We start from the raw sequence: 72,089 nt of genomic DNA on the forward strand, positions 1-72,089 counted from the left end.
CAGTTAGTCGATCGGCAGGTCGATTATGGTTGGTAAAACGTGGGTACGCCCTTCTAGTCCATCAAGAACAACAGCAACATGGAAGAGTAGACAAAATACCTGTCCAGGGCTCTCTGTAGTGGAGGCCCTTCTGCTGGCAGTGACATGAGAAAGCATTTGCAGGGCTGCACCTTTATTTTATGTTTTTACATCGACCCGGAGGTTTTGGTTTTCAGGTCTATGTGAAAGAAGACTAAAAAGGAAAAGATGAAGCTCAACATTGATCCATGCATGGTATTGCTTAATTAAAAATTGTACTTTGATAATGTTCCCATGACCAATTTAAATTTTTTTTCAAGTGCGGGAAATGGAGCGTGTCCGTATAATGATTGGTTGTGGTGAACAGTTTTTTTTAAAAAAATCTCACCAGTCTCTTGGTCTCTGTTATGAGCAAGCACACACACGTTCACGCTCACATTTTGTCACGACATATTTCGCTCATTGCTCGTGGTCGATGCTGTGTTGTCGATGTTTTTCGTCTCTTCATTTTAGTTTCATCTTTTGGGGGGGGAGGGGGGCAGCAGAACAGAGCAAAAACAGTGGCACGGTGGTCACCGCAACGCGACATACGTGATACCATGAAACTACGTTCAAGCTCACTTACAAGTCGCGTCTCTCAATTAACACTGGACGCTGATTTGGCTTCACTCGGCAGCCGACAGACCCTCAACGCTGAGCCGCAAGACTCGGCAGCACCAGGCCCCAACGGTACGCACACCGCAGGGTTTGCACATTGTCTGGGTGGTCGATAGTGGTGCGGTGGCAGCACCGGCATCTCGAGAGAGAGAAGTTCAAAGAGTTGCGTTTCGCCCGGTTTGATCTCTGGTTTCTCCCCCGGTGTGAAGCGGGACAATGGCAGGTGGCACGACGCGAATGCCGATCCATTGCTGGCGGGAGAAACGGAGGGCAACATCGGCACAACAAAATCAGCACGGAGCCATCATCGCGAATCCTGCGGTCAACTTGCCACGTCGTCACTGGGCCTCTGTGAGCATCTTCCAGACAGGGCAAGGTCTCTGTGCAGACAGCCTCCGTCGTTGGGGTCTTCATGGCAATTCACAGTGCAGCTGTGCCATTGCACAATGTCGCGTGTCGTTGATGACTACCCGCTACGTCAGGGGTCGGGAACCTTTTTGACTGGGAGAGCCATAAAAGCCAAATATTTCTAAATATATTTCATTGAGAGCCATATAGTATTTTTACGTATAATAAATTAAATATGTCTTGCTTTTAATGCGACTTCTGGTGCTACATGGTTTTGCTGATGGCCTTGTAGTCTGGTTGAGCTTCATGCAGGCGTGACCCGTGAAATTTATCTTCAAAACTAATTTCTGTTTACTTTAAAATGACACGGTATTATTAAGCAAATATCACAAGTATTTTAAAATCAGTTCCAAACTGATTTTTTTTTCAACTCAAAAATTGTCTGGGAGCCATATGCCGTCACTGGAAGAGCCATATATGGCTCGCGAGCCATAGGTTCCCGACCGCTGTGCTACGTTCAACGGAGGTCCACGTGAGCTTCGCGTGGCCACTGAAGACGCTGTCGCACGGCCCGGCGACGAAGCACGCGCTCAATGATTTAACGTCGGAAGGCAACCGCGACTTTTTGTGGTCAATAATGATTTGAAGCTTTCGTGACTGCAGGAATCCATACTCTTTGGTTCTTTCGGTAAAGTCACGTGGGTATAAAATTTAATAAATCACGACGTTTCGGGCACAACACAGCGTCCGTCATCAGTTTGTTGTCATGGAACTCCGATTAGCACGGTTGGACGCATACGGTGTGAAAGAAGTTCAACATATCTTCTTGGTTCTTTCGGTAAAGTCACGTAGAATGGAAATAATAAAATAATAAAACATAATAAAATAATTCTCACGACGTTTCGGCCACAACGCAAGCAGCCGTCCTCAGGTGGACCAGCCACGCAGCAAATCCGATCGTCTTCTCGACAGACCTGTTCTCCACCTGAGGACGGCTGCTTGCGTTGTGGCCGAAACGTCGTGAACATTATTTTATTATGTTTTATTTTTATTATTTTATTATTTCCATTCTACGTGACTTTACCGAACGAACCAAGAAGATGAATCCCTGCAGTCACGAAAGCTTAAAATCGAAAGTTCAACATACATACGTGCATACTCGTTACAGTTATGAGCGCACTGCACTGTGAGCCTGAGTTAAATTCCTGACGATGATTATCAGTGGAGAGTAAACTACAATGGTAAACCATTGCACCAAAAGCCACACTGACCAGTATGGTGAAGTATGGTCTCAAATAACCCCAACGAATGGCTCGGCAAAAGAGCTGTACAGGTACACATAGTATACGTAACACACAAATATACACAGAGACACAGCCTGTAGACGCAAGTTTGGTTAAACAACCAATGAACTCGGTCGTAGCGCAATGTGTTAACCACCACACTACAACTCCCCACATGCAAATATTTTTTTTTATCCCCTGTATAGCCTGTAACAGACTGTTGGGGCAAGTGCTGTTAGAGAGAGTGGCCAACACCACACCCGGCCGTCTTTGTCTCCCCAGTGGCGATGTTTACACACCGCATCAGGTACTTGTTTGAGGCTGAGTCGACCTAGGGGAGGCCCATGACCGGTTCAGATGATCGTCACTGGTGTTAGCCGTGGGCGGAAATAGAACTCGGGTCGCCAGGTTCATAGTGCGGTACGCTAACCACTACATCACCTTTCGATTTAAAGCTTTCGTTCCACACATGCGTGCGCGCGCGCACACACATACGTGCACACACTCGTAAACTAAAAAACAATCCTCGTACATCTGGTTCGACAAACGCATCCACATATTCCCTGTCTATCATGGTCTTTCTCTTTCATTTTTTTCACCCCTCTACTCCTATTTTGCGAGGCCCTTTCTTCAGAATAACGAGTGTTGTCGCTGTTGTTTGCACACTGATGGCCTCCTTGTTTTCAGCTTTTCACGCGCAAGAATGGCCATTGCTGAATGGGAGCCCCCAGCCTTTATCTGAATACATTTTTGTGCCAAGTATCTATAGAATTTCAACCAGAAAATGAATGGCTGTCAGCCGGGGGGTGGGGGGTGGGGAAAGGAAACACAATTTGCATCTGAAACGTGGAATGTCTTGTTCCTTCCCTTCAGCCGACTGAATCAGCGATATATCGTGAGAGATGTTTCAACACTTAGCATTTAGTCCAACAGCGGTAATAATTTCTACGTGACGCATACCATTAGGCAAATTGAAAGGTCTTTAGTCAATATTGAAGGCAATTTTTTTTTGCTGCCTTTAAAAGTCTAATTATCAGACATGTTGGGTTTTGTGGGAGGGAGGGGCGGGAGGGATTCCTCACCTTTCTCCCTCAGGAATGCAGTAATTATTTTTCGGCACTTTTGTTCAGGCATGCTTTAGGAACACATTCGGGGAAAGACGGGAGATAGTTGGCAAGGAAGTGTGGATGTGAGGTGTTTCACGGGACTTGTGGGTGGGTGAGAGAGAGAGGGGGAGGGAGGGCGGTTGTGGTGGTTCAGATGGGACAGAGAAGTGGGAGGAAAGGGGGCGGTGAAACATGCCATCTGCTAACGGCATCCTGTTTTGATCGTCCCACAGACGCCCCATAATTTATCTGCTCTCCCGACTCCCCCGTCTGTCTCCTTTGGGACTACTCCTGCTGGTGCATGCACGGCTATTGAATTGTCTTCGACACCCTCGTCCAACCAAATCCTCCCACCGGCGCGCGACGAAACTCAACTTCAGAGCGCTTCTTCTGTCCTCAAATGGACATCCGTATAATGCCCTCTACCGCGCATATTCATCGCTCTATCTTTTGCAACTGTTTAGGCAGTTCACGTCTTTGTTTCGATGTCTCTTTTTTCAGTTGGCTTAAAGACGCCGGCAACACAAAAGCGCTCGCACGGACACGCCGACTCTGAGCTGGTGCGCATTGTTTTCTGAAAAAAAAGTTTGCACAGTATTTTTTATTGCTTTCCTTTATATACCAAACTATGAACTTAACCGTTTTTATTTTAGCGGGTAAGACCCACTGAGCTATATAGCTTTTGTTCAGAAACAACCTGGCCAAAAAATGATTGCTGAACCAAGTTGCTTACCACGTGGATTTTTTTTAGCAGCCAAATACTCTCAACGCATATTTAAAAATGTGGAGGGAAAAACCGGAGGACCCGGAGAAAAATCCCTACGATCACGAGGTGAACACGCAAACTCCAAATATGCAGGCCTCAGGGTCGGGATCGAACCCACGACCTCCTGTATACCAGACGAGGTAATTAACATCTCGCCACGGTGGTGCCCTATAGCAGGCACAGCATGACAAAGCTTCGCGTGGGTTTGAGAAGGGCTCGTAATCTTGTTATTGTGGCTGTTTGTAGATGAAATAAAGATTTGTAAGATTTTTCACAAGTGTGGTGGTGGTGCACTAATGTCACACACACACAAAACACTGGAAACAATAAAGCCCCAGACTCGTTTTTTTTCCAAAAGGGCACTCTCAAACTGACGTTGGCATTGTGCCTCTAAACATTGCTGAATGTATGAACTTGGAAAAGCCACAGATATAAATACAGCAAATCATCCCGTTGTATTTTAGAACAAAAAGTTACTCGCAAGACGTGTCTCATACAATCTGTTGGAGAGAACACAAGTGAAACGGATAACAAGGTATGTACATCTAGGGCAATTATTGAAGGCTGACTTGGGATGAAACTTATGAAATAAAGGGGCGAGCGAGAGCAGATTGGAGTGCTTTTGTAAAAAAAAAAAAAATTTGGACAACGTTACCGATGTGCCAAAAGGGGGAAGTTTTCAATCATGGCGTATTGCCTGCTCTGACATGTGGATTCAGAAAACATGGACTCTTACAAACAAAACGGAACGAAAGCTGAGATGTCGTAAAAAAGAATGCATAGAGAGATGCATCCAAGAAATTGCACTTAAGAGAAACAGAAAGGGGGGGGGGGGGGTGGGTCTGGACCGCCCTACTCAACATGCTGCCACCGCGAACCTCGACAGGACAAGCGGATTGAGAAACGAACGAACCAACGAGCAACAGAAACTCGTAGATCGGAGAAGACGTGCAAAAACAGAGACGTCCCATAGACTGTGTAAGCAAGTTGCCTTGTGCTGGACACATTGCAAGAAGGGGAATTGATGGCCAGTGGATGAGGATGGTGACAGAATGGCAGCAGAAAGAGGGAACATGCCTCACATGACAACCACTCACAGTCGTAAGGTCAACTCTCCATTACCATTATCTCTGAGGTTGATTAAATAAGTAGCCCGCCCCAGCCCCCCTCTTTGTGAGAAGCCTACAGTGATCTTCTTCTGGGGGAACTGGCACCTACCTTTGGAATGTGGAATGTCCACCCACAGTGCAGTGTTGCCACTGGAGGTCAGTGCCACTCCGTTGCACGTTGGAACAGATGTGTGTATATGTCGATTTAAAGCTTTCGTGACTGCAGGGATTCATCTTCTTGGTTCTTTCAGTAAAGTCACGTAGAATGGAAATAATAAAATGATAAAACATAATAAAATAATTCTCACGACGTTTCGGCCACAACGCAAGCAGCCGTCCTCAGGTGAAGAACAGGTCTGTCTGAATTTATTCAGACGCTGTCTTTCCGACAGACCTGTTCTTCACCTGAGGACGGCTGCTTGCGTTGTGGCCGAAACGTCGTGAGAATTATTTTATTATGTTTTATTATTTTATTATTTCCATTCTACGTGACTTTACCGAAAGAACCAAGAAGATGTGTGTATGTTGAACTTCTACTCGCACCGTACGTAGCCAATCGTGCTAAGCGGAAGTGCAGATTTTGACGTCATCATATCATCATTCATTAATTTTTCTTCACCTCCCATGCAGTGCACCATTCAGCATGTACTGAATGTGCATGTCATTGCAGGTCCAATATGAGGTTGCATTTATCAGGTATGGTGCAGGTCATTTACACAATACATCAGAATTCTCAACATTGCAAAGTTCTCAACTGCTTGAGACTCTTCATCCAATTCAATTGACATGTATCTATAAATTGTCGGTGTAGTTTATAACACGTGCCATATGTTAGATGAGAACGTATTAATGCATCACAGCAACGCGGACAATATTTTGATTGTCGGAGATGGGAAATTGTTCCATTTGGGTGCCTTAAAAAAACAATATTGCTGCTTAAACCCACGTGCGGCCATTGATTTTCAACAAACAAGCCTGTTAGTGGCAAGTCGAAATCCTTAGTCATCCTTCACTCCTCTGTTAGAGGTCGCTCCTGTTCCTCTGCTGCTGACTCCCTCCGCCTGGTCAAGTTTAGGCTCAATACCTTCCTGTTCTCCCCTGTCTATGACTGATATATGAAATAAATAAATACAACAATGCCCCCTTTTTTCCCAGTGATACACGCTTACCACTATTCTGTGCACCATCTTGAGATGGGTGTCACATTCAGGTGCAGTATAAATCCAAATTGCATCATTCATTGTATCTGCATGGCATGGTTTGCCCGGGTCACATCTATAGGATGCTGACAAGTACACATGCAAATTGGAAGAATGTAGATTACGGTTGGTGTCAAATGTCCTCTCATTGTGCAGGTGCTCGGAGCATTAGGCCGCGTTATGATCGAGATGGACAGGCTATTATTGACCAATGTGTTTAGTTGCCGGTAATAGATTTGTCCGCATGGCACATGGCCACATGTCTAATCAATTAAGAGGGCACCAAAGGCCAGTTTCAACAGATCTCTGTAATACCACTCGTACATCTTAATCTGCGGCGCACAGAAGCCTCAACACCTGTTTAGTGTTCAGTGCGTCACACCAAAATGCACGGGCATGTTTCCAAAGGGAAGTGAATTTGCTCTGTTCGTTAGATGCATGTATGTTGAACCTCTTTCGCATCGTACGTGGTTAGCCGTGCTAATCGAAGGTGCGGGGGGAAAATACCACCAAACTAAACACAAAAGGCCGTCCTACAGCAATGAGTTTTCAATCGAGATTTTTTAAAATATAGATCAATGTTATGTAACAGAGAAATGTGCCTCTGTGCTAAGGGGGTACCTCCCATAGGAACTCTGAAATTGCATTACAAAGTCTGAAGAGAAATGTGCCATTATCTCTTCAGAGTTCAAATGGGCACAACAAATTACGCCGAGCTTGCAATTCTAGATATGTAAAAAATTTTGACCAGTGACCATTTATTGGGAGTAAAACACCGAGATAATTAGTATGTACAGGTTATGCAAGGGTACAACTGATTGTCCCGAAGCAATATAAAAAAGTTTCGCCTTAAAGTATCCTCAAACACTGAACAATAAAGGTAACAACCGTGTCTACAAGCGTGTCTACTTAAAGCTTTCGTAACTGCAGGGATTCATCTTCTTGGTTCTTTCGGTAAAGTCACGTAGAAGGGAAGTAATAAAATAATAAAAAATAAAACGTAATAAAATAATTCTCACGACGTTTCGGCTACAATTATTTTATTACGTTTTATTTTTTATTATTTTATTACTTCCCTTCTACGTGACTTTACCGAAAGAACCAAGAAGAAGCGTGTCTACGCTTGTGTGTAGGCCCTCCGTTGTGTTGTCGGGGATGTTCCACGCGCTGTTGGGCATGATGTCGAGACGTTTCCCGTTGCAACGCAGAAGCGCTTCAAACTGAAGTCAAATCCTGAAGAGGAACGTGGAGCAGAAAATCGCCGGGCGACCACATCAAACAGCACAACCACGAAATCCTCCGCCGAACTTGGATCGATGCGTTTCCACTGCAATGGCCCTGTTCTCAAAGTCGTTCTTTCCTTAATTCATATACCGTATGTAGTTGAGTGTCCAAGTGAATCTCGGACCAATTAGTATGAAATGAAGCCATCATATGCTATCGCTGAACTCTAAAGGTTCTTTAAAAAAAAAACACTCCCACCCACACATGCCCAAGCTTGTCTCATCCTGACATAAGCGCATGGATGCCGTCAGCGATTCATTGTTTCGGGGTGGCTCCCTGCAGCCACTGCAGAACATTTATTTTCACTTTATTATCATCGTGGAGCTCCTCCTGCGGAGAGCTGTGCTCGGGGGTGCAGGGTTTTTTTTTAGTGGGTGACAAAGGCTGCCTGTGGTTTGTTGTCGCACGCCAGATTCACAGCGCCCCTATGACGACGCCGCTGCTGCTGCGGTGACACGTGCGTGCGCGCGTGCATTCCCCCACCACCCAGAAACAACAATTCGAGACACTGGGCAACAGCTGCCGGGTGTTATTCTGACACCGTGACGGCCCCTTAGAGAGCATGCGGATGGAATATATGCGCCACGGTGGCGAAAATGTTAACTACCTCGCCTGGTATGCAGGAGGTCGTGGCTTCGATCTCGATCCCAACCCTGATGCGCGTGTTCTCCCCGTGGTTGCGTGGACTTTTCTGCCGGTCCTCCGGTTTTGCCCCTCCACGTTTAGAATCAACTTCACGCATAAATTTTAATTTAAAGCTTTCGTGACTGCAGGGATTCATCTTCTTGGTTCTTTCGGTAAAGTCACGTAGAAGGGAAGTAATAAAATAATAAAAACATAATAAAATTATTCTCACGACGTTTCGGCCACAACGCAAGCAGCCGTCTTTCACCTGAGGACGGCTGCTTGCGTTGTGGCCGAAACGTCGTGAGAATAATTTTATTATGTTTTATTTTTATTATTTTATTACTTCCCTTCTACGTAACTTCACGCATTTTAGAGTGTTTGGCTGCAATAAATTCCCACACGATGAGACACATAGTTGAGCTGTGATGGGTAGCCAGGTCGCTCCTGCAAAAATAGCTGTATAGCTCAGCGGGCCTTACCTGGTAAAATAAAAATAAAGGTTTATTTTAGTTTTATTTAAGAGTGAGTCGTTCGATTCACTTGTTTCTTATTGACACCCCAGTGTCGATCCTCTTTGAGAAGATAACGAAACTGACGCGTAAAAATGTACACACGTGTATAATATGACCAGGAACAGACGCACCCGATCTTCTCAGATATAGCCTGGGATAGTGCGTGGATGTGTGACCACCGTTACGTGCAAGAGGCAGTGCAGCAAAATCCGTTATTGTTCTGCATTCCCCCCCCCCCCCACCATCACAAAACTGCACTGACCGGAATGGTGAAGTATGGTCAAACATCCCTCACGGCCTGCAGGTCCGTGAGGTAGGTAACTCGTCCAACATTGGATGGTCAAAACGGGCTATACACACACACATGTAAATGATTGGTTCTCTCTTCATATACCGTGGATATATATATATAAAACACGAGTCATTGCTCAATACATCAAGGCAGTATTGTAAAGTGATAAATGAGGCATGCATGTTTAGAGCTGGGTTGGTTTATGTATGCATCCCAATATGCATTATAGCGATTTAACATTTTAAACGCATGTTATTTTTTTACTTTTTCAGTATTTCAGCAACAGTACTGACTTGCCGTGGCTCTTCCCCTTGTGGATGTATAGGAATGGAAAGCTGTTGTCTTTTCAACCGAGATTCTTCTTTGGCAGCTCTGATTGATCCAGCGAAGAGCTTCACTATTCTTAAGGCCACGATGCCCTTCTCTTGAAAAGGGCTTTGTCATGATTTTTTGCCCCTTAATGGCTGGGCCATCTCACATAATTTAAAGTGACGGGGTTTTTTTTCTTAAAAAAAAAATCTCTCCCCTGTGCCTTCCCCACAAAGGGTAAGCCCAACTTAGTGGAGCAGAGGAGAGAAAAAAGAAATGTACACACTTTTCTTGAACATCAATTCTTCGGCACTTATACTCCAGAGCTCTCTTAGGGGGAAAAATATATATGAAAAAGTGAACATCGTTTTCCACTAAAATTATCACAGAAATACGCCTACACTTGCACAGTGTTATACACACACGAGAATATATGGTAAATTAAATATATAAAAATATGTCTTGTATAACCTACATAGGCTCCTGCGGTATTATGGAGCATCGATTCAAGCTCAGGAGGAGTTGATATGACCAGCACTGGTGTTCACACACTACGCCAGGAACTTATTTCAGGCCGAGTTGACCCATAACCGGTTGAGATATTTCCCTCGCCAATGAAATTACCCGCAGCCAGGAATTAACTCAGGTGGCGGGGATCACAGAGCACAATGTGCTAGCTGCTGCACTGCTGGCAATCCACATATAAGCAGTACAGCATATAGAAAGATAGATGAATAGGCACAGACACACAATGTGACGTGTATCAGAGGCACACGCCAGGATAATGACAAACACAAAGACACATCATTTATAGATACGCAGTACATTTGTGAATATTTAACGCTTAGATTTAACTCCCCTTTGTCGAGCTGTGTTTAATGGTTTAATGCTCGGTTTTGTCTGTTACTTGGCCAACTACATAACACTTAAATGACACTGGTCAAAAAAAAAAACATGTTTTTCTGGCCTGGACTTTTGTAGCTGTTTTAGACTAATTTCAGGGTGCTGATTCCAAATCTGATCTCAGATTTGCTCTATCACATCTCTTTTTTATGCTATCGGCATACCCCATTTTCATTGATTTTACCCGAAATTAACTTTGTCACTTATGATTGCAAGTTGTTGCGAGTCAGTGACTGCTTTAGTGTTAAAACATGGTGCTGTATTTTTAGGATAGTGTGTTTATAATATCATTTTATGTAGATATCCACATTTATTTAATATTTTTCTTCTGCAGTTTTTATTGAAAATGCAATATTTGATATCTCAAAAACCTGATGTGATAAACAAAAACTGATGCCAGATTTGGAATAAGCACCCCAAATTTACCTTAAACGCGTTGGAATACCTTATGCCAGAAAAAGTGCGTTGACCCGTGTTATAACAGTTTACAGACCATTCTCAATCCACTGCCTTGGTGAAGGCCTCCCATGCTACGTTGGTGATGGTGTTTTTCTTTACCATACTTCACCACGCTGTTTCGTGTGATGATGGTGAGAACGGCGAGGGGTGTGGTGGCAGGATGATCGGTCCAGTTAATATTCGCCACAGATATTTGCCGTGGCTGGGAATCAAAATTAGGTCAGCGGGTTTTCAGCTCATTGCGTGAGCCACCCACTGCGTATCTCTTCCCTCCCTTATGCTGCATATTTGATTAAGAATGCCCTTCAATAAAATGTGCATACTCTATTTCTGTGTGGTAGCATTTAAGCCAAGGGAATCCAGATGTATCGCGTGTACACCAAAACAGAGTTATTGTTCATAGCCGACTTTAAATGAGGTGCATTATTAAATGTGCATTATTAAATGTGCATTATTAAATGTGCATTATTAAACGTTCTCGGGGCCTTCCACCAATCGGGGTGTACAGCTGTCGGTAAGGATTACAAACAGGATTGCCCCCACGCGCGCTGCCAGGCGGATTTTCCACGAACTTCTTCACCGTCCTTCAACGTCGCTACGAATCGCATTCACGGCAGGGCCCGCTGTTGCTGAAACTTCTCTTTTTTTAGGGAGGGGGAGGCGAGGATTCATCAAATATAAAGGCAGCTCGCTCCAGCTTAGACCAGTAACGTGGGCTACGTGTGCAGCACTCGGATTATATGAATGCCAAGGGTAGGGATAACTCTCGGCACGCGGCAGAAAGCCCTATGTTGTGTTGGAGGGCATTTTGCCCGTCCTCTGTCCGTCTGATTGAAACGAAATCAAATGCCACGAGTCCACAAATACCGGCGAAAACGTGAACAGTTAAACGCAAAAGTCGACTTTCAAATAAAACAGACATTGGCTGGAATGTGACTGACAAAGTCAGATGTTAATACTCAGAGAACGGCAGTAAAGTAAAGCAATTCGCTTGTATCGAACACAGTAGGATAAGGTATTCATGTCGGTATGAAAGCTACGTCAATGATGCCTTTAATGTATTCAACACGATTTTATCTGTGTACACTATTCCCCATTCAGACACTTGCGTTGCGTATGGATCATTAAAGTAGAAACGATACACCACACACTGCGCTCTTATTGGTCGAGGTTGTTAGCCGAGGCTGTATGATTGCTGAAGTGTGGAGGCCATTGCATAATTGAATATCCTTCAACGTCCGATTTTTGCTGCAAGTTTTATTGGGCCGGGGAGTTCAGCACGAGGGTTCATTCGTCAGTGGAGAGGACATCTGGCCCCCCGCCGTCAATTTGTGATCGTGACGACGCAACTAATAATGGGATTTTCAATGTGGTGTTCGAAATGCCGGTGAAGGTGCGGTGGCTGTCCCACCACTGTTTCCGTGACAACAAGCGTTCGTGACAAAAGTCCCCCTACAGACCTTTTCCAAACCACGTTGGATTTCGGCCTCCCCACCCCAGAATCAGAATACTTACTTTTACTGGATAAATACGATGAGCCATGAAGCTCTTTTTCACAGATGTCCATCTTGGTCACAGGCATCTTGGTCATAGGCGTTGTCTGACCGTACTTTACCGAACTTTTGAAGGGGCCAACACCGGTTCAGCTATCACTTGCCACTGATGTTAACCATGGCCAGGAATCGAACTCAGGCGGCCGGACTAATAAAGCAGTGTGATAACCACTAAGTTGCCACTCCACTCTTAGTGACAAGTAAAATATTGAAACGTTGAAAGATGAGGGCAGTAGCTTGGCCTGCAAGTCACACAGGCATGGATTTTGTGTGGGTAGGGGAATGCCCCTTTAATGATGACTTCGTGATTATAACGTGCAAGTTGGTTTGGAGCCATTGCGGTTCACACAGAAGGTCACCCGGTTTATGATTAAAAGCTTCAGCTCAACCGCACAATGCCAGATCCTCACATACGAAGGAGACATCACAGCGATACACTCCGCCACTCCTGACGCAGTTATCTGGCTTGACCACCTGGGTGTCAATTTGTAGTTGTTGCTCTGAGATAGTTGCCAAGGTTATTCAACTGCTATTCCAGCTTTCCACTTAGAGCTACAATGGATACGATGCATTGGAATCAATGATCGTCGGACCGCTTGTTGGACGAAGTCTAAGGTGCAACGTCGAGCCCGTGAGACAAGGGGATTGGTAGGTGCCATCTGAGTCGGTACCAACTGGGGTGACAAATGCTACCAGTATCCACCATGGGTATTGTTCGATATGAACAGAAATCTTGAAAAAGAGAAAAAATCCAAAATGTTATTCGTTATCAAGAACACAACGATAGCCTTATTTAGCGACTTATTTTCTCATAAAGAGCTACCACGTTGACTCTGCGATCGTACATGACCGTGATCTAGAGATACAATTCTTTGAAGAAACTCATTGTTAGCATTTGCCACCCTGGGTGGTTAACGATAAGCCATTTTTTTGGGCCAAAACGGCTCAGGTTTCTAATGTGTCTGTTGGCAAGTGACCTTCCGCAGTTCGTCTATGGGGAGTTCCAGGGGGCTCTCACAGCCAATGTGGTTTGGCATTGGAGCTTGCCCCTCGCATGAAACGTGGCCCTGGCACTTAGAACAATTACACTTTAATGCGAACACGACATTGTACGAGTATACCGAGAGTAACATTTTTAAATGTATGATTGGTACATTTATATAAATTTCATGAGACATGTTTCGTTTCAATACATACATTTAATGTATGGTGCAGTCCATAATAGAGGGGTTTTCTTTTTTTTTTGTGAAAATAGTCTCGCTAAACCCGCCACCACCAGACACAGCCAATAAGCAAGGTTTGTCACGTAAAAAAAGACATTCTTGCGGAGGGAGCTGGTAGGAACGTTGGGTTGCTCGGTCAATGGCCTGCAGGGTCAACGGCGGCGTGGTGTATTCCGCAAATATGCCCGACTGTGAGGGCGGGCACAAGCCGGCGTGAGTAGGTTAAACGTTGAGTTTTATAAGGGCACCACGGGGTGACCAGCCCTTCCCCACCCAGCCCCACCCCTCCCACCACCCCACCCAGCCCCACCCTCCCCACCCAGCCCCTCCCCACCCTCCCCTCCCCACCCATCCCCTCCCCACCCTCCCCACCCAACCCCTCCCCACCCTCCCCTCTCCACCCAGCCCCACCTTCCCCACCCAGCCCCTCCCCACCCTCCCCTCTCCACCCAGCCCCACCCCTCCCATTTTTGGATGCACGACGGACGGACACAATAATCCCCTGTGGGCTGGTGGAACCAGGTGGTTCCTGCCAGTATAACATGCCAACAAGTTTGTAATTCGAGTACGACGTGTCGCCGGTAATTACAACCATCCTCATCATGCGATAGGCAGAATTTTATTGTACAGTATTGTGTTTGCATGTGGTTGTGTCGTGATAGTTACTAAACACGGGTTCCATATCTCAGCATAGTCAGCCAAGAATACCGCACTCTATAAACATGTCCGTTATAAACACACGGACAAATACAATGTGGCTTTAGATGTACAAGGGCCCATTTTGTCCTCACAGTTCACTTTTTTAAAGAACAACTTTCTCTAAGCAAAAAAAAAATTTCGCCTATAATTATAGGGTAAAAAAAAATCCAATGCCAAATTGGGAATCGGGCTCTGGGCAATACATGTACATGAACTGTAGTATTTATTTTATTGTACGTCTGTTATGTAAGAGTTTCTGTTATGAATACCAAGTTTCCCTCAGCACTCTACTTTCACTTGACCCTACAGCCAGTGCGATGTTAACTCCCTCGCCTGGTGTGCAGTAGGTTGTGGGTTCGATCCTGACCCTGATGATGCCTGTTGTATTTGGAGTTTGCAAGTCTCTCTCCCCGTGGTCGTGTCGATTTTCCCCTCTGCATTTATAGTCACTTCGTTGAGCTATCATTTGCGAAAGCCGGGTGGCTTCTAAAAAAAGAGCTTATTGCCTCAGTGGGCCTTACCTGCTAAAATACAAAAAATTAAAATAGTAAATCCATAACTCCTTACCCCCCCCCCCCCCCGTACAGCACCCCTACAAGCCCTCGTATCGGCCTCTTGCCTGCCTCTAGGCAGTGGCAGCCTCCATCGTGTTGCCCCAGGTGTGCGTACGTGTTTCATCTGCGCGTGTGTGCGTGTGTGTGTGCTGTAGTGGGGAGCGGTAGTGTAGTGGTTAGTGCGCTGCGCTATAAACCCGGCGACCCGGGTTAGATTCCCGCTCACGGCCAGCACCGGTGACGATTATCTGAACCGGTCCTGGGCCTCCCCTAGATCGACTCAGCCTCAAATGAGTACCTGGTGCGGTGTGTAAACATCGCCACTGCGGAGACAAAGGCGGTCGGGCGTGGTGCTGGCCACCCACCCCCTCGTGTACCGTTCTCGCCTTCATAGGTGCTCGCTAACAGCACTTGCCCCTACAGTCTGTTAAGGCTATAGGGGGGATCTTTTTTGTATTTTTGTAGTGGTTAGCGCGTTGCGCTACGAACCCGGCGACCCGAGTTCGATTCCCGCTCACGGCCAACAACGGCGACGATTATCTGAACCGGTCCTGGTGCCTGCCTTAGGTCGACTCAGCCTCAAATGAGCACATCGCCACCGGGGAGACAAAGGCGGCCGGGCGTGGTGCTGTCCACCCACCCCCTCGTGTGCAGTTCCGGCCTTCATAGGTGCTACTCGCTAACAGCGCTTGCCCCAACAGTCTGTTCAGGCTATACGGGGGATCTTTGTCTTTTGTTGTTGTTGCTGTTGTGCCTCTACCCCCCCGCCCCCACTTGGTCACGGGGTTAGCAAAACCTGCGCAGATGTCGAACGTGTTTGTTCAGCACTTCCCAACTTTCAGCCCCGCTGGGGTGGAGAGCGTCAAGCCGAGAGCCACGCACCTAACGGGGGGCTGGGAGGAGGGGGGGCTTAACAACACAGCGCAGTGTCGAACAACAACAACAAAAGCCCCCGTCACAATTCACGCGTCTCCTTTGTTTTCCTTCCCTTTGTTTTAGTCATTTGTTGTTGTTGCTTGAGTTGTGTGTGTGTGGTTGTGGAGCCTCGAATGAGTACCTGGATGTGTGAACATCGCCACTGGGGAGACAAAGGCGGCCGGGCGTGGTGCTGGCCACCCACCCCCTCGTGTACCGTTCCGGCCATCATAGGCGCTACTCGCTAACAGCACTTGCCCCTACAGTCTGTTCAGTCTATACGGGGATCTTTGTCTTTGTGGCAGTGGAGCGGTGGTGTAGCGGTTGGCGCGCTGCGCTTACTGAACCCGGCGACCCGAGTTCCGATTCCCGCTCACAGCCAGCACCGGTGACGATTAATTGAACCGGTCCTGGGGCTTCCCCTCGGTCGACTCAGCCTCAAATGAGTACCCGGTGCAATGTGTAAACATCGCCACTGGGGAGACAAAGGCGGTCGGGCGTGGTGCTGGCCACCCACCCCCTCGAGTACCGTTCCGGCCTTCAAAGGGTTTTAGGGGGTGTCTGTGATCTTTGTCTTTTTGTTACGATGCCAGTCCGTCACACAGCCGTCACACACGCGTGTTGTGTTGTTTGAGCTCGGATGGGTGTAAATAAAGAAATAAACAAAAAACACACGCGCGTTTTGGCAGTGTTTCTGCTGCGCACAGAATAAAATGCGTGAGAGGCGATTGTGTTTTTTTTTGCGCACTTTAGCCTATTCGTGCTTGTGGGTCGAGAGAGTTGATCTTGCTTATCATTCTGAAATGCTCGCGCTTTTCTCTTTTTTAAACATGCGAATGTCATTACTGTGAGGGTGAAAAAAAGCTTGCCAATGTTACTTGCTCACTCGTGCGGTATGTTTATGATGGATTATAAGTATTTCTTCACGTGCGTGTGTGTGTATATAGTACGTGTACAGCTTCTTCTTGGTTCTTTCGGTAAAGTCACGTAGAAGGAAAATAATAATAAAAATAATAAAATAATAATAAAATATAATAAAATAATTTTTTTACGACGTTTGTTGGACAATTCTCACGACGTTTCGGCCACAACGCAAGTAGCGTTGTGGCCGAAACGTCGTGAGAATTGTATTTTATTAGGTTTTATTTCTATTATTTTAGTATTTCCCTTCTACGTGACTTTACCGACAGAACCAAGAAGATGAATCCCTGCAGTCACGAAAGCTTTAAATGGAAATTTTACGTGCACAGCTGTTGGACAATCCACTGCTGGATGATAGTGCCCCCTGCCCCGCGTCGCGTGGATTCGCAGGGGGGGCTTTGACCATACTTCACCACGCCGGTCAGTGGGTGTTGTTGAGTGGCATAGACGAGGCAGCACAGTAGTAGTGCAGCCGTGCGTGTTGCTTCACTGCCAGGCGCGTGGCTCCACAGCTGATAACACCTGTTATTCACAAGCCTGCTTAGCGTCTGGTCAGGCCCGGTCTGGGTTACTTAATCATAGGGGCCGTCCATAAATGACGTCACGCACCTAGGGGAGGGGGGGGTCAGACATTTGTGACGATGTGACGAGGAGGGAGGGGGGGTTTGAGAAATGTGACGTCACATCAAAATGCGCAACTTTAAATAAATATAGACAACACGTTCTACTTAATTAAATAGACATTTTAACAAATGTTTTCTCCTACAACATCAGAGTGCAGCGCCACATTAAATACGCACTACAATGACAATAGTTTAAAGCGATTTGAAGCATGTTTTATATCTTTTGGGGGGGGGTGGGGCAGAGCTTTGTGACGTCATATTTTAGGGGGGGTCTGACTTTTTGTGACGCCGTGTGACGAAGGGGGGGGGGGGTCCAAAATCGTCCAAAGTGGCGTGACGTCATTTATGGGCAGCCCCATAGGTCTGTATGCATCCAAAACATACATTAAATACCAGCTCCCGGCATCCCTGCAACTGAACAGTAAGGTTACTCTGAGCCAAACTGCTAAAAGATAATGGGTCACAATAAACACTGAGCTTTTATAATAATTCACTCAACCCCAAGAAAAGCATTCACTTGTCACGATCCAGGGTCATGGTTCAAGTTAACATACATCGTTATTATTTTAGAAAAATATTGGCACTTATTTCGGTCAGCTGCAACTATATGAGGCTGCGCCAAGGCAGGGAACACAAAGGGCATGAAGCTACATGCTTGCACGCCGCGGGTGTGTGTGCGTGTTTGAATAGCCGATAACAGTGTCTTGGGCACTAACAATAGGTCAATAAGTGGCCTGAGTCATGGTGGCCGAGTGGTTAAGGCGTTGGACTCGAAATCCAATGGGGTCTCCCCGCACAGGTTCAAATCCTGTCCATGACGGATTAGTTTTAATCCAGCCGGCTTGCACTCGATCGCCAGCAGGGGTTGTTTACTATTATAATAGGGCAGGGTACTTTTTGACTTTTGCTTGTTGCACTATTGGATGCAAGGCATCCATTAGAGAGCTCTCGAGAGGCTTTTCTCCTGAGAAAGAAGTACACGCATACATCGATTGCGGTGCAACCCACTCGTAACTGCTGTGTGGACAGAGGCAGAGGTGGTGGATGGGGAGGATTTAAGAAACTTGCACCGTTGTTTCAACTGCCGCACCGGTAGCTCAGAACGCCGACTTCTGGGGTTGTACAAGTCCCGTGCGTTCACCATCACGCCACGGCCGAGACCTTTTAATATTCCGATATACGGAATGGAGTTGAATTACAGAAAAAGCACGGTCCGCACAGTTGGATGGAGAAAAAACGAAGTGGGTGCCTTAGCACGCGGTACCTAACCCCGCTACAGAAACGTCTGCCTGTGGAAGCAATTAAATGGAATCTGCGTTATGTGGTGACTTTGCGGTGCCTTTGGGGGGGTGGGGGTTGGGGCATGATGGGGGGGGGTGGGGTGGGCACTTCTCACTCTGCACTTTTTGAACCTGACTTTCAAAGGGGCTTCACGTCCGAAAGGAAATAAGAAAGCCTGTCCCTGTGTATCAAGGACACATTAAAGGACACGTTGCTAACGTTTCCTTTTTGACCGTGTGTGCGTGTGTGTTGCCAGATGAAGAGCGCGTGGCTTGATTGGCAGCGTCGCCGGGAATAACCTGTGAAATATCTGTGAACCTCTTCACCCGCTTTGAAGGTTGTGAACAGGTAACTCCCCTCGTGCTTTCTCTCAGGCGGTGTTTAGGCTGCACACGTAGTCTCCCCATGCCGTTGTGCCAACACCCAGCCGCAAATGTGTCCAACCCTCCCTCTTGTGCGACTCTGTCAAGAAATATCTACTCTGTGCTGTCTGGTTGCCTGGGCAAAAATGGGCAATGTGCTTGCCCAATCCTGGATCAACTATTCAATAAACAATCCGAGGATCAGACACATGAACAGTGAGAAGCATAGAAAAAGCCACGCTCAGTCTTGCACAGATGCATCATAGAACAAAAACAACAGTAGAGACATCCATATTAACTATAAAGGAAAATAGATTGAATAGCGCAGGACGCATACATCGAAGTATTCACGAGGGATACATTCCGGAGATGCTAGTGAATAGCAAATTGTGCAGATAATTTTTATTGGCCTACGTAAGCCTATCTTTTCAATTAATTACCTAAGAAAAATACGTAAATAAGCTGTTAAATACATGAAAATTATCAAACCAACACATGTTAAATTGGTTATAATAAACATAAAGTAAATAATAATACATTTTAAAGTATTAAATTATATTCTTTGGGTCTTTCGGTAAAGTCACGTAAATAGTTGCTGATGATACTGTCTGGTATGGAATATAAAGAGTAATTGTAAGGGTGTTTTTAAATCCTTTATATTAAGTTCGCTTGCTTGCTTAGGACCGTGCAAATCTTTCAGTCGTTTTTTAACCCACTTCCCGTGATCCAATCGAGCTGACATTTTCCACACAGACTCGTTGTGCGTGACAATTAATGTTCGTGAAATTTTTTTTTCCAAAATTTTACACTTTTTAGGACAAAAATATTATATTTAATTACCAATTGCTTAATGGTGCAATGCAATCGTCTGACCCATAGGTGGCAGCCATCTCAAGCCAGAGGACGAGAGGACTCTAGCCGCCACGCATAGAAAGGATTTATAGTGAAAAACTTTGTTTTTACGGGTTATACTTATTTTTAGTTTTTAACGGAAGGTCCCAATTGGGATGATAGCTCCTTGATTATCTAAATATCAATATGTATGACCATGCACAATTATGTGTCGACTTTGTTCCATGTGATGGCCCAGTGACTTTACCGAAATACCCAAAGAATATTAATTCCTGCACTCACGAAAGCTTTAAGTCAATATTAAATTATAGTTTATCAATGAACTTACCTTAAATTATGATGATGCTGTGCAGTAGAATCACTATCTCATCACTTTATCGCATCACTTTCTCGCATCACATTCTCTCTCATCACTTCAACTCATCACTTTCTTTATCCCTCTCAATGCAGTTGAGGACAGCGAGTTCATGAATACCGAGGGAATACTGCAGACGACACTGATGATGGAAGGACAGCTAAAGGAGCGAATTGTGCTTGGGCGAACGACCATGAGCTAAAAGAGTTCGGCCTTATGTGCAGGAGTGAGATGGATTGTAGCTTTGCAAGGCCACGGGGGTTGGTAACAGCATGTGATGGGGAGGTCTTCGTCAAGGTGGATATACAATAGCTGCTGATGATACCGTCTGGTATGGAATATAAAGAGTAATTGTAAGGGTGTTTTTTTTTCCTTTTTCAGGAAGGTGCTGATTGGGATAATGATCCCCTTCATTTTCTAAATCTCAATATGTATGAACCATGCACAATTATGTGTCGACTGTGTTCCATGTGATGGCCCAGTAGTGCAGTGGATAAAGCACTGTGCTATTAACTTGTTTGACCGAATTTTTTTATTCCTGAGCACGGCTAACATCAGTGGCGAGTGATGTCTGAACTAATCCTGGGCCTCCTCTTTTCACAAGCCATCACTGACCAGCAGCGTGGTGAAATATAGTCAAACAAATCCCATTACCGACACAGCGTTGAGAGGCGTCGTGCAGAAATGGGTTGAAAAAGGGGTGGTATTTATTAATTATTACCCATTCCATGAAGCTTATCGTGGGTTAGGTAAGAGTTTCATACTCAATGAGTCTTTCTTAGGTAAACACATAATAATGATAATAATAATAAGTATTAATAAAATAAACATGACACAGTTTTTCAATTGTAAATAGTTTGTTTTAATTTGCCTCTCAAAGCCTTGAGTATATCAACTTAATAGTGACCTTTAACTATGAACGAGAACTTCATGAGCTTCTTCAGGATGGTCTTGCATTGGAATGCTTGGCCAATTTTAATATCGAGTGTTTGTCATGTGAGAATAAACCAGAGTACCTGGAGAAAAGTCACATATGTTTGGGGAGGAATGCTCAAAGCTTCGCTGTACTGCCTTCTCCTAGTGACTTTGCATCCCAAGCCTATATTTTTATACGATCTCCGAAGCAAATTCTAACCGGGCTCAATTCCAATATCTAATGAGATTGAGTGCATGCAGATTCATTTGGTCGTAATATTCTTGAATTTGTTTAGCTTTGGCTGAGCCAACTCATTGTGTGGGTGGGAAATAAAAATGTATATATGGGCGTACATTGGGCTAAAACCTCATATGACCACATTGCATATTATTGGAGACACATTTAACATTTCTTAACACAATTGAATTTCTAGCTACCGAAAGATTTCTCGATAACAAGTGTTCCCATACTCTTTTTTTCTGACAATCATCTAAAAACTGAATGCATTGGAAACATATTCGCATCTTTACTTTCATCCACAGTCTTTTCCCACTTAAAATGTACGCGATTTTTTTTTGACAGAATTTGCACTACTAGGCGGGTACCAGTGTTGGCACAATTTCCATAAAAAATAACATTTCACGGTCACATGCTAATTGGGAGCGACATGGACTGTGAGTAATTTGCATTAATTAACGGGGCAAAAATAATGTTTACACATAGCCTCTGCTCCAATTAACGTAAACTAAGTGTTAGCACTGGAATTATAAAAGCGTCTGGCTGCCCGTCAAAAGGAAAAGTCTAATCCTTGTGCTGAAAGTCATTGTGCAACGCGTGCACCCACCTGTCAATAATGCGTGGCGCGATAGCAGGGAAAGTTATTGGAAAAAGCCGCAATGTCACCTCGGTTTCATAAGACAGTCATTAATGGGGTGCACAAAAATGTTCAGCTATTTCAGGGTCAAGGACGGGTTAAAATAGTGAGGATGTGTATGCCTATTTATAATTGAAGCAAGAGCAGTAGAATGACCTGTTACAAAGTATGCTGTCAAATAGATGTGCATTTAAACTTTCTCTACTTTGCTGATGGAATGCCTAACGGCTGTGTATTCATGCCTTGTTATCTGCCCTCTGTTATCTCGGTGTTATTGCTGGTGGGGTTGATTGGACCTGAAATAGACCGAGTGGGGCAAATCTGTCGTCAATATTGTTACATTGCAGATTAAGGTCACAGCTGATATAAAATGTTGGATGAAATGGAAATAAGTCTCTTGGTGAACATTCTTCTCTTAAAATATTATTATTTTATCAGGAGTTTCAGTTTTATTTTCAATCACAGACTCTTGGATTTTAGGTCCAATTTCGTTTGCATAATTCATTTTTTATTCAGATGTATTACATTTTGACTTAAAACTTTCGTGACTGCAGGAATTAATATTCTTAGTTTTTTTCGGTGAAGTCACGTAGATAAAAACATAATAATAATGTGAATAAAAATAATAAAATTAAAATAAAAACAACGACGTTTCGATCGCAGCACATGGCCGCTATGTAAATGCCCTCTGTGGTGACGATCGAAACGTCGTGGTTTGAATTTAAATTGTATTTCCTTATTTTTATTCACTTCATTATTATTTTCATATCTACGTGACTTTACCAAAAGAACCAAAGAATAAGCTTTATTACAGTTTGATGACGTCCTTTTAACAGTTTCTTTCATAAAAAAAAAAACTTTAATGCAAGAAAATATTTTACGGAACATTTTTTTTTTACATATTCATCATAGAATGTAATGTATTGTATAGTTTAAATCACACAAGCGCACTTTTGGCAAGAAAAAGTACTCAAAGTGGTGTCAAAAATGGCATCACTATTGACAGACATCACTATTGAAGTGGTGTCATTTTTGGTGACAGCAGTATCGGATAAACTCAAAACAAAAATGTTGTGAATCGTTTGAAAATTGTTATTATGCGTTTTTTTGAGTTATCTGATTATTTTGGATTAATAAAAATATATTGAATGCATTCCTCATATTCTGTTGTGGTGAATATGCCACAATATTGCATGGTATATTTTAGATGCAGTTGCATTTAGACACTATAAATCTAACCTGTAACAATGTGATTTTATTACACGTCTCTTCGGAGAGCATTTACAGTAATATAATTGTTATAAACTTCCACGGTTAAGTCATACGCGTATTTCATTTTGAAATCACCATTTCCAAAGTTGGAATTGTTGCATTGAAGGACAATCCATCCCTTGTGCCTGACTCTTGCGTCCAGAGATGCAGTAAGAGGCACAATGTGCTGATTGTTTGAATGCCGCACGTGCGCTGAGAAACCAGCAAAGGAGAGCAGCTGTTACCGACGGGAATTCCAAGAAATCAATTACTTGGAACGGAAGGTGGGCACAAACGCATTCTCAACCCGGTATCCCACCCAACTCACTCTGGAACGCTCTTGAATGTTACGTGTTTTTTTTTATTTAATGTTTTTTTCTGTTTCCCAATTGAACGCAACTGCGGTGAAACAAAGTGTTCGTTTGGAACTCTGGCACAGTAGAGCATCGCCCTGTATGAGAGAGCGGCACACAGGAGGTGATAACACAGAACTTCTGAGATCCCTTCAAAGTGTGATCGCTTCTATTCACACACTGGGGGGTGCACTTTCCCGCATGCCAGAGAAATATTCATCGCAAGCCAATCAAACGGATATTTGTTTAAAAACTTCAGAACTCGAAATTTAACCAAGTGAGGTGAAAGCCCAACTTAATGTGTTTGTGTACTCGTAGGTGACCAGGCTGAGATCACAAATTCATTGCAATTGAAAAGTTGGCTTACTCACAAGTGACTGCACAGATTCCAACTCAGGATGTCAGCGATGCTGGATAATTGCGCTAATCGTTGAGCCACTCGGCCACTTGTCAATGTGATTGCTCATGAGAGCACTGACTGACGGGATCTTTTTCTTCGCCAATGCAACGTACGTCAAGATTTATCAACCATTTAACCACCTCGGCATTCACCCAAACCTGATCCAGAATATCATCAGTAAATCTATCTTTCACGTATGTAAATGAAATGCACGGGAAATTACTTATTTAGAAATGCGGTGTGCAGAAGAGTAGAAAAGTCTAAGAAAACAATTACGTGGCTTGGTATTAGTGTATACAATATAAGCTTACATTTCTTTTTTTTCAGGCATTATTAGAATTCCTAGGATTATAATTACTTAATTTTTCCCTTGACCTTTAACATTCGCGACCTTGGGATTTTTTCTTCTTTCTTTTCAGGGGCCCCACACAAGGTACTCAGGCACGAGGGAAATCCAAACACCTGCTCTGTGTAATCTCCGTCACTTAGGCATAATTCGCAGTCCTCTTTCAAAGGAGGGCCCAACTCCCAAACGCATGGCATGGAAGTATTCTTTCCACCAATGCGGATTTCCTAAACCAATTTATAACACTACGTAACTTTAGCACATCATCCCCGTGTCGCCTTTTTAAATGTCAAAGCGTTCTCAATAGCCTCTGTACCTGCGAGTAATGAAACGTTGTTGATCGACTTTTTTTTGTTTGACTGATTGATTGATGCTGAATCTCCACTATAAAGCACTTTTAAAATTGTGTTTTCTGAGCGGCAGCAGTGCACACTTGTAAATCGATTACAGAATTCTCGTCTGAACAGCCACCTGTGATTAAACGGTGTTAATGCATATGAGTTGATAACCTCCGACGGGCACACCAATATGCACGTGAAATTTTTAATTAAAATTAGGTTTTCACTTAACTTTATTACAATTCCAGCTCTGAATTGTGGGTTGGTGAATTAATAGGGAGATCAATCCTGATCGAGACACGCGTGTCCAGGAAAAGGAGTTGCCTATCGGGGTGCCAGTACAGAAAGTAAGTTTCTGATTGCACCTATGCCACGTTTGAGTGGTATATTGGTGAGATGTCAACTACTTTGCCCGGTATACAGGAAGGTCGTGGGTTCGATCCCGACCGTGACGATGCCTGCATATTTGGAGTTTGCGTGTTCTCCCCGTGGTCGTGTGGATTTTTCTCCAGGTCCTCCGGTGATTCCATCAACATTTAGAATCAACGTGCGTTCAGAGTATTCTGCTGCTATAAATGTACACGTGGTAAACAACTTAATTGGGCCATCATTTGTGGCCTGGTCGCTTCCGACAAAGAGCTATATAGCTGAGTGGATCTTACCTGGTAACATTAAAACTGTTTGGTTGATATGTACCACGTTATTTTCTCCAGGCACTTCTGTTTCTTCCTTTGTACAAAATATACCAAATGAACCATTGGAGGTGGCCAGGACGGTCAGATGTCAAAGCACTTCAGCCAGCAACACTAAGGTGTCCTGGGTTAAAATCCAGGCTGACACCCAACATTAAACTGGGTTCTCAAGTGGAGCGAGTTGATGGTCTCAGCCCAGTGCATGAACGACAAAATATAATACTGGTAGGAACCTCCTGGTTACACCAGCCCACAGGGGATTATTGTGTCCGTCCGTCAGTCGTGCATCCAAAAATGGGAGGGGTGGGGCTGGGTGGGTGGAGAGGGGAGGGTGGGGAGGGGCTGGGTGGGGAGGGTGTGGGGAGGGGCTGGGTGGGGGGTGGGAGGGGTGGGGCTGGGTGGGGAAGGGCTGGTCACCCCGTGATGCCCTTATAAAACTCAACGTTTAACCTACTCACGCCGGCTTGTGCACGCCCTCACAGTCGGCCATATTTGCGGAATACACCACGCCGCCGTTGACCCTGGCCATTGACCGAGCAACCCAACGTGACTACCAGCTCCCTCTGCAGGAATGTGTTTACATCCTGTGCTGCAGGTCGCTTAGTTAAACTCCATCTGTAAGGAATAAAGACAGACTAGATCATTGTAGAGTGTGTTTAAAAGTGCAATCCCTACTGTGTAGAGGATCAGAAGGCCACTTCAAGGATGTTTTTGGGAGATGTCTTGTGAAGGACATCATCTACAGCAAATTATCTTGACACAATGGGGAATACATTCGGAGAAAATAAAATATGAAAGTAAATAAATAAAATGAACGTCTTTGTAGAGGACCCCTTTAAGAGTGTTGAGACTCACACAGAGGCCTTACCAAATAAATACATAATAATAATGACCATCAGCTAAGTTAATGTGACTGAGAATGCTTCCACACGATCTAATGCAGACCTCCGCTATATAACCGTACATGTTATTCTGAAGGCACAGAATGCAAGCCATTAATATCTACATTGCCAAAAACCCACTGACATTTGGGATAGTACGTGCTACCCTGACTTGCTGCGCATTAGGGACCTGCGTTAAATAAATAATACTCACACGGCTCATTCATTAGCGAACATCCATCAGTTCATTGATTATTTCGCTAATTAATTTTCATCTTCACTTCCGACAGTGTTGCTCAGGCATGCCCATTGTGACACTTTGTTCAAGGGCTCTCAGCCAGATAACAGATGATGATGATAATGATGATGATATCCGCCTACTATGGGAAAATGTTTACTGTTCTAGTAATGGTGCCAGTATTCAGACCATCCCAGGACACTGCAGATGTGGTCTTCGCTGCCCGACAGATTAAAAAAAAGTGTCGATAGCAGCATCAGGAACTGTTCTTGGCACTCATCGACCTAACCGAGGCATTTGACTCCCCCAACCGGGAAGCCCTTTAGAGTATCTTACAACGTCTTGGATGTCCGGATAAGTTTGTCACGATCCTGCGGCTCCTGCACAATGACGACGCGACTGCCACCGTGCTGAGTGGGGGATCTGAAACGGGTGCCTTTCAGATTCCGAACAGGTGTCAGACAGGGTCACGTGATGGCCCCCCACCGTATGCACCACCTATACGGCCGTGGTCACCCTCGTTGTCCACGGTCGCCTTCCATCTGGCGTCAGCATCCAGTACCGTCTGGTCGGGAAGCTCTTCAACCGCGGACGTTTTTGGGCAAAGAAGAAGAAGCTGACCATAAAGGACATCCTGCAGTTTTGCGGATGACCGCTGCGTGGTGGCTCACTCTGCGCAGAACATCCAGATGCTCCCTTGATGTATTCAACTCTGCACGTAGGAGACTTGGCTTAACCTTGAACATCACCAAAACCAAGGTCCTCCACAAACCGCCATCCAACCAGCCAAACAACCCCCACCCCCCCTTGAATATGCGGAGTGTTTCCCCTTACCTCGATGGTCATCTCTCCCAAATAGTCACTATCGACGAGGAGATCCAACACAGAGTCCAGTGTGCCAGCGCCACCTTCTACAAACCGTGCCAGCGCCGTCTTCAATAACAAAGTCTCCGTAGGACAACAAAGCTCCGAGTTTACCGAGCCGTTGTCATTCCAACGCTCATCTACTGCAGCGAAATGTGGACAACCTATAGGTGCCATGTCATTGCACACAAAGCGCTTCCATCAGCGCTGCCTCCACCAAATCCAGGGGATCGAGTGGGAAGATCGCTGCACCAATGTGAGTGTCCTCCTCCAAGTTGACACGACCAGCATTAACGTGATACTTAAAAAAAAAACAACTCCGATGGACCGGCCACTGCATCCGCGAGCCTGAGAACCGCCTTCCCAGCCAGATGCTTTTCTCCCAGCTCTGCAATGATTAGCAGACGAGAGGAGGACAAAGGAGGCGGTTCAAGGATACCCTCAAGTCCTCGCTGAAACGCAGAAAAATCAGCCTTCAAGGCTGGGAGGAGCAGCAGGCAGCTGATCGTCTAGCGTGGGTGGCGCCACTGCATCCACCAGGCCATGGCCTACTTGGAGACGCAACGCCTCGATGCCGAAGTGGATCGCCTCCAAAAAAGATAGTAGAAGGAAGCCGACCCGGCACTGCGGATTCCACTTCCATCTGGGACAGCATGGCGCCCTCAATGCCCAAAGATCTGCGGATCGAGAATTGGACTCCTCGGTAACCTCAAGGGCCACCGCTAACCCTGATGGACGTCATTCTCGAACCCCGAGGCACTGCCGACGATGACGACGAAATGACAACGACGGTGCCAGTGCTGTCTGGGTGACCACTACACACACACAGGTTGATATAGGCTGCTGCAGAGCTGTGTAGTGTACAGCACACACCATCGTTGTAATATACTGTACTATACTTCTATGCTCCCTGCCTTCACAAACTCACATTGAAAAACGTGGTGAAATATGGTCAAATAACCCCCTAAGATCCCCAATGCATGGAATATAAGCAGAATTTCTTTGTTTCAGGTAGTACTGTACACAGTCCCAATATACAACTATCATAGCGTGGATGGGAGCTCATCCAGCAGCGGATTGACAAAGGGTTGTAAATATCGTGTTTTTGCGTGTGCTAAAGCATTTTTGTTTTGCAAGGCAGTATTCATGGTTACGGTGCTGTGGCATCGTTTATCCGCTTGTCCACCATCGCGGCTTCACGTCGATTTTCTTTCTCGACGAAATTGCAGCAGCATTGCTAATATGTACAATGCTACAGTGCCCTCTTCAGATCACTTCCCCACATAATAACAGCGAGAGCTCGAAACAGCTGCCTATGACCAAATCAACCTCGAATGTGGCTGGTGTCATCAGAGCAGCGAAACAGGCATTCAGCCTCGTTAGCACTTGCCTGTGTTGCACACTTGAAATGAAGGACGTGACGTAGGCAGGTGCTCCATATCGAGAGCAAATACATTTATTGTGGTCAATCTGTAAAATGCAACGGCACGTGTGTCACACACAGCAATCCTCAACCGAGTCGCCATTAACCACGTGACTGGTGTACAAGTCCGGTTAATCAATAAGACTACCAGCCACCCACAGGCCCAACTCAGTCATCACATGCTGGTGTACACACGTGCATTGATGCACTGCACAGCACATACGGACTTATTAAAATAGTGGTCCATTCCTAATGTGCCACACCTGGATATAGCAGGTGTTATAGGTTTGATGCAGCGAGATGACCACAAGATGGCAGTACAGAAAGAGATTCTTAAATCTAGCCGGGCTAGATCGGAGTGCTATCCCCTCATTTATTAACGGGGTTACTCTCAATATCCTGGCTGCTCCAGCGTCACCAACAATCATCAAATGGAATTGGCCAAACATCCCAATGAAGAACCCGAATCTCATAATTAACGTTTTTGGGTTTAGATCGCGTTATTTATAAATGTGTCGTAACCCTCCACCACCCGACACGGCCAATCAGTAAAAAAGTGTCACGTTGACAAAAGACAAATAGTTCACTGCTTTAGCCCACCGGTGTGTTGAATTGTAAATGTTGTGGCTTCAACACACCGGTGGGCTAAAGCAGTGAACTATTTGTCTTTTGTCAACGTGACAATTTTTTACTGATTGGCCGTGTCGGGTGGTGGAGGGTTATGACACATTTATAAATAACGCGATCTAAACCCAAAAACGTTAATTATGAATATCATTGGTCGCGAAAGCCTACGTGTTAAACTAACCCGAATCTCGTTAAATGCGGGTCATTTTTTGGAAATCCCCAATGTTGTTGACCAAGCGTACGCTTGCATATGTATACCTAGAGAAAGCGCTGGCATGAATAGTTTACAGGGGGGGGTGGAGGAGCTGGGGGGGGGGGCAGCAGGATGAACTGATCAAGATGTCATGTATCACTGGCACAGGATAATCTGAGAAAATGATAGGATTCTGAAGATTCGTGACTTTGACATGCGACCTTTTGACCTGAAAATCTTATCACGCGTGAGAAATTGTGGTCGTGAACTGTCCTTAAAAAATGTCATTAAAGCGGTCAGAGAGTTCAATATATGTTGTGGGTATGGAGAGTTAAACACACTGCCATAGCTTAACCTTTGGCTGCACATTGATGGAGAGATAATCTTTAACTTACATTGACAAACGATGGCTCTGTAATTAACATCAAGTGAATTCATAAATTATCCGTTGCAAAAAAGTTTTACTTTAATGCTGAAATTTCAAAGGCATAAAAAATCATATACAACTTATAATGCCATTTATTTTATAAAGCACCCTTCATATCGCAATGTATCAGATTCCTGTAACTAAAAAAACCCTACAATCACAAGTATTTATAAATCCCATTTAATTAGAGGACAAACCGATAATAAAAATAATGACAACTACACTCACGATGTAGATAAAGGGCAGAGCAAACTAAAATGAAAGCCAGTGATAATAATTACATTCACACAATAGGTAACATCCAATCAAAATACGGGAAAAGCCAATTCATGCACATAGGATTTCAAGCTTCGATTTTAAAGTGCTAACGGTCATAATTATTGATATAGGCAGGGACGGCATTCAATGTGAAGATAAAGGAGCAGCCCTGTAAATGCCTTCGAACGCCACTGCTAGCAGAAGGAGATCCACTAGGTGGAGCTCTAGAGGGCCCCTCTAGACGGTGTTTTAGCTTACTCTTCCACATTGGCCAATTCACCTGCTGGAAGAGGCCAGTTCATCCATATACACATATGAAAAATAAGAGTCTAATTTGCAATATGTAGAAAACATGTGATCTGATTTTCTATAAAAATGCACTTTGTTTAAAAGTATGTTTAAATTGCGTTGGCTCAGAGGTTTTGATTTTCTTTGAAACATTGGTTGTGTAAGTTTATTAAATTATATATACGCACAGCTCCATTCTGTGTTTCCAAACATTGAAATAAAAAGGATTGAGCTCATCCACCTTGTGTCTTTCCAGACCTTTATTATCAAGAATATTTTTTTAAGCAAGAAAACTCTGGACTTTTATTACTTTGTTGGTCTCTCATCAGCTGAGTCGATCTTGTTCAACAAAGGCTACCGGAAATACCAGATGTTATTGGTCTAAAAAGCGTGATGGACTAAAACTGTTTTAACTTACATGGAGACTCATCATGGGAGTTCTGCTCAAATATTATTTAAATATAGACCTATACAGCGTACTGTTATACAAACCCTACTCTAATACAATGCTCACCATGCTGCCTTGTGCGGTTACGAAAGGGTCATGTTTGCAAGAAATTGCCATAACAATAAGTACTGTCGGACGATTTACAACAGCAGTAATATCAAATCTCACCAAAATTAAACAGGGCTTCCGTGCAAACGAGGTTTGGCGCAAGTTGTGTTACATTTGAAGCAATGCATAGCAAGCATGACGTGAAAAATAATCTGCTTTTTGCAAACGTATAGTATGTGCAGTTATTTCCCATGCAGCAGGTTAAGTAAAAAAATTAAGCACTGTGACGACCCCAAGGCACGTTGGCGAGATGTTAACTACCTCGCCTGGTATACAGGAGGTCGCGGGTTCGATCCCAACCGTGACGCCTGTATATGCGGAGTTTGTATGTTCTTGCCGTGGGAGTGTGGTTTCTTCTCCGGATCCTCCGGGTGTTTAACATTGAGAATCAACGTGCGTTTAGAGTATTTGACTGCTTTAAATGTCCACGTGATAAGCCACTTCATTGAGCTATAATTTGTGGCCAAGTCGCTTCTGAAAAAGAGCTATATAGATCAGTGGGCCTTACGTGGTCAAATAAATGTTTCATTTTAATAATTTTACAATTTTGGACATTAATGTTACAACACAGATTTCTGAGCATGTGCATGCGCTAGAGAAGAAATGGGCTCGTGTAATATAGAATGACGTGGAGTAGAGTGGACTTGCTGATATCTGGTGCCAGTGTATCAAGATCATCCTCTGTGGAAAAGGCTCATGAAAATCACTGCTTGGGCAGTTGGCTGGTACGCTGTCTACCCTTTGAAAATAAAGGGCGAGACAGGGGACACTCACAACAATGCGCAGAGCATCGGGTGGATAAACAAAGCAAGTGTGCACAGTGAGTGCGTCGCGCATCTGAGGTCACCCTTGCCTGCTACAACGTCAGCGTCTCTTCTCAGGGCATCCTGCCAACGAGCCATTCCAGATTGCCTCAAAGCGCACCTAGCCTGGCACAAGCACCGTCGGATTTCCACTGCCGCTTAGCCGCGAATGTGCCAGCTACTGTGATCGTGGACAAACACGTCCGCACGTGTATCCGCGCTCTCTTCATCGGTACGCGCACACAGCTGAGAAAGCACGAGGCCATCGTGTAACAGCAGCACCAGCAGCAGTTAATAGCTTTCATTATAAATGTCGATTTCGCACCCCCCCCCCCCTTCCTTAACCAATGTTATTTGTAACACCAGATGTGACACGTTGCTGCCCTAACGTGTGCACGTGTGCCAGCCTCAGATCGGCACATTCCATCACACTATCATTACAGTCATCACTGTCTCGGATATCAGTGCATGCGACTCATCCCGTTGGGGGGGTGGGGGTTGGAAACAGAATGAATTAACGGAGAACAAATATATCTGGGCAAAAAACCTGCCCTGCACTCGAAGGGAAAGTGCAGATCCAGAACCCGATAATAACAATGATAATCAAACACAAACACAACACCCCCGCCGCTGTTTTCTCAAGCTGGTCCTATCAACTTCCTCATCTCCCTTCACACAAACAAAGATAATTAGCTGAAAATACATTTGAAACAAAGCAGAAATCTGACATGGGAGCAGTTGATATTAGCCTTGTCCAAAAGCAATGGGTATTAAAAGTCCCAAATGGTATGTTATTCTAACCGGATTATAACCCCTCGGAGACCGCTTCTATCAACATGTCCATTCTTTCAAATCCAATTTTCGGCCCTAATATTAAAGCAGTCAAGCCAGAATGAAGGGACCGCTTTCGAAAGAAAGGCGTTTGTATTTGGGTTCGTTTCTGCCTATCAGCCAATTCCCGTGTGTCCTCGCTCTCTCTCTCCTCGGCTTCGTAAAATGAAGGGAAAATATTTTTATTTCAATCTCTCCGACCACCTCCATTCAAGATGCCCTTCAGCCAACAGGGCACCACGAGTATGAATGCAGAGACCCCGGAATTCAATGCGCGCGCGCGGGCGTCTGTATTGTGTGTGCGTGTGCATTTTAACTATTTTACCCACGGAATTTCATCGCTTTTTTTTCATTTCTCTCTCTCTCTCTTTTTTTTTAAGACTGTAGCCATGCTTTGCTCAACATGAGTGTGCTTAAATTAATAACTCACTTCAATTGAATTTTATGATGTGGGTTGCACATTCAATTTTGCATGAGTAGCTTTGCGCGATCTATCAAGCGATGATTGCGTGGGTGTGTGTGTTGTGTGCGTGCGTGCACGTGGTATTGGTTAGCGAACCCGGCGACCCGAAGTTCGATTCCCGCTCGCGACCCAACAACAGAGACGATTATTCTGAACCGGTCCTGGGCCTCCCCTAGGTCGACTCAGCCTCATATGAGTATCTGGCGCGGTGTGTAAACATCGCCGCTAGGGAGACAAAGGCGGTCGGGCGTGGTGCTGACCACTCACCACTTCAAATGCTATATCGGCCTTCATAGGTACTCACTAACAGCCTGTGTAGGCTATACGGAGGTGGGGTTCTTTTGTCTATTTGTGTATATATGATGTAAATGTTGTATGCATATTGTATGTATGTTGGACCTCTTTCGCACCGTACGTAGGCAACCGTGCTGATCGGAGGTTGCGGAATTTTATTATGTTGCGTGGCGCACGTGCGCGTGCGTGTGCGCGCGCGAGCTTATTGCGTATTCTGACAGCAAGTCATGTGACTAAAACTAACAATACCCATTCATCAGCCATTCTCAGATCGAGAGTCATGAAAAAAGAAGAAGGAACGCGAGTAGAAAAAAAACCCGTCGCTGCGTCTCGAATAATTTAATTCTCGGCCGCTGCAATTATATTAGCTCCGAGCTAGACGATGTGATCTGTGGTTACAGTACGCCGGGCAGATCAAGGTCCCTATGCAACTGAACGGGGGGGGGGGGGGGGGGCACGGTACCTTCCCTTTTTTGTCATCCCCTGCCGCCCGTCCGTGTGATTGAAAGTCGGTGAGCCGGTCGTTTTCCACTCATTAGATCTGGGGGCTGATCCCCATCTGGTGGAGCATAAACCATCCGCAGCTGTCAGCTACCCCACCACCACCACCACCACCTTGCCCTTCACGTCCAGCCTGCGTTGACCCGTCCTTGAATTGCTCGCGTTCAAACCACAACACCCTCTCTCGCCCACTCGAATGCTGGCGCGACTTCCTGATGATTTTTTTTGTTGTTGTTGTAATTATCGAAGGCCAAAATTGGCTAACTTGGCAACGGGGCATCCGCCCAAAAAAAACTTTCTTTTACGCTTGTGGTGTTTGCGTTAATTGCTGTGCAGCCATTTACTTCCCTCCCTCGACAGAGTACTTGGAAGGGACGGCCCCCTGTTGGGGCTGTGAATGCAGGGCCAGATGAGCGTCGCTCTGTACCACTCCTCCGCTCAGCTTCAACAGGTGCAGCAGCAAGGGGGAAAGACACGCGTGTGCTCTCACTTGCCCGTGACACGCTGAAACAACGGCTTGCAGCAGTACGTGACTTGAAAGTAGTGTTTTCCACTGCTTCGCGACCTTAGCAGACCGTATCATTCGTGCATAATGAATAGCCCTTTATTGATGCCACTGATGAATGAAAGTCTGTCCATGCCATGCCGCTCGTGGAGGTTGATTGACTATACTTCACCGCGCTGGTCACTGCTGGTTTGTGAAGGGGGAGGGCCCAAAGCCAGTTCAGTTATCACTCTTCGCTCATGTTAGCCACGGTCTGGTATCGAACGTTGGTGGTTTGCTGGTAAGTGCAGTGCGCCAGACCACCGTACCGCCAGATTTAAGGTGACGTTTAACTGCATTCGGTGATGCTGTCACGTGGAAGAAAAATCACTGTTCAGGAACGAAAGGGAAAACCACCACAGACAGAATTCCCTAGTTATGGTGTTGTGGGATGGAGAGGGTCAGTGGGGTCGGATGGGACAGAGAAGCTTGAACCACGGAGCTGCCCATGGGTAGACACTTAAGACAGAAAGTTTGCGATCTGAACAAAGAATGAAAAGGTTTTAATTGCAATATGAAAGTAATGTGCCGCTCGCTGTCAGTGCAAAGCTATCGCCAACTAAAATGATTGTACGATGAAATAGGTAACTTTTCATCATCATCGCCGCGTGCGTCGTCGGTGAATATTTTATCTGCGGGCGCGTGCGACTGACAATGAGGATGTAAAAGGGCTTCACGATATTCACCTTCTAATATTTCACGCTCGACATTTTGGCACGGCGCTTACAGGACCGAGGCACTTTGATCACCGGCCAAAAAAATGTTTTTTTGAACAACGGAATGACAAGTTCGTTTTCAAGCCTTGTCCTCAAAGGGACTCGAATTTGCATTTTTTTTTCAGCAATAGCTACCTCCCATGCAGATGCATCTTTGTGTTAGGGCACGATCGCAGCAGTTTATTCCGATTCATTTCCCCCTTTATGGGCCCTTTTTGGGCATGGGAAAAAAGGGTCTTCTGCTCTCCCCTTTTAATATGTAAATGTGCAACAAAGAAATCTCAGAATGTGCAGTAGGAGCGACATAATACAAGCACCAACTGCGACGCACAAATGGAAAACATGAAAAAGCACCTTCCTCAAAATGTTCCACTTAACGGGAAATATTTAGGAGGGATTTACGTTACAACTGCATCACGTGCCTAATTTATTGTCATGGAAGAAAGTTTAATTTGTGTTCACCACTTGCATTAGACATGTGTTCAGTTTGTCATAATCACGTCATATGTACGCTTTCCTGGTTAAATATGATAATCATTATTTACAGCTCAATGCCAATAAATTGCTGGATGGAAGGCATCACTATGCCATGTTGTTCGTGGAGGAGGTGGGGTTCTTTGACCATATTTCACCACACTGGCCACTACCGGTTTGTGAAGAGATGAACAGGAGTGCAATGAGAGTTCACATTTCACTCCCGACCGGGCAAACAATCCACATGATCGACACAGCATGGGAATGCCTCCATCCAGCAGTGGATAGATGTGTGTGTGGTGATGAGATTCTGTTGGTGTGTGTGTGGTGATGGGATTATCTTGGTGTGTGTGGTGATGGGATTATCTTGGTGTGTGTGTGGTGATGGGATCGTCTTGGTGTGTGTGTGGTGATCGGATTATCTTGGTGTGTGTGTGATGATGGGATTATCTTGGTGTGTGTGGTGATGAGATTCTCTTGGTGTGTGTGTGGCAGAGGCGGGCCGTCAGGACCAGCAAGGCCTTCTCTGCTGGCCAAGAGATTGTCAGAATCAGAAAATGATATTTTTTAAATTTAATATATATTTTCATTAATGCTATATGTATTTTACACGCGTGTATTTAACTCACTCTGTCTGTTGTTGTCGTTGTCGTATCCTCAAATCTTGTAACTCAATTTTAACCCACTTCCCAATATGGTATCGACCTCAAATTCGGTATACTTATGTCATACTGATGACAATACTATATTCTATCATTAAAAATTAAACAAATACTTTTTAAACCATATTTTTTATTTGTTATGTTTGCCTTGGCTCTAATTGTCCACGCTCAACTGACGTTGGCACAAAATCATCACTGTCCCTTACGTTATGGCAAGCCTCGGGGCCACTTCCTGGAGTCGTGGAGTTCTTCCATTACTCGTACGGTACATTTCATTAAAGCGTGCTTAAAAATATATTTTTGAATATTACTTATTACAAAGTTCGCTCCCATCAGCCTATTAACGTAATTTCATTGCTACTCTCTCCCTCAGTTGCGCTGCTTCCAGTGCAGCTCATAAATTAGAGCCTTGATCCGATCAGATTTTCCACCTGTGCTGTCTCCGCCTTTCCGGGTGAAAAATCTACCCTGAGGCCTTCAGAATGTCCAGTGAATCCCCTCTGCTGTTAAAGCAAATGGGGACGATGTTATTAATTGTCACAGTTTTTTACCAATCAGATTTCGAGTTTGCCATGTTGGGCGTATTCTTTGATACGCCGGAGCCTTCTCGCTGGCTTAACCGCCAAGGCTGGCAGCATCGGGTTTTTTCCCATCAGGTTTTTCATGGTTTTAATAAAATACCCGATCATCTGAGATGGCCAAAAAAATCCGATTTTATTCGGTTTTATTGCCTGTTAATCCCAAAGAGAAGACAAACAACACGTTCCGCTACAAGATGATGGTCAAAAGTCGCAAGACCCTGATGGAGTATTGGCCGTCCGATGGCAGTGAGTGGCCCGGGCTGTCAAAAAATCGCCGTCAAGCTCTTCAGCATTGCCACGTCCAGCGCCGCATCCGAGAGGAACTTTTTCTCCACCACGGCCTTCGTTCACTCCGAGCTGAGGAGCAGCCTGAGCGTGAAGTCGATGGAGAAGCTCGTCGTCTTCATCGAGAGCAACATTCACGTCTTCTTCGACGGCGCGGTCGAGATGATCGAAGAGGACAGCGAATCCGATGACAACGGCGCCGATTGACGACAACTTGACTTGCTGGATTAAAACCATGGTTTTTTTCGACAAAATCGGGTTTTTAATTTAAACAATAACCCAATAGAATCGGGTTTTTAACCACCCTTGCTAGCCGCCTACGTCAGCATTTTTCGTGTGGCGTGATCGGAGGGCCAGTTAACTGACTGAAGTAAAACTAGCTAGCACGTAACGTAGCATCATCTAATATTTATTTAAACTTGCTTTCGTGACGTTTAGATTTTTAGATGTAGTGCTTTAGATTTGTTTTTCTTCCGTGGGGAAGCCTGTTGAATCTTGATTGTGTTATTTGTGTTTTATGGCATGTTTGCTTGCTTGGTGGTCGTATGAGTAAATGTGACTGGTTGTTGTGAGTTTGTTCTTGTTTCTTTGGTAATGACATTGATTTGGGCTATGCGATGTCTATTTGTGATGCAGCATCCTGTCATACTGCGTAATAGTGGTACATCCTTGATGGTTTCAGTCACCATGTATTCATGTCTCTGCGCAATTAGTGTATTGTAACTCTCATAGCTGTTGAGCCTCGTGTTAAATCACTTTATTCCACTCGATAAAGGTTACTGAATTTGGGGTGGTTAAGTCGAATGACCATAGCCTATAGCCCTAGTGTCACGGTGAGGTTTTTCGAATGCGGTTTAATTGCGAGAGGATATCACTGAAGGCCTAGGTGTAAAATACACGGCCCGCCACGCGTGTGTTGTTTTGCGATTCTCTTGGTGTGTGTGTGTGGGAGGGGGGGGTCTTTACGCTCCAGAGCATCTTCCTCACTCAACTGGAATATTAAAACCACACCGGACGATTGCCGACCACAGCAAACGGACGCACACGCGGCGTTCAGGGGCAATTTCGGCTCCCCCTGCACGCGTTCCGTGCCACGGTTTATGAACGTACGACCCAATAAACCCGCCCCCCCCCTCCTCCTCCTCTCCACGCCGTGAAAATAATCCATTTGGAGTATTTTTCCGCAAGCTTTATCCCACAAGAATGTACACAAAGGAGCAGTGGGGGGGTTGGGGGGGGGTGGGGATACCAGCATCGGCTCGCGACGAACGAAACACCGGGCGTAATTTGGTTCCGCGAGCTTTCTCGCCGCTCGGATTCCAATACGGTGGTGTGTGGTGGTGTGTGGGGGGCATTCATCGCGCCGCCGGATGAAACGGAGTTGGGGGGGGGGGCTTGTTGCGGCGATTTCTGCACAAGACACGAGGTAGACTGTAGGCAGCCTGAAATGAATTTCAGTTGCCTTATTCACGCTGGCTGTTAACCACAATTTGGATTAGGGCGCTCAAGCGTTGCATTTGGGCCATAACTCATCGTCTTCATTTCCATGTCCCTCCTCTCTCTCTCTTTTTCTGTGCCGCAGGATGTTACCCGTGTGCCCGTCGCCTCATCGGCTGTTGCCACAAATCTGCTGGTGCCCTCTGCTGGAGGCGCTGTGGCTGCGTTTGATCTCCGACGTGTTTTTTCTTTGGTCCGACCGTTTCGTTGCTCGGTGCTTCTTCAGAAACGGAAGAGTTCCTGGATTGACGTAAAAACAAGTATAACCCGTAAAAACTAAGTTTTTCACTATAAATCCTTTATATGCGTGTTGGCTAGAGTCCTCTCGTCCTCTGGCTTGAGATGGCTGCCACCTATGGGTCAGATGATTGCATTTCACCATTAAGCAATTGGTAATTAAATATAATATTTTTGTCCTAAAAAGTGTCCAATTTTGGAACAAAAAAATTTCAAGAACATTAATTGTCACGCACAACGAGTCTGTGTGGAAAATGTCAGCTCGATTGGATCACGGGAAGTGGGTTAAAAAACGACCGAAAGATTTGCACGGTCGTAAGCAAGCAAGCGAACTTAATATAAAGGATTTAAAAAAGTTGCCGAACAAGTATAACCCGTAAAAACAAAGTTTTTCACTCTAAATCCTTTATATGCATGGCGGCTAGAGTCCTCTCATCCTCTGGCTTGAGATGGCTGCCACCTATGGGGCAGATGATTGTCTGCAGTATTAACCCATTGGTAATTAAATATTTAATTTGTTTTCCCTAAACAGTGTAAAATTTTGGACATTTTTTTTCACGAACATTAATTGTCTCGCACAACGAGTCTGTGTGCAAAATGTCAGCTCGATTGGATCACGGAAAGTGGGTTAAAAAACGACCAAAAGGTTTACACGGTCGTAAGCAAGCAAGCAAGCACGCAAGCAAGCGAACTTAATATAAAGGATTTAAAAAGCTCTCCAACCCCCCACCCGCTCGCCCGCCCCGACACGTGCAGCGAAACATCAGAGACATCGTGCCGAACGATGCCCCCAGTACAACGCGGGAATTCACGAAAGAAACTTCACAGCACCACTGCGAAACGACGCGCTGCCACGGGATAACGGTATGGGGCGTCCATAAATGACGTCACGCGATTTTAGACGATTTTTGACCCCGCCCCCCCCCCCTCTCGTCACACGGCGTCACAAAAAGTCAGACCCCCCCCCCCTCAAATATGACATCACAAAGCTCTGCCCCCCCTTCCCCCCAAAACCATATTTCCATTTTGAAAATAAAACATGCTTCAAATCGTGAGAATTGTATTGTTTTATATTTTTATTATTTTATTGTTTCCCTTCTACGTGATTTTACCGAAAGAACCAAGAATATGCTTCAAATCGCTTTAAACTATTGTCATTGTTGTGCGTATTTAATGTGGCGCTGCACTCTGATGTTGTAGGAGTTTTGTTATAACATTTAGTGTTATAACAATTCTATATTTATTTAAAGTCGTGCATTTTGATGTGACGTCACATTTCTCAAACACCCCCCCCCCCTCGTCACACATCGTCACAAATGTCTGACCCCCACCCCCCCCCCCCTTGGTGCGTGACGTCATTTATGGACGGCCCCTAAAAGCCGCGAGGTGTTCTCCAACGAGTCGCCCTACATACGTCAGACAGGATCCACATCGCAGGGGGTTGCGTAGCCCGGCAGGCCTCGGCTTTTCTCTCCAGCTCGGTGATTGTGAGCTCCTGCGTCGTGGGCTGCGCTTGGAAAGGAAATCAATAATGCAACAGAATGCGGATTTACGGTGCGTCTAGACGCAACTGCAACACGACCCAGCCACACACCGATATGGCGTGCATCACGAGGAAAGGAGCAGTATGTTTAGACAGTTATCGGCAAAAGGAAGAATATGCGGTGAATCATGAAGAGCGGTAGGGACTCGACAGCATGGACGGCTGGAGGAAGCAATTGAAAAGAGTCGCGTGATGGGAGATTGTTGCCCTTTGACCCCCCCATAGCAGTAACGTTTGTACCAAAAGGTACGAACATTATTCCATTGAGATGTCAAACCGATCGAGTCTTGTACCCTCTTCACTAAATGCAAGCGATTTAAAGCTTTCGTGACTGCAGGGATTCATCTTCTTGGTTCTTTCGGTAAAGTCACGTAGAAGGGAAGTAATAAAATAATAAAAATAAAACATAATAAAATAAAATAATTCTCACGACGTTTCGGCTACAACGCAAGCAGCCGTCTTCAGGTGAAGAATGAGACACTGCCAAGCTAGGAGCTTATATATAAGCTGGGTTGGAGGTGGAAGAGCGCCTTAACAAAAAGAATGCGCATATCAAGAGGATATTCTTTTTGTTAAGGCGCTCTTCCACCTCCAACCCAGCTTATATATAAGCTCCTAGCTTGGCAGTGTCTCATTCTTCACCTGAAGACGGCTGCTTGCGTTGTAGCCGAAACGTCGTGAGAATTATTTTATTTTATTATGTTTTATTTTTATTATTTTATTACTTCCCTTCTACGTGACTTTACCGAAAGAACCAAGAAGACAAATGCAAGCGGTGTGGATGGAATCCAAGCAGAAGTCAGTGCTTGTGTAGCGGCTGCCCTCGTGCAAGACTCTCATCAACCCCAGGCCCGTTCTCAAACAGCAGGGCCTTCCCTAAGGATGCGGGACATCTGTGCAAATAAGATGCATTCCAGCTCAGCAGGACTATCTTTTATAAAAAAAAAAATGTAAACATGTTTATATGTGCACTGCTCTATGTAGGCATGTTGTGATGCTTAGCCACACAAGACTTGTCATCCAGAGGTTGACATTTCTGTTTACTATTACACTTTGTTTTTTATCTTATTTTACCAGGGAAGGCCCACTGAGCTATATAGCTCCTTTTCCAGAAGCGACTTGGCCACAAATGATCGCTCAACGAAGTGGCTTAACACGTGGAAATGTATTGCAGGCAAATTCTCTTAAACGCGTGTTTACAAATGTGGAGGGAAAAACCGGAGGACCCGGAAAAAAATCCATGTGACCACGGTGAGAGCATCACAACTTCAAATATACAGGCGACAGGTTTGGAATCGAACCCACGACCCAGGCAATGGTGCAGGTAAACATTGGTGCAAGTTTCATATATCCTCCCAGCACTGTTCACCAGCTGTTTAAATAAGTACAGCACAGTTAACCAACTTGCCGATCGTATCCGGTGGGATAAAGCGTGGATTATTATTACATTTTCATCTCTTCCAAAAGTCTAGCCAGTGTGGAGAAGTAGGCCAAATAACCTCTATGTCGAGGCTCACTCGAGCTCTCGACTGGAGGCCCTACCGCCAGGAGTGGTGCGAGCAAGAGAATTCAAGGCTAGACCTTAACAGTTTACTACATATGTAATCAAATTGATAACGACACTCTGCAACTCTAAGAAAACTAGTTACGGCAAGCATATGAACACTCTAAAACATTACATATTGTGCATAAACCTTCGATGCATAAACGTGCCCTAACTATTAAATAAAGCACACATTTGCAAGACAGTAAAACTATTTAGAATGACCTCATAAAAGCCTGCGTTACTTTTTCTTAGAAGTGCCATCATTCTAAAAAACAATTAAAAACCACTGTTTGGGAGTGTGAGGTTTAGATTTGAGGGAAAATTTTCCCTCACAGTTGTCATCACTCCACTGTGTTCTTGTAGATAACAATAGTCGAATGGACGCGGGACATTTAATTGAGAAGCATTTGTGTAAAATCACATAGGTATAAAATAAAATAAATCACGACGTTTCGGGCCAAAGAGTATGGATTCCTGCAGTCACGAAAGCTTCAAATCAAGATTTGTGTAAAAGTTTACACTCCTGCGTACATATGCAGGCTAATTCTGTGCAGCTCTCCGATGTGTTCTGGTTGTACTGCGTGCCGTTCGTGGTGGTGTCCGACGCTTTGCTCCAGGTGCTGGTAGAAGCTCCTTCAAGGAAACTGAAATCAGTTCCCGGTAATTAATGGAGTTTAATACCGAACAACACGTGGTGCAACACATCGGAGGCCGGCGCACTATCAGGCCCAGTTTCAAGTTGTTGTGCGAGATGAATTTGATATTTTGTGACATTGTCGGGAGGTTGCGTTGTTTTAACCAAGTCGGTTACAGGAATTAATCACAACCTATTCTCAGAATTATATGTATATATATATATAACAAGAACAATTAGGTTTCTGCACAATGATGCAAACAATGCAACGACGTCGTGCAGGTGTTTCATTTTACATCAAAATGTTTCCATAACTAAAGCTGGCAAGCAGGAGAAATATAAGGGCATTGTTGTATTACGCTGAGGAGTGTAAATGTAGATTTGAAGCTTTCGTGACTGCTTTCGGATTCATATTCATAGGTTTTTTCGGTAAAGTCACTTAGGTAAAAAAATAAAATTCATTAAAGTAAAATAAAAAATAAATTTTAAATCACGACGTTTCGGAGGCAACACAAGCTTCCGTCTTCAGGTGGAACCGTCACAGCACGATAGCTGTATCAAGTAAATGAGAGATTCCAGTATATATACGGGGTAGTATTTCTTGGAATCTCTCACCTGAAGACGGAGGCTTGTGTTGCCTCCGAAACGTCATGATTTTTATATTTTTTTACTTTTAATAATTTATTTTTTTTACCTACGTGACTTTACCGAAAAAACCTAAGAATATGAGTGTAAAAGTAAAATATTTTAAGACGCGCGCTTCGAAAACTACAAAACTACCGCTGCACTTAAGCTCGGGGTAGTCTGCGGAGACGTCCTCACGTAGGACACCAACGCCTGCGACGGCTCTGGAATTAGGTGGCAAGGCCTCTCCTCTGGCGTGTGCCTTCGAAACGGCCTTAAACCCCTGTCCGCTGGAAGTGAGTCTCTGGCTGCAAATGGTCTCGGGGTTCCCAAAACCTAATAGGTGGAGGAAAGTCATTTGTACGGGACATTTTTTTCCAGTATCAAAATGACGAAAAACAGAAGAATGGGCTTTACCATTTATGGGGATGATACGGGAGGTGTTAAGATGTCCATACACCAAATAGACACATATTGAAAAGCATCAGGGCTACATTAAGCACGCATGCTTGTGATACAAACAAGCATGTCTTTTTTGGGTGTTTTACCACAAACATGTGTGCTTCATGCAGACTTAATGCCTTGCAATAGGTGATCATTTGGTGATTGAAAATCTTAATGCTTGTTATTGTTGCCGGAAAGGCTAAAGCCAATTCCTATTCTTTTTTACATCAGAAAGACATTGCGTCCGCTGGACCATATTTCGACAGAGTGCTGTAGCAGCGCTCACCAAACGACCCCAGGTCACCCCCAGTTTGTCCTAAAGTTGAGGTTCTCTAACGCCACTCCTCCCGCGTCCCCACGGGTCCATCTCTCCTCGCTCTTGCACTTCCCCGCAGTCCGTCATCTCTGCTGAGAGAGAGAAAGAAAAAAAGAAAGGGATGTGCCATGGGGAGGTGTGATGGCTGGCGTTTAAGAACCCCCATGACCCAGTGCAATAAGCTGTCATTTGAATTTGCATCAGATTTGGGGGGGGGGGGTTAAGGCTTTTTTTGTTGTCACATGCGTGGCCATGTCACACGTGTCATATGCAATTAATGAGACTGACCCCTCTGGGTGTCGAGCGAGCAGCGTTTAACCTGACCTGCCGTGATTTCACCGTCATCCTGAGCAGCAATTACACGAAGAACAGCTGTAGTTCTGTCCGATGTTGGTGGTGAGACTACCAAAATGTTGGTGCTGCTCACCTGTAATCCAGCAACTTGAATTTAGAGTTCATTCATATACAGACACTGATTTATCTTCCGCACACGTGTATATTTGGTCTGCAATTTGCCAAAGATGTCAAGCAGTGCCCTCGTGAAAGCGCAGTAAAACTGCAGGGTAAACAAATAAATTAAACTTGACTTGGGTTGAGCCGGAGCTCGGATAATTTGGCGAGTGAAAATTGAGCAGGCAGGAAACCTGCCAGCACAATCTGCCATTGTGCTGGAATTTTGGACCAAGAACACGCCGGGACCCGCAAAGGTCGTAGACTTCAAACAAAACGTATATCTTTCACCCACTGGTAATCTGAACGATGCTGTAGCCATTATGAATGGCCATGGTCTCACGCGAGCAAGCGCAGTGGGGTCTGTGGGTGACCTGATACTGGCTAAGCTCAAAGTAAAATGTATATAACATACGTTTGGTAAAGAAGAAACTCACTCAAGAATAGACATTTAACAATGTCGCCCGCTTTCCTAAATATACATAAATTAATGCACGTTACAAATGTATATTTTCCATTGCCTTATGCACCTTTGGTAGCAAGGTACAGTATAGCCAATTCTATGTTAGCCTCCATATGATTACAATTGGAGCCACGGTGCAGCAGTTACAGCATCGTACGGTGAATCCGACGACCTGAGTTCAATTCCTGGCCACGGATAACACCTTTGGCGAGTGACATCTGAACCGGTCCCGAGCCTGCTTCCACCTTCCCCTAATCCTCACTGATCAGTGTGAAGTAGGGTCAAACAACCCCCGACCAATATGCAAACAAATATAACCTTGATGCTCCCGATCTCATCAGATACTGGAAGCTAAGCAAATTTAGGCCTTGTTGATATTTCTTGTTACCACGTAAGGCCCACTGAGCTTTTTATCTTTTGTTGAGAAGCAGCCTGGCCACAAATAATAGCCCAACGAAGTGGCTTATAATGTGGAAGTGTTTTGCAGCCAAATACTCCAAAACGCACGTTTCTAAATGTGGAGGGAAACCCCGGAGGACCCGGAGAAGAATCCACGTGACCACCAGGAGAGAGACACGCAAACTTCAAATATACAGCAGGTGTCTGGGTCGGAATCGAACCCACGCCCTCCTGCATACCAGGCGAGGGAGTCACAGTCTCACTGGCTGTAGAGGCAAGTGAAAGTCGAGTGCTGAAGGAAACGTGCTATTCACAACAGCAGGTAATTGACATCTCGCCACGACCAGGGCTTGGGCTGCGAGGTGGCCGTCAGATGGCAGTGGCGAGCGTCACCCCAGAATGTGGCATTTTCTCCAGTTTCCTCCCACATGAAGCCAATCTCTCATTCAATGCAATTGTCCCCACATTCCCATGCGGGACCGTCACGAAAGCGAGACTTGAGGCTGTGTGGTTTTCCTCGCGATATATGAACTGGCATTGTTATTAAACGTACACGTTCGTGTACGTTTTGTACATTGCATTACGGTGTTTTAGCATCGCACACTGTTTTGTGTGTTTCGTCATGTCGGTGTGTTCATACGCGTCACGTGTCACAGCCATGCATTGTAAATGTACGTAGTTTCTATGATGGTAGATAAATAGACAAGTATTTCCCCCGCCATTCTTGATCCACCAAAGAATGAAGGCCTTCCTTCCCATGCAACGTCAGTCATGGAGGCTTTTTTGACCATACTTCACCACACTGGTCAGTAACGGTTGGTGAGGGGTGGGATGACTTGTTCCAGGTTCACTTGCCGCTGATGTTAGCCGTGGTGCGGGAGTTGAACTCGGCACACCGGGTTTGTAGACCAGTAGCACTAACCGCGACAACCCATGTGACGTGTCACATGATCGTACAATAATATCTCGTTAAGAATGGGAAGTCTTGCGTTCGTGTATTTTAGTCCTCAAGCTTTAGTGACTGGATCTCAAAGCCTCACGGGTGTTCTATTTGCATCGATGCTGATGCAGGCAACTGAAGAACGATGTGCGCTGTCTCTGTTCTTAAAAATATCTTATGCCATGCATATACTGCTGATAGCCTGACATTTGCTGTCGGACACTTGAGTAAATTCTACTTGGCTCGCATGAGCAGCTGGTGAGTTCAGATAAATGTCCACTGTTAGGGAATGACACGGCGTTATCAATATTTCAGAAGGCTCTTGGAATTTGAACAAGGAATAGCGGTATATCAAGGCAGAATTGTTACAGAGGCGGGCTACCACTCGGCAGCTGAAAATACATTGAGTCATTTGTATTATAATGTATTAGTGCAATTTTGGAACCACTATAACATCTAAGAAGGCTATATTTTTTATAATAAAGTGGGTATCAGATTGAAAAAAGGGGTAGTTTTGTAGATTTTTTCCCCCCAACCTGCCTTCGCTGGTGTCTTTCAAAATCCAGACAGGATCTTACAGAATTTCATCCAGTTGGGTTGCCCCCCTTCTGTTTTGCCATGAAAATCCAAACCAGGTGGGCAGTCTTCCTTTAGATAGAGATGCACGCTCTGGCTTTGTGGTGCCAAATACCAACTCACCGATGTAATGGCTAACAGAAGGAGGCAGGGCGGTATTATGCTTTGGAGCTTGGTGATGAGAAGCAGATGCCCTCGCGAGCTGTTTTGGGTACCATCATCTGTGGAACGGAATCTGTGTGCCGTCAGATTTGTGTACCTTGTCCAACAAGGCAACCCCACGCTTTCTGAGACCTCCCAGGAATTTCTCAATTTTCACGGAAGGATGTCCTCACCGAAGAATGTCACAAACACCAAGGCATTCAGAAGAATATGAAGATTTCTCTGAATAAATGTGTATATGCACAAACAGCACATTGAGCTTGCCTATTTTCTTCACTCACAGGGAAAGGGAAAAAAAGACTAAGTGATCATTTTATATGCTGTTGGTGATGCGTTATATTCAGAACTTTGTAAAGATGATTGTAACCTTCATATTCCATCTCATCAAATATGTAGAATTATCTTCGCATGATGCACATCTCACTAGTTTGTGCAGCGTCTTGAAATGCAATTGCATTTAGGTGTTACATAAACCCAAACTCTAAGTTGTATTTTTAAACTTTGTACATATTTGAACAAAAAATATTACGGTTATATTCATAATATATAGCCCTGTATCAATCCACTGCTACATGAAGGCGTCCCGACGCTATGTTGGTCGAGGGGGGCTACTTGAGCATACTTCACCACGCTGGTCAGTGCAGGTTAGAAATAAAATAAAACAAATCACGACGTTTTGATCGCAACACAAGCGGTCCTCTGCTCATTTCTAACTACGTGACTTTACCGAAAGAACCAAAGATTTGTGGATTCCTGCAGTCACGAAAGCTTCAAATGAAGATTTAGTGCAGGTTAATTAAGGTGGGGGCAAGCTCAGGACCACACACGTCAGTAACTACACCTTGGCTACGCCATGAGATAGGATTGGTTATACTTTGCTACCTAACTTTAATTTCCACTTGATTTACCCTTTAGATCACTGCTGGTGATGTGCACACTGGGGGGTGCCATTGTGGCCGGATGTAAACTACCTCGCCTGGTGTACAAGTACGCTGACACCTGTGTATTTGGAGTTTCCGTGTTCTCACCATGGTCGCATAGATTTTCCTCCGGGTCCTCCGGTTCTTTTGTTCCATCCACATTTATGAAACACGTGTTTAGAGTATGTGCCTGCCACCTCGTTGAGTTATCAGTTGTGGTCAGGTCGCTTCTGAAAAAAAAGTTAGAAATCTCAGTGGGTCTTACCTGGTAATATAAGAAAATGAATTAGTCGTAGGTTTTGTACCAATGACACACCACCGCTCACCTACGTTATGCTCATTATCTTGTGTTTGTGTGTGTAGCACACACACACAGCATAACATCTATTATTGTGGGTGTAGCATTGTTGTGCCATACATCCTTCCGTCATCTGAAATATTTTCTCCACCTATCCATCCATCCATGTGCCATTCACACTCTCCCTCCTTTCATCCGTTAGTCCATCCCTCATCCCGTCTGTCAACCCGTGTGCGTTTCAGCTGTCCACGCTTTCATGCTGGCATGGACATCGGCCGAATGGCCGCTCATTATAATTTAATGAAGCGTTGGAGTTTTTTGGACCTGCCCATGTTTGTAACGCCATGTGTTCATTTGGAAACGTTTTCTTTTTTCTTCGACCACGGCGGAGGTACAGGTTGCCATCTACCGAACGATCCTTTATTAATGCTCCGCGCATTTTGGCCAAGAACCGGACTTCATTGCGTGCAAAAATATTAATCGCTCGGGGCAGCAGCAGCAACAACAACAACAACCAAAAAAATACTCATTTTGTCTTATGAACAGATTTGACACGCCTACACACGTACACCGGCTGGCGTAGCCGGTCAAACGCTGCACTTGTAACCCAGAGGTTCGCCGGTTCAATGCAATCGCAGTTAGTCGATTGGCAGTTCACACGTGGTGGGGTTAAAATGTGGGCACGCCGACTTCTTCCAAGACCGTCTATAATTACCAGCGGAGAAGACGGTGTCTCCCAACTCATTGCTCACGCCTTCGCCTATTCTATACTGTTCTCTTTCTAAGGCAGTGTTAGTGACAAACGTGTTGAGTTCATGGAGGATCCTTCCACCAGCGAGTGGCATGGACGAGCACTTGCAGGGCTGCACCTTTATCTTATTTCACGCACCGGAAGCGTTGTGCTCTGTCAACATGAACACTAATTTGTTCACGAAAAAATACACTTGCCAATGCGGACTAAGATTTATGTCAATAACAGACCTGTGTTCATCTTTTTGCTGATGTTTGTGAAAGAACACACATTTTATATGAATAAAATATGTGTACCCTTATTGGTAAGTCCACAGAGATTTTGGCAAGGCCATGCCTGTGGTTTCTCTTTACATTGCACTTCCAACTGTGTTATTGCTTTGCTTATATATTTTTTTGCAGTTGGCCTCTGCTGTGGTTGTTTGTGAGCCTGCAGATTTTACATTACCAGTAATGGACCACGTTCTAATAAGATGTGTAATTATATACGCCTATCAGACGTACTTAGTATAGTACCTGATTAGAAAATCGAATTACGGTATTCAAAACATGTTACTGGATGTGGGTATTGTTACAATCACCAAATGTCAACCCGCTGAAAGCAATTACCCACCTACATCCATACTTCACCTCATCTGGGGTGCTTATTATATACACAGCATAATAATAGCTAACGCACTTATACTATTTTTTAACCAAAACAATGTCCACGCAATAACCTTATGAATATAATACCTATCCTAATGGAACGTTATTAAGTAAACATGATATGTGTGCGCGCTACGGCAACTCCAGCTCGATATACGCTCATGGCCAACGCAGTGACGATTCATCTGAACCGGTACTGGGCCTCCCCTAGGTCGATTCAGCCTCAAACGAGTAGCTGATGCGGTGTGTAAACATCGCCGCAAAGGGAGACAAAGGCGGCCGAGAGCAATGATGGCCACCCACCCCTCGTGTGCCGTGCCGGCCTTCATGGGTGTTACTCGCTAACAGCACTTGCCCATTCAAACGTGTCTTAAGGCTACACGGTTGGGGTCTTTGTTGGGTTGGTGTGGATGGGGTAGTTGTCAGAAATCTCATACGGGTTCTATCGTCGCGTGAACGTAATTCAGGGGACGCCGTGGTGCATCCAGGAATTATTGAACGGTTGGCCACAGAGATCGGCGCTTGTGTTTTGTGGCCGAGCAGGCTGGTGGGGGTGGTGGAAGACGTTTTTTTTTGCATGATGGGGTGCAGCATTGCAAACTTGGCGAGGAGGGGAAAGAGAGGTTTGGATGATTTGCTTTTCCTCCCTGGTTCGGCTGTATCTACAAATCATCGCCCTTTCATAGAACGCCAGCGCCGACTGGGATGCTTAGCATTCCCGATGCGTGATTTAAGACGAGCAGAGAGACCCCCACGTACGCCTCCGAACAAGTTTGGCGAGAATGCGGCAGATCTCGCCGCATCTCGGAAACTATGCGGGAGTCGAGGGCCTGGGCAGTGCCTTCTTGGGTGTGTGGCCACCACCACCACCACGAGGAACAAGCAAAACGAACGCAGAGTCATGTGGCAGGATGCTGCCGGGTCAAGTTGCGGGCGGTAGACGAAAGTTCAGCAAGCGAACAAATACACAAAAAACAATCCATTGTTAGATCGTGCTTAGGGGCCGTCCATAAATGACGTCACGCACCTAGGGGGGGGGGTCAGACATTTTTGACGATGTGTGACGAGAGGGGGGGGGGTTTAAGAAATGTGACGTCACATCAAAATGTGTAACTTTAAATAAATATAGACAATTAAACAGACTTTTAATAAATGTTTTCTCCTACAACATCAGAGTGCAGCGCCACATTAAATACGCACTACAATGACAATAGTTTAAAGCGATTTGAACCATTTTTTTGGGGGGGCAGAGCTTTGTAACGTCATATTTGAGGGGGGGTCTGACTTTTTGTGACGCTGTGTGACGAAGGGAGGGGGGGGGTCAAAAATCGTCCAAAATCGCGTGACGTAATTTATGGACGGCCCCTAATCGCATTGTTTCAAATTGAGATTTCGATTTGAAATCGATTCATCGTTCAAGCCCGAATATACACAACTACACACAGAGACAAGGCTTCTCCATTTAGAAACCAGTATGTTGGGGCACGTATTTTTAATGAGCATCTATTTAAGGCCACTCATGTCACACGACAAAGGTGGTGCTGTGGCCAGCGCTCTTCCAGGCCACATTTGTTTCCACAGTGCTGAAGTTCACACGGCCGACTGGATACTTATTTAAGGCTGAGTTAACCAAAGATATATCCAGGCCAGGCTCGGATACCGCTTTCCACTGATGCTGTGCATGGCCAGGAACTCAACTATGGTTACCAGAAGTGTAATGCCATGCGCTAATGACTGCACCACAATTCTCTATGTCCATGAATACAAACAACAAAGACAAAGCTCCCCCGTATAGCCTTAACAGACTGTAGGGGCAAGTGCTGTTATCTTGCACCTATTAAGGCCGGAACGGTACACGAGGGGGTGGGTGGCCAGTACCACGCCCGACCGCCTTTGTCTCCCCAGTGGCGATGTTTACACACCGCATCAGGTACTCATTTAAGGCTGAGTCGACCTAGAGGATGCCCAGGACCTGTTCAGATAAACGTCATGCAAACAACACGAACACACACACACGCATCTATACATACGTATGAGACAAATACATAATGCACTTTGTTTTTTGAGAGCTTGGATTATTTTGGCTGAGCCTCAGGCATTTCCACGAAATTCTATAAACCCAAAGAATCCGACAAAACACCATGTCCATCCAATACTGTCTCAACAATAGTCTGTGCCAACAGCAGCGCACGGTAAATTTGTGGACCAAGAAACAGCTTGGTGAACAACTTTCACTTGGCAAAAAGCATTCTGCCTTATGCTTCCAAATTTTTTATTATTATGTAAAAAAAAAATTTAATGTTTGTAAAATTTTGCATATTTTGATTGGGACTGGCGTGGATTCGTGTAAGTTCTGTTCCCGCTAAAGCCATTTGCCACGGCTTCAGAATTTCTTTAGAAATGTCCACAGGTTGGCAGGAAGTACCCTCTGACCTCACCCTACACGCTCTCGATCGGAGTAAATCAATTACCTCTTAAACCTTTGGTATTCCCTGCTCTCAATCACTGAGCAGGCAGCCTCTGTTGGAAGAAAGCTATGCCCAGCCTTCAAATGAAGCCTCACATCCATGCATGGGCCATGGGCCAAGTTCACATCTGGAGCGATTGGCTATAATGCATTGCCTTAACGGTATGCCCCGTTGTCTAATTTTTTATATATATAACATTTTACTTTTGCAAGGAATCAAGTCTGCACACGTATTCTAGATTTGAAGCTTTCGTGACTGCAAGGATTCATACTCACGTAGGTAAAACAATTAATACAATAAAATAAATGAAAACAGTTATTTTGCTGTGCCTTTTTACACCTGATGAGGGAGGCTTTTGTTGACTCCGAAACGTTGTGATTTAATTTAGTTGTTTTCATTTATTGTATTTTATTCATTGTTTTACCTACGTGACTTTACCGAAAAAACCAAAAAGTCTGCACACGTACTTGTGGTGAACATGCAAACGTGCTCTGATATATGCATTGCCTTTCAAACTGATTGGCCTACACCAGAGACAGTCTTACTGATGGCCTAGTCTCACCAGGGTCAGACCAGAGAATGCCCAAAGGCAAACAATAAATAATGCACTTGGCGTTCCCTGGTCTGACACTTGTGAAACTAGGCCATAAGGAAGGCTGTCTGGAAACCGGAACACCCGGAGAAAAGCCCAGGAGCAAAGGGCGAAACACCCGACCCCCTTACAAACAGAAACAAATGGCGATTGAATTTCGATTTAAAGCTTTCGTGACTGCAGGGATTCATCTTCTTGGTTCTTTCGGTAAAGTCACGTAGAATGGAAATAATAAAATAATAAAAATAAAACATTTTAAAATAATTCTCACAACGTTTCGGCCACAACGCAAGCAGCCGTCCTCAGGTGGAGAGCAGGTCTGTCGAGAAGACGTTTCGGCCACAACGCAAGCAGCCGTCCTCAGGTGGAGAGCAGGTCTGTCGAGAAGACGTTTCGGCCACAACGCAAGCAGCCGTCCTCAGGTGGAGAGCAGGTCTGTCGAGAAGACGTTTCGGCCACAACGCAAGCAGTCGTCCTCAGGTGGAGAGCAGGTCTGTCGAGAAGACCGGTCTTCTCGACAGGTCTTCTCGACAGACCTGCTCTCCACCTGAGGACGGCTACTTGCGTTGTGGCCGAAACGTCGTGAGAATTATTTTATTATGTTTTATTTTTATTATTTTATTATTTCCATTCTACGTGACTTTACCGAAAGAGCCAAGAAGATAAATGGCGATTGGTCCACTTGCTGCACTGCCGTCTCCCGGCGAGCCAGGATATGGCACCACCTCGACACCCACGTGAAGGGAATTTCACGACATCTGCATGCGATCCATCAACCCTCGCTGCCTCCCGAGTGCTGGATTACAGGCGTCCGCCACTACGACCCAGCCTTTTAAAATAAGGAAATGTGTTACTCCAGTCAAGAGAATTGCATTCGTGGGGCAATCTTGAAAAATATGTATTCTTCTTCTTGGTTCTTTCGGTAAAGTCACGTAGAAGGGAAGTAATAAAATAATAAAAATAAAACATAATAAAATAAAATAATTCTCACGACGTTTCGGCTACAACGCAATGCAGCCTGACTACAGGCTGCTTGCGTTGTAGCCGAAACGTCGTGAGAATTATTTTATTTATTATGTTTTATTTTTATTATTTTATTACTTCCCTTCTACGTGACTTTACCGAAAGAACCAAGAAGATGAATCCCTGCAGTCACGAAAGCTTTAAATCGAAATATGTATTCTGTAAACGGTGACCTCTATGCTTTGTGTTTGTTCTGGTTGAGAACAAATGTAGAGTATTTTGCTCAACAAAATAGTGTCATGCTGTACACAGTGAAATGTTTCAGTGAAAATCAAGAGAGAGGACATCTCCTAGGGTATGATAATGTTCCAGATGATGTATGGACGATGTATTGTGTTATTTGAGACTACACAACACAATGAATCAGTGAAAATATAATAAAAAAGTTATACAAGAAAATAAAATGATGTCAACGTAAGCAAATAAACCATAATATTTATACCGCAGGATAAAAAATACCAAAGAAACAAATATCAATGTAGCTAATTATATTTAAATGTGCAGCTCTGTTGCTACCTAAGGATATTTTGCAGAGATTTTAAACCATTTGTAGATAGGTAACCTAAATATATATTAAACCACATGATATGTTGCCATGAACAATGTTAGATTATTAAACAAAGGCCGCTTCAATTCTCCGGATAAAACTAAAATGTAAAGTCTATCGGCATTATGGCAGTGGCGGCTCCTGCAAAATCTCTCAGGGGGGGCAAATGTCTGGATGATTGATAAGGATAAGGTCCACCCATGCAATGGATAAATTAACAGCTTAAGCATGTAAAGGCAACTTCACTTCTTTAATATTAATGAAAAATAAAGTGACTCTTACAATACATCTTGTTTGTTTCTATACTCACTATTAAAACAAACCACTCAAGTTTATTTTATTAAAGATTCCACGAGGTGGCAACAAATTATATTGTTGGATGAAACGTGCTTACGTATGATGACGTAAGCACGTTAGGGCGAGCCCTCCCGGAAGCCATAGAGAATGCATTGCAGCGCCCCCGTTCGAAAAAAAACATCTTTGAATGTAAGTCTATGGGGCCACTCGGGGCGATTCTCAGCTGGAGGGAAATCGCCCAAAAAGAGGCGGTACTCCACAGAACGTAGCATGACGCTGATTGGACTATATCCAGAGGCTGCAGTGACGGCTAGCGTGACTCTGTGGTTTAATGACATTGGTGGTGCGTCGCCCAATCGCCCTAATGAAGAAACCGCCCCTGCATTATGGACCAATATTATCCAGCAGCATAGGTTTAAGCAAGCAAACTCTTCTCCGGTTTTGATCTACAGGGTCTCATCAGCGGCGAGAGGCTTGTTAACAATATTTGATAATTGTTTTTTTATCCTTTTATCTGGCAACAAAACTGACGCCTTTTTTTTACGAAGATTCATGTTTGCATTCACCACAATACCTGCGGTCGGAATACAAACAAAAAACATAACTCTGATAATGTATGCACTGTCCTTGAAATTGATTGGTCCACACCAGAGACAGCTTTCCTTAGAGCCTAGTCTCACTTGGTGTTGGACCACAATGCACCATCAGAGTATGAGAGCTCGGGGTAAGCATTTACACCATTGGAACCTCCTTTGCTTCTCGGCTCTAAAAAAAAAGTGTCAGTTTTGTTGCCAGATAAAAGCGTAAAAAAACAATATTTGCTTTTGTTTGGAAAGACTATATGCTTAATAGAATACACATATTTCATTGTTGCGTAGAGATATAAATATATATTACACCGCCCTTAGTTAACACACTGCTGGATAAGGGCTTCCCTATGCTATGTAGATCATAGTGGTTGCTTTGACTCAATTCTGTGGTGTGGCCCCGGTTCAGATATCACTCATCGCCCATGTTTGCTATGGCCGGGTATCGAGTTCTGGTCACCTGATTAAGAGCGCAGTGTGCTAACCACTGCACCACCACTCGTCCAGTGTATCAGATAGATAACCCCTTGTGGCCAGGACAGAATCCATTGAGACCAGGAGTAATTCTCAACGGGGACCCTGTGTTTAAATAAATACAATGAATCTTGAAAATGTTATTGTGCACACAACACAAAACTACTTTTTTTTGTTTTAGGACAACTCAATTGCGGATCTCATCATCATCAGCCATGGTCAATCTACTGCTGGATGAAGCCCCCTAAAGCTGTCCGCGAACCCGCGATATTAATAATCCCACCCAGCACCTCCACACGAGCCTTGCTCCGTCTCCTTGGCAGACGTCCTCTCAGATGCGTTCCCCATTCCTGGACTGCCACTGACAAATTTCGTGACCATCGGCCATCAGCCCAATTAATAATACTTTTGTATATCAAACATACATTCTTAAGTAACGTAAGTCACTTAAAAAAACTATATTTTATTTAATAGATAACCATTCTTAAGTCTGTGAGGAGGGAAAAACTATTGATGTGATTAACATCGTTATAGGCTCACGAATGCACCATTGACGCAATGCAATCGGCTCGTGTGTAGCTTGCTTGGTGGACAGAGGTCGCAAACGGGTTTTGATTCCTTACGCGTACCCATACCCGGCCGCACCAGGGTCGCAAATGGGTACCCGTACTCGTACCCGTTCCCTACCCGAAATGAGTGACAAACGACGACTCACCAGTGACTCACGGCCTACCCGTACCCGTACCCGGCCGCACCAGGGTCGCAAACGGGTACCCGTACCCGGCCGGGTACGGGTAGGCGGGTATCGGGTAGGGTACGGGTATCGGGTACCCGGTTGCGACCTCTGTTGGTGGATCAGATAGCATGGACTGTGAAAGAGGACAATGGCTTGGGGAGGCCTTCATCTGGCAGTGGAATGAGCATGGCCTGACGGTGATGATTCACGACTTAATGCAATAGTTCAGAAAGTGACAGCTGACTTGGTCATAGCTTCAATTTGGCTGATAGGAGAGTTCCTATTTTTAACTTATGTAAGTCAGTGAGTCCAGAGGGCATGTGAACAAACAAAAAACAGCACACACCGTGGTTTAGATTAAGAGGACACTGTTGGGATGGATAGCAGGAACGAATGTTAGTCTTTGTCTGACCTTGAGAAGTAATCAGTTGTTAATCACTGAGCGGCATATGTCAAGGTTGATTGAGGTTTACGTTGGGATGCAGTTTTAAGCCTTTTCAATGCGTATAGTGTCACGTATTGTCAACCCTTTGTCAATCCGCTGCTGGGTGAAGGTCCCCCCCCCCCTATCCCGTGTTGGTCATGGGGCATTGTTTAACGGGACTTCACTGCGCCGTCCATTGCGGATTGGTGAAGAGGGAGGTGACTGGGACACTGGGTGTTTATATTGTGGGGAGCGGTAGTGTAGCGGTTTGCGCACCCGGGTTCAATTCCCGCTCACGGCCAACATCAGTGACGATTATCTGAACCGGCCCTGGGCCTCCCCTAGGTCGACTCAGCCTCAAATTAGTACCTGGTGCGATGTGTAAACATCACCACTAGGGAGACAAAGACGGCCGGGCGTGGTGTTGGCCACCCACCCCCTCGTGTGCCGTGCCGGCCTTTATAAGTGCTCGCTAACAGCACCTGCCCCTACAGTCTGTTCAGGCTATATGGGGGATCTTTGTTTTTGTTTATATACGAGCAAAGTTTAGATCAATTGACAGGTGGTGGATTATAATGTTGGTATTCCCACTTCTCTTCGAAGATGTATGGTAGGGACCAAACACCCCTGAGGGGTTTCGATTTAAAGCTTTCGTGACTGCAGGGATTCATCTTCTTGGTTCTTTCGGTAAAGTCACGTAGAAGGGAAATAATAAAATAATACAAATAAAACATTATAAAATCATTATAAAATAATTATTTTATTATGTTTTGTTTTTATTATTATAATAAAATAATTATTTTTATACTAATAAAATATTGATTTTATTATGTTTTATTTTTATTCTTTTATTATTTCCCTTCTACGTGACTTTACCGAAAGAACCAAGAAGATGAACCCCTGAGAGGGACACTATAGCTCCCGTTAGTCGAGGCTCTTCTGCCCGCAGTGGCACGAGCAAGCACCCGGGTTCAATTCCCGCTCACGGCCAACATCAGTGACGAATATCTGAACCGGCCCTGGGCCTCCCCTAGGTCGACTCGGCCTCAAATGAGTTCCACTTCGACAATTCTATTTTCCCAGTTCCATAAGTGTGGTTCTTGGCAGGGCACATTACCGGCAATTGGTTTCTGCCCGTGTCCTTGGCCATAGCCGAGGTTGACTTGACTTTAAAAAATGACTGGAGCCAATTAAAATAATGCCCATTTCTCTCCGGTTCTGCATCTCGGCACTTTATGCGTCTCTCACCGGTTACTTCTCACTTATTTTCTTCGGGTCTTTCGGTAAAGCCACGTAGATAGAACAAACAAGAAAAATAAGATAAATAATAACAATGTCACGACGTTTCGATCGCATTACAAGCAATCGTCATCAGGTGAAAAATATAACGGGAGAGCTGCTGAGAATATTAAATAAATATAGCTCCATACTTTTCACCTGATGACGATTGCTTGTAATGCGATCGAAACGTCGTGATATTGTTATTATATTTATCATTTGTTCTATCTACGTGGCTTTACCGAAAGACCCAAAGAATATGAATTCCTGCAGTCACGAAAGCTTTAAGTCAAGATTCTCACTTATTTTCAAACTTTACATGCATGGTGCTCTGCGATCCATTGTTTAAGGGGGTCGTATCCGTCTCAATTATTATTCAAGTACATTGCGGTTGTGGGCAGTCGTTCAAAACATCTGTTGGTTAAATGTGTAACGGTGAAATGTGTTTTTTTTTTTTTAAACAACCACAATTGTATTCTGTAACCGAGGGTGAAGAGTTGTGGACGGAAACAAAAATAATAATAAAAAACGATGATTTCAACTTGTAACGCGCACAGCATCCGCTCGCTCTGAAAGAGGGAGAGAGAGAGAACGAACTCGGGTGCACGTGGAAGCAGGTAGGAGGCCACATGATGAGCCAGCGCCAACAACTGCTCAAGCTCTGCAGTCCTCTATATATGAAGTTGCTCTCAGTCAATGCATGGGTGCTTTAGTTTCTTGTCTTTCCCCTGGCACCTCCGATTGGCACGGTTGACTACAAGTAGTAGCGCGAAAGAAGTTCAACATACCATTGGAACCTCATTTGCCAGTAAAAAATGTGATAATTGGTTTTTTTTACCCATCTATCCGCCTTTTGGCGTCGTCTGGTCCAACACCATGTGAGACTAGGCTCTAAGGAAAGCTGTCTCGGGTGTGGACCAATCAACTTCCAAGGACAGTGCATACATTATCAGAGTTATGTTTTTTTTTGCATTATGACTACAGGTATTGTGGTCTATGCAAACATGACTCCTTGTAAAAAAGTGTCAGTTTAGTTGCCAGATAGAAGGGTAAAAAAACCAACTATCAAGTTCATACATACGTACAGTTTCACATTTGCTGTACTGCCTTGATCTGGTGATCAAGGGTACGGCAGCACCTCCTTGACGCCCTTGGGGAGGGAGTTTTGAAACATTTGTTGCGATGATCCACCAAACCGTCGCCAGAGGTCGCAAACGGGTTTTGATTCCTTACCTGTACCCGGCTGCACCAGGGTCGCAAATGGGTACCCGTACCCGGCCGGGTACTGGTACCCGTTCCCTACCCGTACCCTACCCAAAATGAGTGACAAACAGTTAGTCAGTTACTCACCAGTGACTCACGGCCTACCCGTACCCGTACCCGGCCGCACCATGGTCGCAAACGGCTGACCGGGTACGGGTAGCCGGGTATCGGGTAGGGTACGGGTATCGGGTACCCGGTTGCGACCTCTGACCGTCGCCGCCTCCAAGGAAGGTCAAGTCAAATTTTATTTCTTAAACACTCTGTGGCGCCTTTCTGGCGTCAATCTGCCATCGAAGGCGCCGTCGACATCGAACGCAAAATAATACCACAACGTCATATAGAAAGGGTACAATTCGTTTTAGAAAAAAATATATAATTTTAAGGAAGGAACAGTGCGCCACTACTTCCCGGCCAGCGCATTTTAGTGTTCAACATTGCGGGCATTTCGCACAATTCAGTACAACGCCCAATGCACAATGATCATCTTCTGTCGTGAATATAAAGCTTGCTTTAATGTGGGACAGATCTCAGGTGAATGATGTCGAAATAGGCAGTCACGCCAGATAAGGGATTATGATTTGCAGTGTCTTTTGTGTGTATGTTGATTCAAATAATACGTTTAAAAAATACACAGGCTAAAGAGGAATGGTTTTGCAGGCACTTCCTATTTGTATTAAAGCAATAAACTCTTAGAGGTGGAAATGCCTCTCCTCCATTACATCTTATCACAAGCAAAAGGTTTGGGGAGATCATCTATTGAGTCCATCTATCATAGAGTATCAGTCCAAATGAGCATACGAAACAATTTCCATGCGACTTAAAAAAAAACTATACACTCACTTGATTTATATTTTATCATTTGCAAATGAAAAGGATTGTGTGTTTATTACTTATTGTTTTATCATCTGAGTAATCTCGTGTGTGTGTATGCATTCAGTAAGCAAAATTCCTATTTTCTATTAGGTTGAATGAAAAACATAATTGGGTTTAAAATTCAGTACTAATTATTGCTTAGTGATCGATATACAATTACATTTGTAGATGAGCATCTGCGTTTGGTATTGTATTTTGTTTTATCCTTTGTTATTAGCTTTACATTCAAACGGTCTCAATAAATAGCCCATCGATGATCATTGCTACTGCTTGAATCACAAAAGACACCGAGTCAGAGTAAATCCATTGTAATCACAGACACTTCTTCACGGCATGATATTTGTTCTATCGATAACATCTCTGCATAATTTTATACCCACATTTCCTCCGTTATACTGCTATGAATAAGCTGTCCTACGTAGCAAATCATTTCCTGTGCAGGAGCTGTGTGGATTATTACATTGCAAGATTGAGTGATAGTGACAAGTCAGAATGGCCTACATCCAGAAGTGGATCAATCATGGATGATGATGATGATGCTGATGATCTAGCTCGTCTCTATGGTCAATGCTAATTCCAATTTTACACGAAACAAACAATATAAGGTAGACTACATTAAGAATTATTCTTTGGTTCTTTCGGTTAAGTCACGTCTAAAGATAAAAGAATAAATTAAATAATAGCATATTACGACGTTTCGATTGCAACACAAGCAATCATCATCAGGCATAAAAGAAATAGCAACAAAAATCTAACTATAAAACTATAGACAGACATACAAGCAGACAGACATCACAAGGACACAAAGAGAGAGAACACATCGGCACAAAGAGCACAAAGAGCCGATGTGTTCTCTCTCTGTGTGTCCTTGTGATGTCTGTCTGATTGTATGTCTGTCTATAGTTTTCTAGTTAGATTTTTGTTGCTATTTCTTTTATGCCTGATGATGATTGCTTGTGTTGCAATCGAAACGTCCTAATATGCTATTATTTAATTTATTATTTTATCTTTAGACGTGACTTAACCGAAAGAACCAAAGAATAATTCCTGCAGTCACGAAAGCTCCAAAATTAAGATTACATTCAGAATTCACAGCCCTTTGTCGATCCACTGCTGGATGAAGGCCTCCCCATGCCATGTTGGTTTCAAGTGGAACGTTTGAGCAAACTTCAGCACATCTGTCGGTGTGAGTTGGTAAAGGGGCAAGGGACCAGGAGCGGTTCAAAAAGAACTCAAACTCAGGTAACCAGTATTCTTAGGTTTTTTCGGTAAAGTCACGTTGGTAAAAAAAATTTTTTATTAATAAAAGTAATTTTTATTGTTTTTTTTACCTACGTGACTTTACCGAAAAAACCTAAGAATATTAATCCTTGCAGTCACGAAAGCTTCAAATCTAGAATCAGGTAACCAGGTTAATAGCGCAGTGCACTCACCGCTCTGCCACTGCAGTGGTTAGGCATACAAATGTATTTTATAAATTCAGGAATGTAGAGTGGTTCTACATTTGCACTGTTATTTCTGATATACTTCATACATTCTTTTACAAAATAGCATGAACATACGGTACCATCTTTTCCAAAGTGTGACGCTAAATGACATACACAAAGACAATTGTGATCTGCACCATCCATTTGCTCCAAGAATGGCATAAACCGTGCGTTCCGTCATTTCAGACTGCACAACCATCATGAGCAAAGCCTGCAACTTTCTGATCAAGTTTTGTGAGACACTCAGAAAAAATATTTTTTTTTTCCTTTGCAGATCCAGCGAATGATCATCCACATTATTCGAATGGCTATTATTCCCACTCATATATAGAACCGAATACCATCGTCGTCTGTCCTTCGGTAACACAACACGGCGTGTAATGAGATGTCCGCCGTGACCCCGCATTGCTCGTGTCACTACATCTTAACACTGTGGGGTCTGTGCTCTGTAACGTTTTGTGTTAGGGGTTTTAGGCATCGCGACGGCGAGATGTTAACTACCTCGCCTGGTATACAGAAGGTCGTGGGTTTCGCTGCCGACCGCGATGCTTGTTGTAGATTTGGAGTTTGATTGTCTCTCTCCCCGTGGTCGCGTGGATTTTTCTCCGGATCCTCCAGTTTGTGCCTCCACGTTTAGAAGCAACGTTCGTTTATAATTAATTGGCTGATATCAATGTCCACACGATAGACCACCACTTCGTTGGGCGATTACTCGTGATGTTCAAGTCGCTTCTGAAAAAGAGCCATATAGCTCAGTGGGGCATTACCTGGTAAAATAAAGTAAAAATGTTTTTAGTTTCATAGGTTCTCCCATGAGAAATAACAATGTTTAATGAAGTTTTTTGTTTTGCCTTCCTGCACATTTCCCACAGCTGGAAATGTTAAATTAGTGGTTAAAAAAATGTCCTTCGGAATTAAATAAGCTACAGTGTCAGTGTTCGCGATGACTTTCTTATAACATTATTAAGGGCTCTCTCCCCGATGCCTGCTCGCGTGATTATGATGTCCTCGGTTGACCTGTTACGAATAAAGGATTACACTGCACGGTCTCAGTGATCACTTTGCAGTTGAGATCCAAAACAATGTAAGGGAAACCTTCTGGGAGTTTGTTAATTTATTTAGAAGCCACATCGAGGTGGGTGGTTTTTGAGAAAATAGACGTTTTTTTTTACTTTAACCCGCTATGCCCTTTTTTAAAACCAGAACCTTCCTAAACCCAGCCATGAACAACACCAATGTTTATCTGTAACAATAGTAGCTTACCCAGGAAATCATCACGGATTCTCAATATGCTTTTTTATGCTTGAAATATTTCATGGATTGCTTATGCGGCGTATTTATTGTACGTGCAATGGAATCTGGGTGGCCAAGAAAAAAACTACACATGCAGGGAATAACAAAGCTAAACACACATACATCAACAACCTACACTTTCTCTTACAGGCATCTCATTGTCCTGCAGAATGATTTCCTGCACAGTTTCTATATGATCCACTAACTCTGCCTCCAAAGAGGGCTGGCTGAATTACAAGTTTATTCTGCCATGCCCAGCAAAAATCCACAGCACCACAGAGTATCCTCAACTTTTCGAGTAAAAACAACAGCGGTTGATTTTATTTACTGTGGAAAACCTCAGCGAATCTCAAGAATCTGTTTTACAAAAGGGTCCTGCATTGGGATGTTTGGCCAATGACAGGAATGAGCTGAGGATGTGGGAGAAAGCCAGGATACCCGGAGATAACCCACGCATTCAAGAGGATATCATTCAAAGCTTCGCAGTTGGATTTGTGTACATGCTTACGACACACATCTCACGGCCCGCAGAACCTCAGAAGCCACTACTTTTCCCAGACAATAAATCTCCCATCCAAATGCTAAGCAGTCTCAGCCGTTGCTTGAGCTGTGGCATCTGACGCGATCAGCGTGTTGCTGCTCGTAGCGAACACGTTGCTCGCCAGTCATCTTATTCGTATTTGAGTAAACATCCCCGAACGACTTTCATTCAAGGCCCATCACGTGCTGTCACTCATTGGGTGGGTGTGTAAGTGAGTGGGTGTTTTTTGTGTGCAAGTAAGTGTGTGTGCGAGTGAGTTGGTTCGAGGGCGAGTGGGTGAGTAGGCGAGCGAGTGGGTGAGTAGGTGAGCGCGTGGGTGAGTAGGTGAGCGAGTGGGTTAGCGCCTGGGTGAGTAGGTGAGCGCGTGGGTGAGCAGGTGAGCGCGTGGGTGAGTAGGTGAGCGCGTGGGTGAGTAGGTGAGCGCGTGGGTGAGTAGATGAGCGAGTGGGTGAGTAGGTGAGCGAGTGGGTGAGTTGGTGAGCGAGTGGGTGAGTAGGTGAGCGAGTGGGTTAGCGCCTGGGTGAGTAGGTGAGCGCGTGGGTGAGCAGGTGAGCGCGTGGGTGAGTAGGTGAGCGCGTGGGTGAGTAGGTGAGCGCGTGGGTGAGTAGATGAGCGAGTGGGTGAGTAGGTGAGCGAGTGGGTGAGTTGGTGAGCGAGTGGGTGAGTAGGTGGGCGAGTGGGTGAGTAGGTGAGCGCGTGGGTGAGTAGGTGAGCGAGTGGGTGAGCGCGTGGGTCAGTAGGTGAGCGAGTGGGTGAGTAGGTGAGCGCGTGGGTTAGTAGGTGAGCGCGTGGGTGAGTAGGTGAGCGGGTGGGTGAGTAAGTGAGCGCGTGGGTGAGTAGGTGAGCGAGTGGGTGAGTAGGTGAGCGAGTGGGTGAGCGCGTGGGTGAGTAGGTGAGCGCGTGGGTGAGTAGGTGAGCGCGTGGGTAAGTAGGTGAGCGCGTGGGTGAGTAGGTGAACGAGTGGGTGAGTAGGTGAGTGAGCGGGTGAGCGCGTGTGTGAGTATGTAAGCGCGTGGGTGAGTAGGTTAGCGAGTGGGTGAGTAGGTGAGAAAGTGGGTGAGCAGGTGAGCGCGTGGGTGAGTAGGTGAGCGAGTGGGTGAGTAGGTGAGCGCGTGGGTGAGTAGGTGAGCGAGTGGGTGAGTAGGTGAGCGAGTGAGTAGGTAAGCGCGTGGGTGAGTAGGTGAGCGAGTGGGTGAGTAGGTAAGCGCGTGGGTGAGTAGGTGAGCGAGTGGGTGAGTAGGTGAGCGAGTGGGTGAGTAGGTGAGCGAGTGGGTGAGTAGGTGAGCGCGTGGGTGACTAGTTGAGCGAGTGGGTGAGTAGGTGAGCACGTGGGTGAGTAGGTGAGCGAGTGGGTGAGTAGGTGAGCGAGTGGGTGAGTTGGTGAGCGAGTGGGTGAGTAGGTGAGCGAGTGGGTGAGTAGGTGAGAAAGTGGGTGAGCAGGTGAGCGCGTGGGTGAGTAGGTGAGCGAGTGGGTGAGTAGGTGAGCGCGTGGGTGAGTAGGTGAGCGAGTGGGTGAGTAGGTGAGCGAGTGAGTAGGTAAGCGCGTGGGTGAGTAGGTGAGCGAGTGGGTGAGTAGGTAAGCGCGTGGGTGAGTAGGTGAGCGAGTGGGTGAGTAGGTGAGCGAGTGGGTGAGTAGGTGAGCGAGTGGGTGAGTAGGTGAGCGCGTGGGTGACTAGTTGAGCGAGTGGGTGAGTAGGTGAGCACGTGGGTGAGTAGGTGAGAGAGTGGGTGAGTATGTGAGCGAGTGGGTGAGTAGGTCAGCGAGTGGGTGAGTCGGTGAGCGAGTGGGTGAGTCGGTGAGCGAGTGGGTGAGCGCATGGGTGAATAGGTGAGCGGATGTGTGAGTAGGTGAGCGAGTGGGTGAGTAGGTGAGCGAGTGGGTGAGTCGGTGAGTGAGCGGGTGAGCGCGTGGGTGAGGGCGTGGGTGAGTAGGTGAGCGCGTGGGTGAGTAGATGAGCGAGTGGGTGAGTAGGTGAGCGAGTGGGTGAGTTGGTGAGCGAGTGGGTGAGTAGGTGAGCGAGTGGGTTAGCGCCTGGGTGAGTAGGTGAGCGCGTGGGTGAGCAGGTGAGCGCGTGGGTGAGTAGGTGAGCGCGTGGGTGAGTAGGTGAGCGCGTGGGTGAGTAGATGAGCGAGTGGGTGAGTAGGTGAGCGAGTGGGTGAGTTGGTGAGCGAGTGGGTGAGTAGGTGAGCGAGTGGGTGAGTAGGTGAGCGCGTGGGTGAGTAGGTGAGCGAGTGGGTGAGCGCGTGGGTCAGTAGGTGAGCGAGTGGGTGAGTAGGTGAGCGCGTGGGTTAGTAGGTGAGCGCGTGGGTGAGTAGGTGAGCGAGTGAGTAGATAAGCGCGTGGGTGAGTAGGTGAGCGAGTGGGTGAGTAGGTGAGCGAGTGGGTGAGCGCGTGGGTGAGTAGGTGAGCGCGTGGGTGAGTAGGTGAGCGCGTGGGTAAGTAGGTGAGCGCGTGGGTGAGTAGGTGAACGAGTGGGTGAGTAGGTGAGTGAGCGGGTGAGCGCGTGTGTGAGTATGTAAGCGCGTGGGTGAGTAGGTTAGCGAGTGGGTGAGTAGGTGAGAAAGTGGGTGAGCAGGTGAGCGCGTGGGTGAGTAGGTGAGCGAGTGGGTGAGTAGGTGAGCGCGTGGGTGAGTAGGTGAGCGAGTGGGTGAGTAGGTGAGCGAGTGAGTAGGTAAGCGCGTGGGTGAGTAGGTGAGCGAGTGGGTGAGTAGGTAAGCGCGTGGGTGAGTAGGTGAGCGAGTGGGTGAGTAGGTGAGCGAGTGGGTGAGTAGGTGAGCGAGTGGGTGAGTAGGTGAGCGCGTGGGTGACTAGTTGAGCGAGTGGGTGAGTAGGTGAGCACGTGGGTGAGTAGGTGAGAGAGTGGGTGAGTATGTGAGCGAGTGGGTGAGTAGGTCAGCGAGTGGGTGAGTCGGTGAGCGAGTGGGTGAGTCGGTGAGCGAGTGGGTGAGCGCATGGGTGAATAGGTGAGCGGATGTGTGAGTAGGTGAGCGAGTGGGTGAGTAGGTGAGCGAGTGGGTGAGTCGGTGAGTGAGCGGGTGAGCGCGTGGGTGAGGGCGTGGGTGAGTAGGTGAGCGCGTGGGTGAGCAGGTGAGCGCGTGGGTGAGTAGGTGAGCGAGTGGGTGAGTAGGTGAGCGCGTGGGTGAGTAGGTGAGCAAGTGGGTGAGTAGGTGAGCGAGTGAGTAGGTAAGCGCGTGGGTGAGTAGGTGAGCGAGTGGGTGAGTAGGTAAGCGCGTTGGTGAGTAGGTGAGCGAGTGGGTGAGTAGGTGAGCGAGTGGGTGAGTAGGTGAGCGCGTGGGTGAGTATGTGAGCGAGTGGGTGAGTAGGTCAGCGAGTGGGTGAGTCGGTGAGCGAGTGGGTGAGTCGGTGAGCGAGCGGGTGAGCGCATGGGTGAATAGGTGAGCGAATGTGTGAGTAGGTGAGCGAGTGGGTGAGTAGGTGAGCGAGTGGATGAGTCGGTGAGTGAGCGGGTGAGCGCGTGGGTGAGAGCGTGGGTGAGTAGGTGAGCGCGTGGGTGAGCAGGTGAGCGAGTGGGTGAGTAGGTGAGCGCGTGGGTGAGTAGGTGAGCGAGTGGGTGAGTAGGTGAGCGAGTGAGTAGGTAAGCGCGTGGGTGAGTATGTGAGCGAGTGGGTGAGTAGGTAAGCGCGTGGGTGAGTAGGTGAGCGAGTGGGTGAGTAGGTGAGCGAGTGGGTGAGTAGGTGAGCACGTGGGTGAGTAGGTGAGAGAGTGGGTGAGTATGTAAGCGAGTGGATGAGTAGGTCAGCGAGTGGGCGAGCAGATGAGCGAGCGGGCGAGTCGGTGAGCGAGCGGGTAAGCGCGTGGGTGAGTAAGTGAGCGAGTGGGTGAGTAGGTGAGCGAGTGGGTGAGTAGGTGAGCGAGTGGGTGAGTAGGTAAGCCTTGCTAATTACACGATGGTGGCATGTAAACGCAGGCTCGAACACGCGGTATTATTTTCTCATTTCCCACAATCTGTCTTGACACCCTTCCCAATAAGGTAATTAGCGTATGATTCATCGATTTTCCCCCCACTCATTATTTATTTATTTAAGCATTCCTACATACATACATCCATTAACTATATAATTAACGTGATGTATTTGGCAAAACGTAATTATTTCCAGCTATTGATTAATTCATTTATTCGCTCTCCACTATTAAATATGCATACATATGTGTCCATTTGTACTTTGCAGTGATTACATTAAGTATTCCTTTACCCTAGTCCAAAAAGAAAATATGAATGTTTAATATGTAATCCTATATGCACACGAAATAAGTATTGATATTATTAATGACATTTTTTGATACGTATAATAATGTCAGCAATCCAGGCTCAATTGGTGGATTAACACGACTCCAAACCATGAAACATGAGTTCAGTACCCAGCTCAATCCCTGATCGGAAATTCAGCAACTGTTGTCATCGGGATGGACTGAGCTGTTCCATAGGAACGTGGAATGTCTACCACTGGCTCAGGTCCACCAACAGAAAAAAAGAACAATGCCACGCGCTTATTTGAGCGGGGAGACTGATTTATTTTATTTTATTTTCATGCTCAATAAAGTGTTGGAACGTATGGGACATCACATTTCTTTATTTTAATTATAAAAAAAATTAATGGCGCAAACACATCGTGGCAGCGTGGTGAAAGTAGTGAAACTAGTCCTGGAAATGTCACCAAATGTAAATATTTAAATAATCGTATGTTAACTCCGCCTTCAACAGAAGACACTTTTTTAATGAAATACAGCCAGCACTAAAACGTGTCTATGCAAACATGACTCCTTGCAAAAAGGTGTCAGTTTTGTTGCCAGATAGAAGGGTAAAGAACCAATTATCAAATCCACTACAGTACCTTAAATTAATCGCTGCAAATGAGAAATGTTGGTCTGATGTCCACGCACATGTACGGCTCATTTATCTATCCACTGCTGGATCGGTGCCCTTCCATGCCGTGTCTGCCGTGGGTGTCATTGAATCATACTTCACTACGTTGGTCACTTGTGGATTGTGTTTAAGGCACGGGGAGGGGCGGTGTAGACACGTGAGCAATGGGGTACGGCACAACAGTGGCATGTGCTGTACTGCCCTCTGCTTCCTACAATGCAGTAACCCTGAACAACCGATACCACCTGATTCATGTGCACCGAGGTTTATTCATAACGGGAGGCACTGTCCAGCTTCAACCCTGCCAATCATCGGATCGGGCGCGTCCCAGTCGTTCGAAATATCCGCTCGGAGTCCACGTTTTGAACTCTCGAAAGCAGCGTGCACAAATTCTCTAAAGTACGAAAGCAAGCGGTGCGAGATTGTGATGTCGGGGGTGCCAAGTGGTCGCGAGCCTGGTGGCGCTATTGTCTGAGTGGGCTCCTTCCCCACCCCCTTCCTCGTCGGGGTTACGTGACGATTGGACGTTGCGGCCGCCAGCTGCTCCCCGACAATAACACCGCGACGGGACAAAGGCTCGCGTCGCTGGGAACAAAGGGGAAAATATTCTTAGGTTTTTTTTTTTCGGTAAAGTCACGTAGGTAAAAAATTAAAATTAATAAAAGTAAAATAAAATGAAATAAAAATCACGACGTTTCGGAGGCAACACAATCTTGCGTCTTCAGGTGGAACTGTCACAGCACGATAGCTGTATCAAGTGAGAGAAATTCCAAGAAAACAGTTCTTGTATATATACTGGTTGAGGGTGGGAGGAGCCAAGGTAGGCCCTGAATATTATTTTTGTGAGGTTCGGTGCGGCTGAAGCACGCTGTTATGAATGAGCCTTTGTTGTGTAAACTAGGATGATGTAAAGGTGCATGTAAAAGGGCTGCTCTCGATTTGCTGTAATGCGCGATTTTATTTGGACGCGAGCGAAAGGGAAATGTGTGCTTGCGAATGCCGGCATAATGATGACACCCCCAGCGGTAATGTCCCCTGAACCCTGAACCAGGTCACGCGACGCGCACGAGCGGGCCTCTGCGTTCGTGTCGAGACGATCGCCGGCCCCTGGAGACGCACGGTGAGATCGTTCATCGATAAAGGTGCGGCCTTGCGCTTGCTTGCTCACGCCGGTTACTGGTGGAAGGGCCTCTCCGCTGTTACGTGTCCGTCGCTGGTGGCACTGAGCAAACCCCTCCAAAACCACCTGAACAATCGTGTGGCAAAGGTCACCCTTGATGTGTCCTTCTGTAGTAGCCCAGTGAGCTCTGACCCCCCACTCCGAGCGAGATATCTAGGGGTTATCGTGATTAGAAGGCTGACCTTCAAGCCCCGCGAAAAATAGATCTGTGAAAAAGACAAAATCAAGAATTTGCCATGGTACAGACAATCGCAGGAACGACCCCCGGGTCGCCTCAGCTGATGTGCTGCGCTCTGCCACTGATCTCCTCAGGGGCAGAGTCGCTGTGCTCCAGCCTGGTTCCCGGAACTCACACTAAAACTAAACTAAACCTTTTTTTATATTTTACCAGAAGTGCCCTCCCCGCAACTGGCAGCTTAACGTTAGTGGCTTATCCCGTGGTAATTGATAGCAAACTTCTCGAATCGCATGTTGATTTTCAATGTAGATATACACAACCGCTAGATCCGCAGTTAAATAACGCAATGCGCATCATAACCGGATCACTGAACCCGACACCAATCCCCGCGCTCCTTGTTCTGTTGAACAGTCTGCCTCCCAAGACACGCGATCCGCAAGGGAGTTTATACATGTCCGTGTCAGCGACAACCGACACATCGACCACGAGCCAAACAATGAACCTCGCCACAGACTCTCAAGTCCCGATCACTCCTGCTGGGATCGTCCCATCGCCGTCGTAGAATCTCACTCAGATCCGGGGGCACGCTGGTGGACAGAGGTGGGGACAGCGTGCACGTCCAGGACGGACACCTCATCAGAAGTCCAAACATTGCAACCTCCTGCTTTGGCATTTCCTCAAAAGGCACCGGTGGCGTTACCATCAACCGCATCAGGACTTCAAGAGGCCGCTGCGCACATCGCCTTCGTGAATGGCCATGCAACCCAAACTATGGACCACATAAACTCGCTCCTGAAGTTCTCTCGTGTCTGGCAAAACCTCGACTTTGACATTTAGCCCCCGGACATATGGCCGTATGCCAGAATAGAAGAATCAGCTGTTCTTCTGTTCTGTGTATGCAGCATGTAACTTGTCCTCTGTTCAGAAGTGTAAAGCATGCTTGGCTGCTGATGAAACACTCTATGTTCAAACCGGTCCAGAGTTTGCTTGTCTGAAATAAATGCTGCTGAAATTATGCACTTCCAGAAGGCCGTGAGTGCTGACGAGTTGTGTAAGAAGTGATTTTATTTTCACGCGCAGAGACGTGTATGATGGAGACATATTGGTGCAAGGATTGCCACTTCCGAGGTACAAAAACCAGGGAAATATGCGAACAAGATTAAGAATGTCTCACAACACCGGTGGCAAGAGGAGATAATCACACGCAAGAGCACCGCCTTGGACGGTATCATTTCATTAGTAGTATGCAACTGACAATTACCGGGGCTTTTAATGATCCGGCAAGACGTAGATTTCCCGGGGCGGCAGCTACTTCAGCGAGATGACAATCCTGAGACAAGCAGGACAGGTGGCCACCCCAACTAACGCAGCCACGATGACTGCAGCTTGACCTGCGACCGAATGGACAATGCAGAGGCGATACGGGCCGGTGGTGGCGCACGCCGAGGTGCAGTGCTGTGGAGGCGAGTGTTGGTGGATCACACAAACGACATGAAACTTCCTTCCAGTGGGCATCAGGGTGCCACACTCTGGCTTGCCAGTAAAATGCGACAGAGTAGAGCAAATGCAGACTCCATCTGTTCTATGTGTATAGGATACAGTGGTCCCCCCCCCCCCTCCACCCGCACGCTTGGTTTTTCTCCTGGGTTTCCTCCCACATGTAAACGCTCATTAGTCGTCTGAAAACATCTTAATATGAAGAGGGCCGTAGAGCTTGGGCAATTGTTGACGCTGCTTGATCGGTTGTCTGTGGTTCCTCCTCGCGCCTCTCTTTGAGAGCGATGAGCGAATACTCAGTGGCGCGTCACGAGTTGAAATTATTGTTAAAATATTAAATTGCGAGTAGAGGAAATGGCAGACATATCCCGCAGTGTAGCATTTTGTCTCCATAAATATATACGAATGCATCCTCTATGCGTGTCGTGCTTTATGCTGTACAGCATATATGAAATCATACGTCATGTAATCGAATTTTGGAGGCAAGCCAGCGTGATCTTTATAGAGCGCCATTAAAAAAAAATATGCGAGTTGCTGAGTGGTTTTGGTGGTTTGTGAGCCTTGGTATCACGCAAGGCATCTCTTATCGTGTCTCCCTCACTTGGGACTTGCACAAGTCAAGCTGCACGCTGCCCTCCGTCAATAAAGTGGCTGTGGAGTGAGCCGGGTATTAACGCAAGGCAATGCTTTGTAAACAAACCACTAAAAATACTCGATAACGCAATTGTC

The 72,089-nt window shown here is 45.5% G+C and overlaps 1 non-coding gene across 1 annotated transcript; it reads left to right on the top strand.

Moving 5' to 3' along the window:
• The first annotated feature begins 18,098 nt into the window (after positions 1-18,098).
• On the top strand, positions 18,099-18,180 carry TRNAS-CGA (transfer RNA serine (anticodon CGA)). Its single transcript has one exon. It is a non-coding gene; the product is annotated as a tRNA-Ser (tRNA).
• The last annotated feature ends 53,909 nt before the right edge of the window (positions 18,181-72,089 follow it).

Source organism: Lethenteron reissneri, chromosome 36 (assembly GCF_015708825.2).
Source record: "Lethenteron reissneri isolate LAM-NWPU_2019-01 chromosome 36, ASM1570882v1, whole genome shotgun sequence".
In the NCBI taxonomy this organism is placed as follows: Eukaryota; Metazoa; Chordata; class Hyperoartia; order Petromyzontiformes; family Petromyzontidae; genus Lethenteron; species Lethenteron reissneri.